The sequence below is a fragment of the Schistocerca gregaria genome, chromosome 7, assembly GCF_023897955.1.
Source record: "Schistocerca gregaria isolate iqSchGreg1 chromosome 7, iqSchGreg1.2, whole genome shotgun sequence".
Classification (NCBI taxonomy): Eukaryota; Metazoa; Arthropoda; class Insecta; order Orthoptera; family Acrididae; genus Schistocerca; species Schistocerca gregaria.
The window spans coordinates 13,516,646-13,588,734 of NC_064926.1; positions in this window are offsets into that span (position 1 = coordinate 13,516,646).

The following is a 72,089-nucleotide window of genomic DNA, read 5'->3' on the forward strand; positions in this document are numbered from 1 at the left end:
AACACAGAAATTGCATCGGGATTGAGTACAACAGTCACAATCCTCACTTTCCTCCATGGGAGTAGTATCTCAAACAGTCTACGCTTTGATCGTTTCCTGGAAGACCAGTAGTAGTTTCCGATGCACATCTGGAGGCATTCTGTAATCTGTGGACCTTCAAAGAGTTGATGAAACACAGAAGTTTCATCTTGAGTGTATACAACAGTAACCATGCGCACTTTCCTCCATGGGAGTAATGTCTCAAACAGTCTACGCTTTGATCGTTCCCTAGAAGACCAGTAGTAGTTTCCGATGCACATCTGGGGGCATCCTAAAATGTGTTGACTATCAGAGTGTTGATGAAACACAGAAATTGCATCGGGATTGAATTCAACAGTCACCATGCTCACTTTATTCCATGGGAGTAATGTCTCTAACAGTTTACGCTTTGATCGTTCCCTGGAAGACCAGTAGTAGTTTCCGATGCACATCTGGTGTCATTCTGTAATCTGTGGACTATCAGAGAGTTGATGAAACACAGAAATTGCTTTGGGATTGAATACAGCAGTCACCATGCGCACTTTCCTCCATGGGAGTAATGTCTCAAACAGTCTACGCTTTGATCGTTCCCTGTAAGACCAGTAGTAGTTTCCGATGCACATCTGGTGTCATTCTGTAATCTGTGGACTATCAGAGTGTTGATGAAACACAGAAATTTCATCGGGATTGAATACAACAGTCACCATGAGTACTTTCCTCCAAGAGAGTAATGTCTCAAACAGTCTACGCTTTGATCGTTCCCTGTAAGACCAGTAGTAGTTTCCGATGCACATCTGGAGGCACTCTGTAATCTGTGGACCTTTAATGTGTTGATGAAACACAGAAATTTCATCGGGATTGAATACAACAGTCACCATGCGCACTTTCCTCCATGGGAGTAATGTCTCAAACAGTCTACGATTTGATCGTTCCCTGTAAGACCAGTAGTAGTTTCCGATGCACATCTGGAGGCACTCTGTAATCTGTGGACCTTTAAAGTGTTGATGAAACACAGAAATTGCATCGGGATTGAGTACAGCAGTCACCATGCGCACTTTCCTATATGGGAGTAGTATCTCAAACAGTCTACGCTTTGATCGTTCCCTGTATGACCAGTAGTAGTTTCCGATGCACATCTGGATGCATTCTGTAATCTGTGGACATTCAAAGAGTTGATGAAACACAGAAATTTCATCGGGAGTGAATACAACAGTAACCATGCGCACTTTCCTCCATGGGAGTAATGTCTCAAGCAGTCTACGCTTTGATCGTGCCCTAGAACACCAGTAGTAGTTTCCGATGCACATCTGGGGGCATTCTGTAATCTGTGGACTATCAGAGTGTTGATGAAACACAGAAATTGAATCGGGATTGAATACAACAGTCACCATGCGCACTTTCCTCCATGGGAGTAATGTCTCAAACAGTCTACGCTTTGATCGTTCCCTGTAAGACCAGTAGTAGTTTCCGATGCACATCTGGTGTCATTCTGTAATCTGTGGACTATCAGAGTGTTGATGAAACACAGAAATTGCTTTGGGATTGAATACAACAGTCACCATGTGCACTTTCCTCCATGGGAGTAGTGCCTAAATCACTTTACGCTTTGATGGTTCCCTGGAAGACCAGTAGTTGTTTCTGATGAACATCTGGGGGCATTCTGTAATGTGTGGTCTATCACAGTGTTGATGAAACACAGAAATTGCATCGGGATTGAGTACAACAGTCACCATGCTCACTTTCCTCCATGGGAGTGGCATCTCAAACAGTCTACGCTTTGATCGTTTCCTGGAAGACCAGTAGTAGTTTCCGATGCTCATCTGGAGGCATTCTGTAATCTGTGGACCTTCAAAGAGTTGATGAAACACAGAAATTTCATCGGGAGTGTATACAACAGTAACCATGCGCACTTTCCTCCATGGGAGAAATGTCTCAAACAGTCTACGCTTTAATCGTTCCCTAGAAGACCAGTAATAGTTTCCGATGCACATCTGGGGGCATCCTAAAATGTGTTGACTATCAGAGTGTTGATGAAACACAGAAATTGCATCGGGATTGAATACAACAGTCACCATGCTCACTTTATTCCATGGGAGTAATGTCTCTAACAGTTTACGCTTTGATCGTTCCCTGCAAGACCAATAGTAGTTTCCGATGCACATCTTGGGGCATTCCGCAATGTTTGTACTATCAGAGTGTTGATGAAACACAAAAATTTCATTGGGATTGAATACAACAGTCACCATGCGCACTTTCCTCCATGGGAGTAATGTCTCAAACAGTCTACGCTTTGATCGTTCCCTGTAAGACCAGTAGTAGTTTCCGATGCACATCTGGAGACATTCTGTAATCTGTGGACCTTCAAAGAGTTGATGAAACACTGAAATTTCATCGGGAGTGAATACAACAGTAACCATGCGCACTTTCCTCCATGGGAGTAATGTCTCAAACAGTCTACGCATTGATCGATCCCTGGAAGACCAGTAGTAGTTTCCGATGCACATATGGAAGCATTCTGTAATCTGTAAACTATCAGAGTGTTGTTCAAACACAGAAATTGCATCGGCATTGAATACAACAGTCACCATGCGCACTATCCTCCATGGGAGTTATGTCTCAAACAGTTTACGCTTTGATCGTTCCCTGAAAGACCAGTGGTAGTTTCCGATGCACATCTGGTGTCATTCTGTAATCTGTGGACTATCAGAGTGTTGATGAAACACAGAAAATGAATCGGGATTGAATACAACAGTCATCATGCGCACTTTCCTCCATGGTAGTAATGACTCAAACAGTCTACGCATTGATCGATCCCTGGAAGACCAGTAGTAGTTTCCGATGCACATCTGGGGGCATTCTGCACTCTGTAAAGTATCAGAGTGTTGTTCAAACACAGAAATTGCATCGGGATTCAATACAACAGTCACCATGCGCACTTTCCTCTATGGGAGTAGTATCTCAAACAGTCTACGCTTTGATCGTTTCCTGGAAGACCAGTAGTAGTTTCCGATGCACCTCTGGAGGCATTCTGTAATCTGTGGACCTTCAAAGTGTTGATGAAACACAGAAATTGCATCGGGAGTGAATACAACAGTAACCATGCGCACTTTCCTCCATGGGAGTAATGTCTCAAACAGTCTACGCTTTGATCGTTCCCTAGAAGACCAGTAGTAGTTTCCGATGCACATCAGGGGGCATTCTAAAATGTGTGGACCATCAGAGTGTTGATGAAACACAGAAATTGCATCGGGATTTAATACACCAGTCACCATGCGCACTTTATTCCATGGGAGTAATGTCTCAAACAGTTTACGCTTTGATCGTTCCCTGGAAGACCAGTAGTGGTTTCCGATAAACATCTATGTTCATTCTGTAATGTGTGGACTATCAAAGTGTTGTTGAAACACAGAAATTGCATCTGGATTAAATACAACAGTCACCATGCGCAATTTTCCTAAATGGGAGTAATGTCTCAAACAGTCTACGCTTTGATCGTTCCCTGGAAGAACAGTAGTGGTTTCCGATGCACATCTGGAGGCATTCTGTAATCTGTGGACTATCAGAGTGTTGTGGAAACACAGAAAATGTATCGGAATTGAATACAACAGTCACCATGCGCACTTTCCTCCATGGGACTAATGTCTCAAACAGTCTACGCTTAGATCGATCCCTGCAAGACCAGTAGTAGTTTCCGATGCACATCTGGGGCATTCTGCAATGTGTGGACTATCAGAGTTTTGATGAAACACAGAAACTTCATCGGGATTGAATACAACAGTCACCATGCGCACTTTCCTCCATGGGAGTAGTGCCTCAATCAGTTTACGCTTTCATGGTTCCCTGGAAGACGAGTAGTTGTTTCCGATGAACATCTGGGGGCATTCTGTATTGTTTGGTCTATCAGAGTGTTGATGAAACACAGAAATTGCATCGGGATTGAATACAACAGTCACAATGCGCACTTTCCTCCATGGGAGTAATGTCTCAAAGAGTTTATGCTTTGATCGTTCCCTGCAAGACCAATAGTAGTTTCCGATGCACATCTTGGAGCATTCCGCAATGTTTGTACTATCAGAGTGTTGATGAAACACAAAAATTTCATTGGGATTGAATACAACAGTCACCATGCGCACTTTCCTCCATGGGAGTAATGTCTCAAACAGTCTACGCTTTGATCGTTCCCTGTAAGACCAGTAGTAGTTTCCGATGCACATCTGGAGACATTCTGTAATCTGTGGACCTTCAAAGAGTTGATGAAACACTGAAATTTCATCGGGAGTGAATACAACAGTAACCATGCGCACTTTCCTCCATGGGAGTAATGTCTCAAACAGTCTACGCATTGATCGATCCCTGGAAGACCAGTAGTAGTTTCCGATGCACATATGGAAGCATTCTGTAATCTGTAAACTATCAGAGTGTTGTTCAAACACAGAAATTGCATCGGCATTGAATACAACAGTCACCATGCGCACTATCCTCCATGGGAGTTATGTCTCAAACAGTTTACGCTTTGATCGTTCCCTGAAAGACCAGTGGTAGTTTCCGATGCACATCTGGTGTCATTCTGTAATCTGTGGACTATCAGAGTGTTGATGAAACACAGAAAATGAATCGGGATTGAATACAACAGTCATCATGCGCACTTTCCTCCATGGTAGTAATGACTCAAACAGTCTACGCATTGATCGATCCCTGGAAGACCAGTAGTAGTTTCCGATGCACATCTGGGGGCATTCTGCACTCTGTAAAGTATCAGAGTGTTGTTCAAACACAGAAATTGCATCGGGATTCAATACAACAGTCACCATGCGCACTTTCCTCTATGGGAGTAGTATCTCAAACAGTCTACGCTTTGATCGTTTCCTGGAAGACCAGTAGTAGTTTCCGATGCACCTCTGGAGGCATTCTGTAATCTGTGGACCTTCAAAGTGTTGATGAAACACAGAAATTGCATCGGGAGTGAATACAACAGTAACCATGCGCACTTTCCTCCATGGGAGTAATGTCTCAAACAGTCTACGCTTTGATCGTTCCCTAGAAGACCAGTAGTAGTTTCCGATGCACATCAGGGGGCATTCTAAAATGTGTGGACCATCAGAGTGTTGATGAAACACAGAAATTGCATCGGGATTTAATACACCAGTCACCATGCGCACTTTATTCCATGGGAGTAATGTCTCAAACAGTTTACGCTTTGATCGTTCCCTGGAAGACCAGTAGTGGTTTCCGATAAACATCTATGTTCATTCTGTAATGTGTGGACTATCAAAGTGTTGTTGAAACACAGAAATTGCATCTGGATTAAATACAACAGTCACCATGCGCAATTTTCCTAAATGGGAGTAATGTCTCAAACAGTCTACGCTTTGATCGTTCCCTGGAAGAACAGTAGTAGTTTCCGATGCACATCTGGAGGCATTCTGTAATCTGTGGACTATCAGAGTGTTGTGGAAACACAGAAAATGTATCGGAATTGAATACAACAGTCACCATGCGCACTTTCCTCCATGGGACTAATGTCTCAAACAGTCTACGCTTAGATCGATCCCTGCAAGACCAGTAGTAGTTTCCGATGCACATCTGGGGCATTCTGCAATGTGTGGACTATCAGAGTTTTGATGAAACACAGAAACTTCATCGGGATTGAATACAACAGTCACCATGCGCACTTTCCTCCATGGGAGTAATGTCTCAAACAGTCTACGCTTTGATCGTTCCCTGGGAGACCAGTAGTAGTTTCCGATGCACACCTGGAGGCATTCTGTAATCTGTGGACCTTCAAAGAGTTGATGAAACACAGAAATTTCATCGGGAGTGAATACAACAGTAACCATGCGCACTTTCCTCCATGGGAGAAATGTCTCAAACAGTCTACGCTTTGATCGATCCCTAGAAGATCAGTAGTAGTTTCCGATGCACATCTGGGGGCATTCTGCAATGTGTGGACTATCGGAGTTATGATGAAACACAGAAATTTCATCGGGATTGAATACAACAGTCACCATGCGCACTTTCCTCCATGGGAGTAGTATCTCAAACAGTCTACGCTGTGATCGTTTCCTGGAAGACCAGTACTAGTATCAGATGCACATCTGGAGGCATTCTGTAATCTGTGGACCTTCAAAGAGTTGATGAAACACAGAAATTTCATCGGGAGTGAATACAACAGTAACCATGCGCACTTTCCTCCATGGGAGTAATGTCTCAAACAGTCTACGCTTTGATCGTTCCCTGGAAGACCAGCAGTAGTTTCCGATGCACATCTGGAGGCATTCTGTAATCTGTATACTATCAGAGTGTATTTGAAACACAGAAAATGTATCGGGATTGAATACAACGGTCACCATGCGCACTTTCCTCCATGGGACTAATGTCTCAAACAGTCTACGCTTTAATCGATCCCTGCAAGACCAGTAGTAGTTTCCGATGCACATCTGGGGGCATTCTGTAATCGGTGGACTATCAGAGTGTTGATGATACACAGAAATTTCATTGGGATTGAATACAACAGTCATCATGCGCACTTTCCTCCATGGGAGAAATGTCTCAAACAGTCTACCCTTTGATCGTTCCCTGTATGACCAGTAGTAGTTTCCGATGCACATCTGGAGGCATTCTGTAATCTGTGGACCTTCAAAGAGTTGATGAAACACAGAAATTTCATCGGGAGTGAATACAACAGTAACCATGCGCACTTTCCTCCATGCGAGTAATGTCTCAAGCAGTCTACGCTTTGATCGTGCCCTAGAACACCAGTAGTAGTTTCCGATGCACATCTGGGGGCATTCTGTAATCTGTGGACTATCAGAGTGTTGATGACACACAGAAATTGAATCGGGATTGAATACAACAGTCAACATGCGCACTTTCCTCCATGGGAGTAATGACTCAAACAGTCTACGCTTTGATCGTTCCCTGGAAGACCAGTAGTAGTTTCCGATGCACATATGGAAGCATTCTGTAATCTGTAAACTATCAGAGTGTTGTTCAAACACAGAAATTTCATCGGGATTGAATACAACAGTCACCATGCGCACTTTCCTCCATGGGAGTAGTATCTCAAACAGTCTACGCTTTGATCGTTCCCTGGAATACCAGTAGTAGTTTCCGATGCACATCTGGGGGCATTCTGTAATCTGTGGACTATCAGAGTATTGATGAAACACAGAAATTGAATCGGGATTGAATACAACAGTCACCATGCGCCCTTTCCTCCATGGGAGTAATGTCTCAAACAGTCTACGCTTTGATCGTTCCCTGTAAGACCAGTAGTAGTTTCCGATGCACATCTGGTGTCATTCTGTAATCTGTGGACTATCAGAGTGTTGATGAAACACAGAAATTGCTTTGGGATTGAATACAACAGTCACCATGTGCACTTTCCTCCATGGGAGTAGTGCCTCAATCAGTTTACGCTTTGATGGTTCCCTGGAAGACCTGTAGTTGTTTCCAATGAACATCTGGGGGCATTCTGTAATGTGTGGTCTATCACAGTGTTGATGAAACACAGAAATTGCATCGGGATTGAATACAACAGTCACCATGCGCACTTTCCTCCATGGGAGTAATGTCTCAAACAGTCTACGTTTTGATCGTTCCCTGTAAGACCAGTAGTAGTTTCCGATGCTCATCTGGAGGCACTCTGTAATCTGTGGACTTTTAAAGTGTTGATGAAACACAGATATTTCATCGGGATTGAATACAACAGTCACCATGCGCACTTTCCTCCATGGGAGTAATGTCTCAAACAGTCTACGCTTTGATCGTTCCCTGTAAGACCAGTAGTAGTTTCCGATGCACATCTGGAGGCACTCTATAATCTGTGGACCTTTAAAGAGTTGATGAAACACAGAAATTGCATCGGGATTGAGTACAACAGTCACAATCCTCACTTTCCTCCATGGGAGTAGTATCTCAAACAGTCTACGCTTTGATCGTTTCCTGGAAGACCAGTAGTAGTTTCCGATGCACATCTGGAGGCATTCTGTAATCTGTGGACCTTCAAAGAGTTGATGAAACACAGAAGTTTCATCTTGAGTGTATACAACAGTAACCATGCGCACTTTCCTCCATGGGAGTAATGTCTCAAACAGTCTACGCTTTGATCGTTCCCTAGAAGACCAGTAGTAGTTTCCGATGCACATCTGGGGGCATCCTAAAATGTGTTGACTATCAGAGTGTTGATGAAACACAGAAATTGCATCGGGATTGAATTCAACAGTCACCATGCTCACTTTATTCCATGGGAGTAATGTCTCTAACAGTTTACGCTTTGATCGTTCCCTGGAAGACCAGTAGTAGTTTCCGATGCACATCTGGTGTCATTCTGTAATCTGTGGACTATCAGAGAGTTGATGAAACACAGAAATTGCTTTGGGATTGAATACAGCAGTCACCATGCGCACTTTCCTCGATGGGAGTAATGTCTCAAACAGTCTACGCTTTGATAGTTCCCTGTAAGACCAGTAGTAGTTTCCGATGCACATCTGGTGTCATTCTGTAATCTGTGGACTATCAGAGTGTTGATGAAACACAGAAATTTCATCGGGATTGAATACAACAGTCACCATGAGTACTTTCCTCCAAGAGAGTAATGTCTCAAACAGTCTACGCTTTGATCGTTCCCTGTAAGACCAGTAGTAGTTTCCGATGCACATCTGGAGGCACTCTGTAATCTGTGGACCTTTAATGTGTTGATGAAACACAGAAATTTCATCGGGATTGAATACAACAGTCACCATGCGCACTTTCCTCCATGGGAGTAATGTCTCAAACAGTCTACGATTTGATCGTTCCCTGTAAGACCAGTAGTAGTTTCCGATGCACATCTGGAGGCACTCTGTAATCTGTGGACCTTTAAAGTGTTGATGAAACACAGAAATTGCATCGGGATTGAGTACAGCAGTCACCATGCGCACTTTCCTATATGGGAGTAGTATCTCAAACAGTCTACGCTTTGATCGTTCCCTGTATGACCAGTAGTAGTTTCCGATGCACATCTGGATGCATTCTGTAATCTGTGGACATTCAAAGAGTTGATGAAACACAGAAATTTCATCGGGAGTGAATACAACAGTAACCATGCGCACTTTCCTCCATGGGAGTAATGTCTCAAGCAGTCTACGCTTTGATCGTGCCCTAGAACACCAGTAGTAGTTTCCGATGCACATCTGGGGGCATTCTGTAATCTGTGGACTATCAGAGTGTTGATGAAACACAGAAATTGAATCGGGATTGAATACAACAGTCACCATGCGCACTTTCCTCCATGGGAGTAATGTCTCAAACAGTCTACGCTTTGATCGTTCCCTGTAAGACCAGTAGTAGTTTCCGATGCACATCTGGTGTCATTCTGTAATCTGTGGACTATCAGAGTGTTGATGAAACACAGAAATTGCTTTGGGATTGAATACAACAGTCACCATGTGCACTTTCCTCCATGGGAGTAGTGCCTAAATCACTTTACGCTTTGATGGTTCCCTGGAAGACCAGTAGTTGTTTCTGATGAACATCTGGGGGCATTCTGTAATGTGTGGTCTATCACAGTGTTGATGAAACACAGAAATTGCATCGGGATTGAGTACAACAGTCACCATGCTCACTTTCCTCCATGGGAGTGGCATCTCAAACAGTCTACGCTTTGATCGTTTCCTGGAAGACCAGTAGTAGTTTCCGATGCTCATCTGGAGGCATTCTGTAATCTGTGGACCTTCAAAGAGTTGATGAAACACAGAAATTTCATCGGGAGTGTATACAACAGTAACCATGCGCACTTTCCTCCATGGGAGAAATGTCTCAAACAGTCTACGCTTTAATCGTTCCCTAGAAGACCAGTAATAGTTTCCGATGCACATCTGGGGGCATCCTAAAATGTGTTGACTATCAGAGTGTTGATGAAACACAGAAATTGCATCGGGATTGAATACAACAGTCACCATGCTCACTTTATTCCATGGGAGTAATGTCTCTAACAGTTTACGCTTTGATCGTTCCCTGGAAGACCAGTAGTAGTTTCCGATGAACATCTGGGTTCATTCTGTAATGTGTGGACTATCAGAGTGTTGTTGAAACACAGACATTGCATCGGGATTAAATACAACGGTTCCACGCGCAATTTTCCTAAATGGGAGTAATGTCTCAAACAGTCTACGCTTTGATCGTTCCCTGGAAGACCAGTAGTAGCTTCCGATGCACATCTGGAGGCATTCTGTAATCTGTGGACCTTCAAAGAGTTGATGAAACACAGAAATTTCAACGGGAGTGAATAAAACAGTAACCATGCGCACTTTCCTCCATGGGAGTAATGTCTCAAGCAGTCTACGCTTTGATCGTGCCCTAGAACACCAGTAGTAGTTTCCGATGCACATCTGGGGGCATTCTGTAATCTGCGGACTATCAGAGTGTTGATGAAACACAGAAATAGAATCGGGATTGAATACAACTGTCACCATGCAAACTTTCCTCCATGGGAGTAATGTCTCAAACAGTCTACGCTTTGATCGTTCCATGTAAGACCAGTAGTAGTTTCCGATGCACATCTGGAGGCATTCTGTAAACTGTGTACCTTCAAAGAGTTGATGAAACACAGAAATTTCATCGGGAGTGAATGCAACAGTAACCATGCGCACTTTCCTCCATGGGAGTAATGTCTCAAACAGTCTACGCTTTGATCGTTCCCTAGAAGACCAGTAGGTGTTTCCGATGCACATCTGGTGTCATTCTGTAATCTGTGGAATATCAGAGTGTTGATGACACACAGAAAATGAATCGGGATTGAATACAACAGTCAACATGCGCACTTTCCTCCATGGGAGTAATGTCTCAAACAGTCAACGCTTTGATAGTTCCCTGTAAGACCAGTAGTAGTTTCCGATGCACATATGGAAGCATTCTGTAATCTGTAAACTATCAGAGTGTTGTTCAAACACAGAAATTGCATCGGCATTGAATACAACAGTCACCATGCGCACTATCCTCCATGGGAGTTATGTCTCAAACAGTTTACGCTTTGATCGTTCCCTGGAAGACCAGTAGTAGTTTCCGATGCACATATGGAAGCATTCTGTAATCTGTAAACTATCAGAGTGTTGTTCAAACACAGAAATTGCATCGGCATTGAATACAACAGTCACCATGCGCACTATCCTCCATGGGAGTTATGTCTCAAACAGTCAACGCTTTAATAGTTCCCTGTAAGACCAGTAGTAGTTTCCGAAGCACATCTGGAGGCACTCTGTAATCTGTGGACCTTTAAAGTGTTGATGAAACACAGAAATTGCCTCGGGATTAATTACAAGAGTCATCATGCGCATTTTTCTTCATTGGAGTAATGTCTCAAACAGTCTACGCTTTGATCGATCCCTGGAAGAGCAGTAGTAGTTTCCGGTGCACATCTGGAGGCATTCTGTACTCTGTAAAGTATCTGAGTGTTGTTCAAACACAGAAATTGCATCGGGATTCAATACAACAGTCACCATGCGCACTTTCCTCCATGGGAGTAGTATCTCAAACAGTCTACGCTTTGATCGTTTCCTGGAAGACCAGTAGTAGTTTCCGATGCACATCTGAAGGCATTCTGTAATCTGTGGACCTTCAAAGAGTTGATGAAACAAGGAAATTTCGTCGGGAGTGAATACAACAGTAACCATGCGCACTTTCCTCCAAGGGAGTAATGTCTCAAACATTCTACGCTTTGATCGTTCCCTAGAAGACCAGTAGTAGTTTCCGATGCACATCTGGGGGCATTCTAAAATGTGTGGACTATCAGAGTGTTGACGAAACACAGAAATTGCATCGGGATTGAATACAACAGTCACCATGCGCACTTAATTCCATGGGAGTAATGTCTCAAACAGTTTACGCTTTGATCCTTCCCTGGAAGACCACTAGTAGTTTCCGATAAATATCTGGGTTCATTCTGTAATGTGCGGACTATCAGAGTGTTGTTGAAACACAGAAATTGCATCTGGATTAAATACAACAGTCACCATGCGCAATTTTCCTAAATGGGATAAATGTGTCAAACAGTCTACTCTTTGATCGTTCCCTGGATGACCAGTAGTAGATTCCGATGCACATCTGGAGGCATTCTGTAATCTGTGGACTATCAGAGTGTTGTTGAAACACAGAAAATGTATCGGGATTGAATATAACAGTCACCATGCGCACTTTCCTCCATGGGACTAATGTCTCAAACAGTCTACGCTTTGATCGTTCCCTGGAAGACCAGTAGTAGTTTCCGATGCACATCTGGAGGCATTCTGTAATCTGTGGACCTTCAAAGAGTTGATGAAACACAGAAATTTCATCTTGAGTGTATACAACAGTAACCATGCGCACTTTCCTCCATGGGAGTAATGTCTCAAACAGTCTGCTCTTTGATATATCCCTAGAAGACCAGTAGTAGTTTCCGATGCACATCTGGGGGCATCCTAAAATGTGTTGACTATCAGAGTGTTGATGAAACACAGAAATTGCATCGGGAATGAATACAACAGTCACCATGCTCACTTTATTGCATGGGAGTAATGTCTCTAACAGTTTACGCTTTGATCGTTCCCTGGAAGACCAGTAGTAGTTTCCGATGAACATCTGGGTTCATTCTGTAATGTGTGGACTATCAGAGTGTTGTTGAAACACAGAAATTGCATCGGGATTAAATACAACGGTCACCACGCGCAATTTTCCTAAATGGGAGAAATGTCTCAAACAGTCTACGCTTTGATCGTTCCCTAGGAGACCAGTAGTAGCTTCCGATGCACATCTGGAGGCATTCTGTAATCTGTGGACCTTCAAAGAGTTGATGAAACACAGAAATTTCAACGGGAGTGAGTACAACAGTAACCATGCGCACTTTCCTCCATGGGAGTAATGTCTCAAGCAGTCTACGCTTTGATCGTGCCCTAGAAGACCAGTAGTAGTTTCCGATGCACATCTGGGGGCATTGTGTAATCTGTGGACTATCAGAGTGTTGATGAAACACAGAAATTGAATCGGGATTGAATACAACAGTCACCATGCGCACTTTCCTCCATGGGAGTAATGTCTCAAACAGTCTACGCTTTGATCGTTCCCTGGAAGACCAGTAGTAGTTTCCGATGCACATCTGGTGTCATTCTGTAATCTGTAGACTATCGGAGTGTTGATGAAACACATAAATTGCTTTGGGATTGAATACAACAGTCACCATGTGCACTTTCCTCCATGGGAGTAGTGCCTCAATCAGTTTACGCACTGATGGTTCCCTGGAAGACCAGTAGCTGTTTCCGATGAACATCTGGGGCATTCTGTAATGTGTGGTCTATCACAGTGTTTATGAAACACGGAAATTGCATCGGGAATGAATACAACTGTCACCATGCGCACTTTCCTCCATGTTAGTAATGTCTAAAACAGTTTACGCTTTGATCGTACGCCGGAAGACCAGTAGTAGTTTCCGATTCATATCTGGGTGCATTCTGCAATGTCTGGACTATCAGAGTGTTGATGAAACACAGAAATTTCATCGGGATTGAATACAACAGTCACCATGCGCACTTTCCTCCATGGGAGTAATGTCTCAAACAGTCTACGCTTTGATCGTTCCCTGTAAGACCAGTAGTAGTTTCCGATGCACATCTGGTGTCATTCTGTAATCTGTGGACTATCAGAGTGTTGATGAAACACAGAAATTGCTTTGGGATTGAATACAACAGTCACCATGTGCACTTTCCTCCGTGGGAGAAGTGCCTCAATCAGTTTACGCTTTGATGGTTCCCTGGAAGACCAGTAGTTGTTTCTGATGGACATCTGGGGGCATTCTGTAATGTGTGGTCTATCACAGTGTTGATGAAACACAGAAATTGCATCGGGATTGAGTACAACAGTCACCATGCTCACTTTCCTCCATGGGAGTAGTATCTCAAACAGTCTACGATTTGATCGTTTCCTGGAAGACCAGTAGTAGTTTCCGATGCATATCTGGAGGCATTCTGTAATCTGTGGACCTTCAAAGAGTTGATGAAACACAGAAATTTCATCGGGAGTGTATACAACAGTAACCATGCGCACTTTCCTCCATGGGAGAAATGTCTCAAACAGTCTACGCTTTGATCGTTCCCTAGAAGACCAGTAGTAGTTTCCGATGCACATCTGGGGGCATCCTAAAATGTGTTGACTATCAGAGTGTTGATGAAACACAGAAATTGCATCGGTATTGAATACAACAGTCACCATGCTCACTTTATTCCATGGGAGTAATGTCTCTAACAGTTTACGCTTTGATCGTTCCCTGGAAGACCAGTAGTAGATTCCGATGAACATCTGGGTTCATTCTGTAATGTGTGGACTATCAGAGTGTTGTTGAAACACAGAAATTGCATCGGGATTAAATACAACGGTCACCACGCGCAATTTTCCTAAATGGGAGTAATGTCTCAAACAGTCTACGCTTTGATTGTTCCCTGGAAGACCAGTAGTAACTTCCGATGCACATCTGGAGGCATTCTGTAATCTGTGGACCTTCAAAGAGTTGATGAAACACAGAAATTTCAACGGGAGTGAATACAACAGTAACCATGCGCACATTCCTCCATGGGAGTAATGTCTCAAGCAGTCTACGCTTTGATCGTGCCCTAGAACACCAGTAGTAGTTTCCGATGCACATCTGGGGGCATTCTGTAATCTGTGGACTATCAGAGTGTTGATGAAACACAGAAATAGAATCGGGATTGAATACAACAGTCACCATGCAAACTTTCCTCCATGGGAGTAATGTCTCAAACAGTCTACGCTTTGATCGTCCCTGTAAGACCAGTAGTAGTTTCCGATGCACATCTGGAGGCATTCTGTATACTGTGGACCTTCAAAGAGATGATGAAACACAGAAATTTCATCGGGAGTGAATACAACAGTAACCATGCGCACTTTCCTCCATGGGAGTAATGTCTCAAACAGTCTACGCTTTGATCGTTCCCTAGAAGACCAGTAGGTGTTTCCGATGCACATCTGGTGTCATTCTGTAATCTGTGGACTATCAGAGTGTTGATGACACACAGAAAATAAATCGGGATTGAATACAACAGTCAACATGCGCACTTTCCTCCATGGGAGTAATGACTCAAACAGTCTACGCTTTGATCGATCCCTGGAAGACCAGTAGTAGTTTCCGATGCACATATGGAAGCATTCTGTAATCTGTAAACTATCAGAGTGTTGTTCAAACACAGAAATTGCATCGGCATTGAATACAACAGTCACCATGCGCACTATCCTCCATGGGAGTTATGTCTCAAACAGTTTACGCTTTGATCGTTCCCTGAAAGGCCAGTGGTAGTTTCCGATGCACATCTGGGGGCATTCTGTAATGTGTGGACTATCAGAGTGTTGATGAAACACAGAAATTGCATCGGGATTGAATACAACAGTCACCATGCGCACTTTCCTCCATGGGAGTAATGTCTCAAACAGTCAACGCTTTGATCGTTCCCTGTAAGACCAGTAGTAGTTTCCGAAGCACATCTGGATTCACTCTGTAATCTGTGGACCTTTAAAGTGTTGATGAAACACAGAAATTGCCTCGGGATTGATTACAAGAGTCATCATGCGCATTTTCCTCCATTGGAGTAATGTCTCAAACAGTCTACGCTTTGATCGATCCCTGGAAGACCAGTAGTAGTTTCCGGTGCACATCTGGAGGCATTCTGTACTCTGTAAAGTATCTGAGTGTTGTTCAAACACAGAAATTGCATCGGGATTCAATACAACAGTCACCATGCGCACTTTCCTCCATGGGAGTAGTATCTCAAACAGTCTACGCTTTGATCGTTTCCTGGAAGACCAGTAGTAGTTTCCGATGCACATCTGGAGGCATTCTGTAATCTGTGGACCTTCAAAGAGTTGATGAAACACAGAAAATTCATCGGGAGTGAATACAACAGTAACCATGCGCACTTTCCTCCATGGGAGTAATGTCTCAAACAGTCTACGCTTTGATCGTTCCCTAGAAGACCAGTAGTAGTTTCCGATAAACATCTGGGTTCATTCTGTAATGTGCGGACTATCAGAGCGTTGTTGAAACACAGAAATTGCATCTGGATTAAATACAACAGTCACCATGCGCACTTTCCTCCATGGGACTAATGTCTCAAACAGTCTACGCTTTGATCGTTTCCTGGAAGACCAGTAGTAGATTCTGATGCACATCTGGAGGCATTCTGTAATCTGTGGACCTTCAAAGAGTTGATGAAACGCAGAAATTTCATCGGGAGTGATTACAACAGGCACCATGCGCACTTTCCTCCATGGGAGTAATGTCTCAAACAGTCTACGATTTGATCGTTCCCTAGAATATCAGTAGTAGTTTCCGATGCACATCTGGGGGCATTCTGCAATGTGTGGACTATCAGAGTTATGATGAAACACAGAAATTTCATCGGGATTGAATACAACAGTCTCCATGCGCACTTTCCTCCATGGGAGTAATGTCTCAAGCAGTCTACGCTTTGATCATGCCCTAGAACACCAGTAGTAGTTTCCGATGCATATCTGGGGGCATTCTGTAATCTGTGGACTCTCAGAGTATTGATGAAACACAGAAATTGAATCGGGATTGAATACAACAGTCACCATGCGCACTTTCCTCCATGGGAGTAATGTCTCAAACAGTCTACGCTTTGATCGTACCCTGTAAGACCACTAGTAGTTTCCGATGCACATCTGGTGTCATTATGTAATCTGTGGACTATCAGAGTGTTGATGAAACACAGAAATTGCTTTGGGATTGAATACAACCGTCACCATGTGCACTTTCCTCCATGGGAGTAGTGCCTCAATCAGTTTACGCTTTGATGGTTCCCTGGAAGACCAGTAGTTGTTTCCGATGAACATCTGGGGGCATTCTGTAATGTGTGGTCTATCACAGTGTTGATGAAACAAGAAATTGCATCGGTATTGAATACAACAGTCACCATGCGCACTTTCCTCCATTGGAGTAATGTCTCAAACAGTTTACGCATTGATCGTTCCCCGGAAGACCAGTAGTAGTTTCCGATGCGCATCTGGGTGCATTCTGCAATGTGGACTATCAGAGTGTTGATGAAACACAGAAATTTCATCGGGATTGAGAACAACAGTCACCATGCTCACTTTCCTCCATGGGAGTAGTATCTCAAACAGTCTACGCTTTGATCGTTTCCTGGAAGACCAGTAGTAGTTTCCTATGCACATCTGGAGGCATTCTGTTATCTGTGGACCTTCAAAGAGTTGATGAAACACAGAAATTTCATCTTGAGTGTATACAACAGTAACCATGCGCACTTTCCTCCATGGGAGTAATGTCTCAAACAGTCTACGCTTTGATCGTTCCCTAGAAGACCAGTAGTAGTTTCCGATGCACATCTGGGGGCATTCTGTAATGTGTGGTCTATCACAGTGTTGATGAAACACAGAAATTGCATCGGGATTGAATACAACTGTCACCAAGCGCACTTTCCTCCATGTTAGTAATGTCTAAAACAGTTTACGCTTTGATCGTTCGCCGGAAGACCAGTAGTAGTTTCCGATGCACATCTGGGTGCATTCTGCAATGTGTGGACTATCAGAGTGTTGATGAAACACAGAAATTTCATCGGGATTGAATACAACAGTCACCATGCGCACTTTCCTCCAAGGGAGTAATGTCTCAAACAGTCTACGCTTTGATCGTTCTCTGTAAGACCAGTAGTAGTTTCCGATGCACATCTGGAGGCACTCTGTAATCTGTGGACCTTTAAAGTGTTATTGAAACACAGAAATTTCATCGGGATTGAATACAACAGTCACCATGTGCACTTTCCTCCATGGGAGTAATGTCTCAAACAGTCTACGCTTTGATATTTCCCTGTAAGACCAGTAGTAATTTCCGATGCACATCTATAGGCACTCTGTAATCTGTGGACCTTTAAAGTGTTGATGAAACACAGAAATTGCATCGGGATTGAGTACAACAGTCACCATGCGCACTTTCCTCCATGGGAGTAGTATCTCAAACAGTCTACGCTTTGATCGTTCCCTATATGACCAGTAGTAGTTTCCGATGCACATCTGGAGGCATTCTGTAATCTGTGGACGTTCAAAGAGTTGATGAAACACAGAAATTTCATCGGGAGTGTATACAACAGTAACCATGCGCACTTTCCTCCATGGGAGTAATGTCTCAAGCAGTCTACGCTTTGATCGTGCCCTAGAACACCAGTAGTAGTTTCCGATGCTCATCTGGGGGCATTCTGTAACCTGTGGACTATCAGAGTGTTAATGAAACACAGAAATTGAATCGGGATTGAATACAACAGTCACCATGCGCACTTTCCTCCATGGGAGTAATGTCTCAAACAGTCTACGCTTTGATCGTTCCCTGTAAGACCAGTAGTAGTTTCCGATGCACATCTGGTGTCATTCTGTAATCTGTGGACCTTCAGAGTGTTGATGAAACACAGATATTGCTTTGGGATTGAATACAACAGTCTCCATGTGCACTTTCCTCCATGGGAGTAGTGCCTCAATCTGTTTACGCTTTGATGGTTCCCTGGAAGACCAGTAGTTGTTTCTGATGAACATCTGGGGGCATTCTGTAATCTGTGGACTATCAGAGTGTCGATGAAACACAGAAATTGAATCGGGATTGAATACAACAGTCACCATGCGCACTTTCCTCCATGGGACTAATGTCTCAAACAGTCTACGCTTTGATCGTTCCCTGGAAGACCAGTAGTAGTTTCCGATGCACATCTGGTGTCATTCTGTAATCTGTGGACTATCGGAGTGTTGATGAAACACAGAAATTGCTTTGGGATTGAATACAACAGTCACCATGTGCACTTTCCTCCATGGGAGTAGTTCCTCAATCGGTTTACGCTCTGATGGTTCCCTGGAAGACCAGTAGTTGTTTCCGATGAACATCTGGGGGCATTCTGTAATGTGTGGTCTATCACAGTGTTGATGAAACACAGAAATTGCATCGGGATTGAATACAACAGTCACCATGCGCACTTTCCTCCATGTTAGTAATGTCTAAAACAGTTTACGCTTTGATCGTTCGCCGGAAGACCAATAGTAGTTTCCGACGCACATCTGGGTGCATTCTGCAATGTGTGGACTATCAGAGTGTTGATGAAACACAGAAATTTCATCGGGATTGAATACAACAGTCACCATGCGCACTTTTCTCCATGGGAGTAATGTCTCAAACAGTCTACGCTTTGATCGTTCCCTGTAAGACCAGTAGTAGATTCCGATGCACATCTGGAGGCACTCTGTAATCTGTGGACCTTTAAAGTGTTGATGAAACACAGAAATTTCATCGGGAGTGAATAAAACAGTAACCAAGCGCACTTTCCTCCATGGGAGTAATGTCTCAAGCAGTCTACGCTTTGATCGTTCCCAAGAAGACCAGTAGTAGTTTCCGATGCACATCTGGAGGCATTCTGTAATCTGTGGACCTTCAAAGAGTTCATGAAACACAGAAATTTCATCGGGAGTGAATACAACAGTAACCATGCGCACTTTCCTCCATGGGAGTAATGTCTCAAACAGTCTACGCTTTGATCGTTCCCTGGAAGACCAGTAGTAGTTTCCGATGAAGATCTGGGTTCATTCTGTAATGTGTGGACTATCAGAGTGTTGTTGAAACACAGAAATTGCATCGGGATTAAATACAACATTCCCATGCGCAATTTTCCTAAATGGGAGTAATGTCTCAAACAGTCTACGCTTTGATCGTTCCCTGGAAGACCAGTAGTAGCTTCCGATGCACATCTGGAGGCATTCTGTAATCTGTGGACTATCAGAGTGTTGTTGAAACACAGAAAATGTATCGGGACTGAATACAACAGTCACCATGCGCACTTTCCTCCATGGGACTAATGTCTCAAACAGTCTACGCTTAGATCGTTCAATGTAAGACCAGTAGTAGTTTCCGATGCACATCTGGAGGCATTCTGTAATCTGTGGACCTTCAAAGAGTTGATGAAACATAGAAATTTCATCGGGAGTGAATACAATAGTAACCATGCGCACTTTCCTCCATGGGAGTAATGTCTCAAACAGTCTACGCTTTGATCGTTCCCTGTAAGACCAGTAGTAGTTTCCGATGCACATCTGGGGTATTCTGTAATGTGTGGTCTATCACGGTGTTGATGAAACAAGAAATTGCATCGGGATTGAATACAACAGTCACCATGCGCACTTTCCTCCATGGGAGTAATGTCTCAGACAGTTTACGCATTGATCGTTCCCCGGAAGACCAGTAGTAGTTTCCGATGCACATCTGGGTGCATTCTACAATGTGGACTATCAGAGTGTTGATGAAACACTGAAATTTCATCGGGATTGAATACAACAGTCACCATGCGCACTTTCCTCCATGGGAGTAATGTCACAAACAGTCTACGTTTTGATCGTTCCCTGTAAGACCAGTAGTAGTTTCCGATGCACATCTGGAGGCACTCTGTAATCTGTGGACCTTTAAAGTGTTGATGAAACCCAGATATTTCATCGGGATTGAATACAACAGTCACCATGCGCACTTTCCTCCATGGGAGTAATGTCTCAAACAGTCTACGCTTTGATCGTCCCCTGGAAGACCAGTAGTAGTTTCCGATGCACATCTGGTGTCATTCTGTAATCTGTGGACTATCAGAGTGTTGATGAAACACAGAAATAGCTTCGGGATTGAATATAACAGTCACCATGTGCACTTTCCTCCATGGGAGTAGTGCCTCAATCAGTTTACGCTTTGATCGTTCCCTGGAAGACCAGTAGTAGTTTCCGATGCACATCTCGTGTCATTCTGTAATCTGTGGACTATCAGAGTGTTGATGAAACACAGAAATTGAATCGGGATTGAATACAACAGTCACTATGCGCACTTTCCTCCATGGGACTAATGTCTCAAACAGTCTACGCTTTGATCGTTCCCTGTAAGACCAGTAGTAGTTTCCGATGCACATCTGGAGACATTCTGTAATCTGTGGACCTTCAAAGTGTTGATGAAACACAGAAATTGCATCGGGATTGAATACAACAGTCCGCATGCACACTTTCCTCCATGGGAGTAAAGTCTGTAACAGTCTACGATTTGATCGTTCCCAGGAAGTCCAGTAGTAGTATCCGATGCACATCTGGAGGCATTCTGTAATCTGTGGACCTTCAAAGGATTGATGAAACACAGAAATTTCATCGGGAGTGAATACAACAGTAACCATGCGCACTTTCCTCCATGGGAGTAATGTCTCAAGCAGTCTACGCTTTGATCATTCCCTAGAACACCAGTAGTAGTTTCCGATGCACATCTGGGGACATTCTGTAATCTGTGGACTATCAGAGTATTGATGAAACACAGAAATTGAATCGGGATTGAATACAACAGTCACCATGCGCACTTTCCTCCATGGGAGTAATGTCTCAAACAGTCTACTCTTTGTTCGTTCCCTGTAAGACAAGTAGTAGTTTCCGATGCACATCTGGTGTCATTATGTAATCTGTGGACTATCAGAGTGTTGATGAAACACAGAAATTGCTTTGGGAGTGAATACAACAGTCACCATGTGCACTTTCCTCCATGGGAGTAGTGCCTCAATCAGTATACGCTTTGATGGTTCCCTGGAAGACCAGTAGTTGTTTCCGATGAACATCTGGGGGCATTCTGTAATGTGTGGTCTATCACAGTGTTGATGAAACAAGAAATTGCATCGGGATTGAATACAACAGTCACCATGCGCACTTTCCTCCATGGGAGTAATGTCTCAAACAGTTTACGCATTGATCGTTCCCCGGAAGACCAGTAGTAGTTTCTGATGCACATCTGGGTGCATTCTACAATGTGGACTATCAGAGTGTTGATGAAACACAGAAATTTCATCGGGATTGAATACAACAGTCACCATGCGCACTTTCCTCCATGGGAGTAATGTCTCAAACAGTCTACGTTTTGATCGTTCCCTGTAAGACCAGTAGTAGTTTCCGATGCACATCTGGAGGCACTCTGTAATCTGTGGACCTTTAAAGTGTTGATGAAACCCAGATATTTCATCGGTATTGAATACAACAGTCACCATGCGCACTTTCCTCCATGGGAGTAATGTCTCAAACAGTCTACGCTTTGATCGTTCCCTGTAAGACCAGTAGTAGTTTCCGATGAACATCTGGGGGCATTCTGTAATGTGTGGTCTATCACAGTGTTGATGAAACAAGAAATTGCATCGGGATTGAATACAACAGTCACCATGCTCACTTTCCTCCATGGGAGTAGTTTCTCAAACAGTCTACGATTTGATCGTTTCCTGGAAGACCAGTAGTAGTTTCCGATGCACATCTGGAGGCATTCTGTAATCTGTGGACCTTCAAAGAGTTGATGAAACACAGAAATTTCATCTTGAGTGTATACAACTGTAACCATGCGCACTTTCCTCCATGGGAGTAATGTCTCAAACAGTCTACGCTTTGATCGTTCCCTAGAAGACCAGTAGTAGTTTCCGATGCACATCTGGGGGCATCCTAAAATGTGTTGACTATCAGAGTGTTATTGAAACACAGAAATTACATCGGGATTGAATACAACAGTCACCATGCTCACTTTATTCCATGGGAGTAATGTCTCTAACAGTTTACGCTTTGATCTTCCCTGGAAGACGAGTAGTAGTTTCCGATGAACATCTGGGTTCATTCTGTAATGTGTGGACTATCAGAGTGTTGTTGAAACACAGAAATTGCATCGGGATTAAATACAACGGTCACCACGCGCAATTTTCCTAAATGGCAGTAATGTCTCAAACAGTCTACGCTTTGATCGTTCCCTAGGAGGCCAGTAGTAGCTTCCGATGCACATCTGGAGGCATTCTGTAATCTGTGGACCTTCAAAGAGTTGATGAAACACAGAAATTTCAACGGGAGTGAATACAACAGTAACCATGCGCTCTTTCCTAAATGGGAGTAATGTCTCAAGCAGTCTACGCTTTGATCGTGCCCTAGAAGACCAGTAGTAGTTTCCGATGCACATCTGGGGGCATTCTGTAATCTGTGGACTATCAGAGTGTTGATGAAACACAGAAATTGAATCGGGATTGAATACAACAGTCACCATGCGCACTTTCCTCCATGGGAGTAATGTCTCAAACAGTCTACGCTTTGATCGTTCCCTGGAAGACCAGTAGTAGTTTCCGATGCACATCTGGTGTCATTCTGTAATCTGTGGACTATCGGAGTGTTGATGAAACACAGAAATTGCTTTGGGATTGAATACAACAGTCACCACGTGCACTTTCCTCCATGGGAGTAGTGCCTCAATCGGTTTACGCTCTGATGGTTCCCTGGAAGACCAGTAGTTGTTTCCGATGAACATCTGGGGGCATTCTGTAATGTGTGGTCTATCACAGTGTTGATGAAACACAGAAATTGCATCGGGATTGAATACAACAGTCACCATGCGCACTTTCCTCCATGTTAGTAATGTCTAAAAAAGTTTACGCTTTGATCGTTCGCCGGAAGACCAGTAGTAGTTTCCGACGCACATCTGGGTGCATTCTGCAATGTGTGGACTATCAGAGTGTTGATGAAACACAGAAATTTCATCGGGATTGAATACAACAGTCACCATGCGCACTTTTCTCCATGGGAGTAATGTCTCAAACAGTCTACGCTTTGATCGTTCCCTGTAAGACCAGTAGTAGTTTCCGATGCACATCTGGAGGCACTCTGTAATCTGTGGACCTTTAAAGTGTTGATGAAACACAGAAATTTCATCGGGAGTGAATACAACAGTAACCATGCGCACTTTCCTCCATGGGAGTAATGTCTCAAGCAGTCTACGCTTTGATCGTTCCCTAGAAGACCAGTAGTAGTTTCCGATGTACATCTGGGGGCATCCTAAAATGTGTGGACTACCAGAGTGTTGATGAAACACAGATAGTGCATCGGGATTGAACACAAGAGTCACCATGCTCACTTTATTCCATGGGAGTAATGTCTCTAACAGTTTACGCTTTGATCGTTCCCTGGAAGACCAGTAGTAGTTTCCGATGAAGATCTGGGTTCATTCTGTAATGTGTGGACTATCAGAGTGTTGTTGAAACACAGAAATTGCATCGGGATTAAATACAACATTCCCATGCGCAATTTTCCTAAATGGGAGTAATGTCTCAAACAGTCTACGCTTTGATGGTTCCCTGGAAGACCAGTAGTAGCTTCCGATGCACATCTGGAGGCATTCTGTAATCTGTGGACTATCAGAGTGTTGTTGAAACACAGAAAATGTATCGGGATTGAATACAACAGTCACCATGCGCACTTTCCTCCATGGGACTAATGTCTCAAACAGTCTACGCTCAGATCGATCCCTGCAAGACCAGTAGTAGTTTCCGATGCACATCTGGGGGCATTCTGCTATGTGTGGACTATCAGAGTGTTGATGAAACACAGAAACTTCATCGGGATTGAATACAACAGTCATCATGCGCACTTTCCTCCATGGGAGTAATGTCTCAAACAGTCTACGCTTTGATCGTTCAATGTAAGACCAGTAGTAGTTTCCGATGCACATCTGGAGGCATTCTGTAATCTGTGGACCTTCAAAGAGTTGATGAAACATAGAAATTTCATCGGGAGTGAATACAATAGTAACCATGCGCACTTTCCTCCATGGGAGTAATGTCTCAAACAGTCTAAGCTTTGATCGTCCCCTAGAAGATCAGTAGTAGTTTCCGATGCACATCTGGGGGCATTCTGCAATGCGTGGACTATCAGAGTTATGATGAAACACAGAAATTTCATCGGGATTTAATACAACCGTCACCATGCGCACTTTCCTCCATGGGAGTAGTATCTCAAACAGTCTACGCTTTGATCGTTTCCTGGAAGACCAGTAGTAGTTTCCGATGCACATCTGGAGGCATTCTGTAATCTGTGGACCTTCAAAGAGTTCATGAAACACAGAAATTTCATTGGTAGTGAATACAACAGTAACCATGCGCACTTTCCTCCATGGGAGTAATGTCTTAAACAGTCTACGCTTTGATCGTTCTCTAGAAGATCAGTAGTAGTTTCCAATTCACATCTGGGGGCATTCTGCAATGTGTGGACTATCAGAGTTATGATGAAACACAGAAATTTCATCGGGATTGAATACAACCGTCACCATGCGCACTTTCCTCCATGGGAGTAATGTCTCAAAGAGTCTACGCTTTGATCGTTCCCTGGAAGACCAGCAGTAGTTTCCGATGCACATCTAGAGGCATTCTGTAATCTGTGGACTATCAGAGTGTGCTTGAAACACAAAAAATTTATAGGGATTGAATACAACAGTCACCATGCGCACTTTGCTCCATGGGACTAGTGTCTCAAACAGTCTACGCTTTGATCGATCCCTGCAAGACCAGTAGTAGTTTCCGATGCACATCTGGGTGCATTCTGCAATGAGTGGACTATCAGAGTGTAGATGAAACACAGAAATTTCATTGGGATTGAATACAACAGTCACCATGCGCACTTTCCTCCATGGGAGTAATGTCTCAAACAGTCTACGTTTTGATCGTTCCCTGTAAGACCAGTAGTAGTTTCCGATGCACATCTGGAGGCACTCTGTAATCTGTGGACCTTTAAAGTGTTGATGAAACCCAGATATTTCATCGGTATTGAATACAACAGTCACCATGCGCACTTTCCTCCATGGGAGTAATGTCTCAAACAGTCTACGCTTTGATCGTTCCCTGTAAGACCAGTAGTAGTTTCCGATGAACATCTGGGGGCATTCTGTAATGTGTGGTCTATCACAGTGATGATGAAACAAGAAATTGCATCGGGATTGAATACAACAGTCACCATGCTCACTTTCCTCCATGGGAGTAGTTTCTCAAACAGTCTACGATTTGATCGTTTCCTGGAAGACCAGTAGTAGTTTCCGATGCACATCTGGAGGCATTCTGTAATCTGTGGACCTTCAAAGAGTTGATGAAACACAGAAATTTCATCTTGAGTGTATACAACAGTAACCATGCGCACTTTCCTCCATGGGAGTAATGTCTCAAACAGTCTACGCTTTGATCGTTCCCTAGAAGACCAGTAGTAGTTTCCGATGCACATCTGGGGGCATCCTAAAATGTGTTGACTATCAGAGTGTTATTGAAACACAGAAATTACATCGGGATTGAATACAACAGTCACCATGCTCACTTTATTCCATGGGAGTAATGTCTCTAACAGTTTACGCTTTGATCTTCCCTGGAAGACGAGTAGTAGTTTCCGATGAACATCTGGGTTCATTCTGTAATGTGTGGACTATCAGAGTGTTGTTGAAACACAGAAATTGCATCGGGATTAAATACAACGGTCACCACGCGCAATTTTCCTAAATGGCAGTAATGTTTCAAACAGTCTACGCTTTGATCGTTCCCTAGGAGGCCAGTAGTAGCTTCCGATGCACATCTGGAGGCATTCTGTAATCTGTGGACCTTCAAAGAGTTGATGAAACACAGAAATTTCAACGGCAGTGAATACAACAGTAACCATGCGCTCTTTCCTCCATGGGAGTAATGTCTCAAGCAGTCTACGCTTTGATCGTGCCCTAGAAGACCAGTAGTAGTTTCCGATGCACATCTGATGTCATTCTGTAATCTGTGGACTATCAGAGTGTTGATGAAACACAGAAATTGCTTTGGGATTGAATACAACGGTCACCATGTGCACTTTCCTCCATGGGAGTAGTGCCTCAATCAGTTTACGCACTGATGGTTCCCTGGAAGACCAGTAGTTGTTTCCGATGAACATCTGGGGGCATTCTGTAATGTGTGGTCTATCACAGTGTTGATGAAACACAGAAATTGCATCGGGATTGAATACAACTGTCACCAAGCGCACTTTCCTCCATGTTAGTAATGTCTAAAACAGTTTACGCTTTGATCGTTCGCCGGAAGACCAGTAGTAGTTTCCGATGCACATCTGGGTGCATTCTGCAATGTGTGGACTATCAGAGTGTTGATGAATTACAGAAATTTCATCGGGATTGAATACAACAGTCACCATGCGCACTTTCCTCCAAGGGAGTAATGTCTCAAACAGTCTACGCTTTGATCGTTCCCTGTAAGACCAGTAGTAGTTTCCGATGCACATCTATAGGCACTCTGTAATCTGTGGACCTTTAAAGTGTTGATGTAACACAGAAATTGCATCGGGATTGAGTACAACAGTCACCATGCGCACTTTCCTCCATGGGAGTAGTATCTCAAACAGTCTACGCTTTGATCGTTCCCTGTATGTCCAGTAGTAGTTTCCGATGCACATCTGGAGGCATTCTGTAATCTGTGGACCATCAAAGAGTTGATGAAACACAGAAATTTCATCGGGAGTGAATACAACAGTAACCATGCGCACTTTTCTCCATGGGAGTAATGTCTCAAGCAGTCTACGCTTTGATCGCGCCCTAGAACACCAGTAGTAGATTCCGATGCACATCTGGGGGCATTCTGTAATCTGTGGACTATCAGAGTGTTGATGAAACACAGAAAGTGCATCGGGATTTAGTACAACAGTCACCATGCTCACATTCCTCCATGGGAGTAGTATCTCAAACAGTCTACGCTTTGATCGTTTCCTGGAAGACCAGTAGTAGTTTCCGATGCACATCTGGAGGCATTTTGTAATCTGTGGACCTTCAAAGAGTTGATGAAACACAGAAATTTCATCGGGAGTGTATACAACAGTAACCATGCGCACTTTCCTCCATGGGAGTAATGTCTCAAGCAGTCTACGCTTTGATCGTGCCCTAGAAGACCAGTAGTAGTTTCCGATGCACATCTGGGGGCATTCTGTAATCTGTGGACTATCAGAGTGTTGATGAAACACAGAAATTGAATCGGGATTGAATACAACAGTCACCATGCGCACTTTCCTCCATGGGAGTAATGTCTCAAACAGTCTACGCTTTGATCGTTCCCTGGAAGACCAGTAGTAGTTTCCGATGCACATCTGGTGTCATTCTGTAATCTGTGGACTATCGGAGTGTTGATGAAACACAGAAATTGCTTTGGGATTGAATACAACAGTCACCACGTGCACTTTCCTCCATGGGAGTAGTGCCTCAATCGGTTTACGCTCTGATGGTTCCCTGGAAGACCAGTAGTTGTTTCCGATGAACATCTGGGGGCATTCTGTAATGTGTGGTCTATCACAGTGTTGATGAAACACAGAAATTGCATCGGGATTGAATACAACAGTCACCATGCGCACTTTCCTCCATGTTAGTAATGTCTAAAAAAGTTTACGCTTTGATCGTTCGCCGGAAGACCAGTAGTAGTTTCCGACGCACATCTGGGTGCATTCTGCAATGTGTGGACTATCAGAGTGTTGATGAAACACAGAAATTTCATCGGGATTGAATACAACAGTCACCATGCGCACTTTTCTCCATGGGAGTAATGTCTCAAACAGTCTACGCTTTGATCGTTCCCTGTAAGACCAGTAGTAGTTTCCGATGCACATCTGGAGGCACTCTGTAATCTGTGGACCTTTAAAGTGTTGATGAAACACAGAAATTTCATCGGGAGTGAATACAACAGTAACCATGCGCACTTTCCTCCATGGGAGTAATGTCTCAAGCAGTCTACGCTTTGATCGTTCCCTAGAAGACCAGTAGTAGTTTCCGATGTACATCTGGGGGCATCCTAAAATGTGTGGACTACCAGAGTGTTGATGAAACACAGATAGTGCATCGGGATTGAACACAAGAGTCACCATGCTCACTTTATTCCATGGGAGTAATGTCTCTAACAGTTTACGCTTTGATCGTTCCCTGGAAGACCAGTAGTAGTTTCCGATGAAGATCTGGGTTCATTCTGTAATGTGTGGACTATCAGAGTGTTGTTGAAACACAGAAATTGCATCGGGATTAAATACAACATTCCCATGCGCAATTTTCCTAAATGGGAGTAATGTCTCAAACAGTCTACGCTTTGATGGTTCCCTGGAAGACCAGTAGTAGCTTCCGATGCACATCTGGAGGCATTCTGTAATCTGTGGACTATCAGAGTGTTGTTGAAACACAGAAAATGTATCGGGATTGAATACAACAGTCACCATGCGCACTTTCCTCCATGGGACTAATGTCTCAAACAGTCTACGCTCAGATCGATCCCTGCAAGACCAGTAGTAGTTTCCGATGCACATCTGGGGGCATTCTGCTATGTGTGGACTATCAGAGTGTTGATGAAACACAGAAACTTCATCGGGATTGAATACAACAGTCATCATGCGCACTTTCCTCCATGGGAGTAATGTCTCAAACAGTCTACGCTTTGATCGTTCAATGTAAGACCAGTAGTAGTTTCCGATGCACATCTGGAGGCATTCTGTAATCTGTGGACCTTCAAAGAGTTGATGAAACATAGAAATTTCATCGGGAGTGAATACAATAGTAACCATGCGCACTTTCCTCCATGGGAGTAATGTCTCAAACAGTCTAAGCTTTGATCGTCCCCTAGAAGATCAGTAGTAGTTTCCGATGCACATCTGGGGGCATTCTGCAATGCGTGGACTATCAGAGTTATGATGAAACACAGAAATTTCATCGGGATTTAATACAACCGTCACCATGCGCACTTTCCTCCATGGGAGTAGTATCTCAAACAGTCTACGCTTTGATCGTTTCCTGGAAGACCAGTAGTAGTTTCCGATGCACATCTGGAGGCATTCTGTAATCTGTGGACCTTCAAAGAGTTCATGAAACACAGAAATTTCATTGGTAGTGAATACAACAGTAACCATGCGCACTTTCCTCCATGGGAGTAATGTCTTAAACAGTCTACGCTTTGATCGTTCTCTAGAAGATCAGTAGTAGTTTCCAATTCACATCTGGGGGCATTCTGCAATGTGTGGACTATCAGAGTTATGATGAAACACAGAAATTTCATCGGGATTGAATACAACCGTCACCATGCGCACTTTCCTCCATGGGAGTAATGTCTCAAAGAGTCTACGCTTTGATCGTTCCCTGGAAGACCAGCAGTAGTTTCCGATGCACATCTAGAGGCATTCTGTAATCTGTGGACTATCAGAGTGTGCTTGAAACACAGAAAATTTATAGGGATTGAATACAACAGTCACCATGCGCACTTTGCTCCATGGGACTAGTGTCTCAAACAGTCTACGCTTTGATCGATCCCTGCAAGACCAGTTGTAGTTTCCGATGCACATCTGGGTGCATTCTGCAATGAGTGGACTATCAGAGTGTAGATGAAACACAGAAATTTCATTGGGATTGAATACAACAGTCACCATGCGCACTTTCCTCCATGGGAGTAAAGTCTCAAACAGTCTACGCTTTGATCGTTCCCTGTAAGACCAGTAGTAGTTTCCGATGCACATCTGGAGGCATTCTGTAATCTGTGGACTATCAGAGTGTTGATGAAACACAGAAAATGAATCGGGATTGAATACAGCAGTCAAAATGCGCACTTTCCTCCATGGGAGTAATGTCGCAAACAGTCTACGGTTAGATCGTTCCCTGCAGGGCCAGTAGTAGCTTCCGATGCACACCTGGAGGCATTCTGTAATCTGTGGACCTTCAAAGAGTTTATGAAACACAGAAATTTCATCGGGAGTGAATACAACAGTAACCATGCGCACTTTCCTCCATGGGAGTAATGTCTCAAACAGTCTACGCTCTGATCGTTCCCTAGAAGATCAGTAGTAGTTTCCGATGCACATCTAGGGGCATTCTGCTATGTCTGGACTATCAGAGTTATGATGAAACACAGAAATTTCATCTCGATTGAATACAACAGTCACCAATCGCACTTTTCTCCATGGGAGTAGTATCTCAAACAGTCTACGTTTTGATCGTTTCCTGGAAGACCAGTAGTAGTTTCCGATGCACATCTGGAGGCAATCTGTAATCTGTGGACCTTCAAAGAGTTGATGAAACACAGAAATCTCATCGGGAGCGAATACAACAGTAACCATGCGCACTTTCCTCCATGGGAGTAATGTCTCAAACCGTCTACGCTTTCATTGTTCCCTGGAAGACCAGTAGTAGTTTCCGATGCACATCTGGAGGGCATTCTGTAATCTGTGGACTATCAGAGTGTATTTGAAACACAGAAAATGTATCGGGATAGAATACAACAGTCACCATGCGCACTTTTCTCCATGGGACTAATGTCTCAAACAGTCTACGCTTTGATCGATCCCTGCAAGACCAGTAGTAGTTTCCGATGCACATCTGGGGGCGTTCTGCAATGTGTGGACTATCAGAGTGTTGATGAAACACAGAAATCTCATTGGGATTGAATACAACAGTCACCATGCGCACTTTCCTCCATGGGAGTAACGTCTCAAACAGTTTACGCTTTGATCGTTCACTGGAAGACCAGTAGTAGTTTCCGATGCACATCTGTGAGCATTCTGTAATGTGTGGACTATCAGAGTGTTGATGAAACACAGAAACTGCATCGGGATTGAATACAACAGACACCATGCGCACTTTCCTCCATGGTTGTAATGTATCAAACAGTCTACGCTTTGATCGTTCCCTGCAAGACCAGTAGTAGTTTCCGAGGCACATCTGGAGGCATTCTGTAATCTGTGGACCTTCAAATTGTTGATGAAACACAGAAATATCATTGGGATTGAATACAACAGTCACCATGCGCACTTTCCTCCATGGCAGTAATGTCTCAAACAGTCTACGCTTTGATCGTTCCCTGTATGACCAGTAGTAGTTTCCGATGCACATATGGAGGCATTCTGTAATCTGTGGAACTTCAAAGAGTTGATGAAACACAGAAATATCATTGGGATTGAATACAACAGTCACCATGCGCACTTTCCTCCATGGCAGTAATGTCTCAAACAGTCTACGCTTTGATCGTTACCCGGGAAGACCAGTAGTAGCTTCCGATGCACATCTGGAGGCATTCTGTAATCTGTGGACTATCAGAGTGTTGTTGAAACACAGAAAATGTATCGGGATTGAATACAACAGTCACCTGCGCACTTTCCTCCATGGGACTAATGTCTCAAAAAGTCTACGCTTAGATCGATCCCTGCAAGACCAGTTGTAGTTTCCGATGCACATCTGGAGGCAATCTGTAATCTGTGGACCTTCAAAGAGTTGATGAAACACAGAAATTTCATCGGGAGGGAATACAACAGTCACCATGCGCACTTTCCTCCATGGGAGTAATGTCTTAATCAGGCTACGCTTTGATCGTACAATGTAAGACCAGTAGTAGTTTCCGATGCACATCTGAGGGCATTCTGTAATCTGTGGACCTTCAAAGAGCTGATGAAACACAGAAATTTCATCGGGAGTGATTACAACAGTAACCATGCGCACTTTCCTCCATGGGAGTAATGTCTCAAACAGTCTACGCTTTGATCGTTCCCTAGAAGATCAGTAGTAGTGTCCGATGCACATCTGGGGGCATTCTGCAATGTGTGGACTATCAGAGTTATGATGAAACACAGAAATTTCATCGGGATTGAATACAACCGTCACCATGCGCACTTTCCTCCATGGGAATAATGTCTCAAACAGTCTACGCTTTGATCGTTCAATGTAAGACCAGTAGTAGTTTCCGATGCACATCTGGAGGCATTCTGTAATCTGTGGACTTTCAAAGAGTTGATGAAACATAGAAATTTCATCGGGAGTGAATACAATAGTAGCCATGCGCACTTTCCTCCATGGGAGTAATGTCTCAAACAGTCTAAGCTTTGATCGTCCCCTAGAAGATCAGTAGTAGTTTCCGATGCACATCTGGGGGCATTCTGCAATGCGTGGACTATCAGTGTTATGATGAAACACAGAAATGTCATCGGGATTGAATACAACCGTCACCATGCGCACTTTCCTCCATGGGAGTAGTATCTCAAACAGTCTACGCTTTGATCGTTTCCTGGAAGACCAGTAGTAGTTTCCGATGCACATCTGGAGGCATTCTGTAATCTGTGGACCTTCAAAGAGTTCATGAAACACAGAAATTTCATCGGTAGTGAATACAACAGTAACCATGCGCACTTTCCTCCATGGGAGTAATGTCTCAAACAGTCTACGCTTTGATCGTACTCTAGGAGATCAGTAGTAGTTTCCGATTCACATCTGGGGGCATTCTGCAATGTGTGGACTATCAGAGTTATGATGAAACACAGAAATTTCATCGGGATTGAATACAACCGTCACCATGCGCACTTTCCTCCATGGGAGTAATGTCTCAAAGAGTCTACGCTTTGATCGTTCCCTGGAAGACCAGCAGTAGTTTCCGATGCACATCTAGAGGCATTCTGTAATCTGTGGACTATCAGAGTGTGCTTGAAACACAGAAAATGTATCGGGATTGAATACAACAGTCACCATGCGCACTTTGCTCCATGGGACTAGTGTCTCAAACAGTCTACGCTTTGATCGATCCCTGCAAGACCAGTGGTAGTTTCCGATGCACATCTGGGTGCATTCTGCAATGAGTGGACTATCAGAGTGTTGATGAAACACAGAAATTTCATTGGGATTGAATACAACAGTCACCATGCGCACTTTCCTCCATGTGAGTAAAGTCTCAAACAGTCTACGCTTTGATCGTTCCCTGTAAGACCAGTAGTAGTTTCCGATGCACATCTGGAGGCATTCTGTAATCTGTGGACTATCGGAGTGTTGATGAAACACAGAAAATGAATCGGGATTGAATACAGCAGTCAAAATGCGCACTTTCCTCCATGGGAGTAATGTCGCAAATAGTCTACGATTAGATCGTTCAATGCAAGGCCAGTAGTAGCTTCCGATGCACATCTGGAGGCATTCTGTAATCTGTGGACCTTCAAAGAGTTGATGAAACACAGAAATTTCATCGGGAGTGAATACAACAGTAACCATGCGCACTTTCCTCCATGGGAGTAATGTCTCAAACAGTCTACGCTCTGATCGTTCCCTAGAAGATCAGTAATAGTTTCCGATGCACATCTAGGGGCATTCTGCAATGTCTGGACTATCAGAGTTATGATGAAACACAGAAATTTCATCGGGATTGAATACAACAGTCACCATGCGCACTTTTCTCCATGGGAGTAGTATCTCAAACAGTCTACGTTTTGATCGTTTCCTGGAAGACCAGTAGTAGTTTCCGATGCACATCTGGAGGCAATCTGTAATCTGTGGACCTTCAAAGAGTTGATGAAACACAGAAATTTCATCGGGAGCGAATACAACAGTAACCATGCGCACTTTCCTCCATGGGAGTAATGTCTCAAACCGTCTACGCTTTCATTGTTCCCTGGAAGACCAGTAGTAGTTTCCGATGCACATCTGGAGGCATTCTGTAATCTGTGGACTATCAGAGTGTATATGAAACACAGAAAATGTATCGGGATAGAATACAACAGTCAACATGCGCACTTTTCTCCATGGGACTAATGTCTCAAACAGTCTACGCTTTGATGGATCCCTGCAAGACCAGTAGTAGTTTCCGATGCACATCTGGGGGCATTCTGCAATGTGTGGACTATCAGAGTGTTGATGAAACACAGAAATATCATTGGGATTGAATACAACAGTCACCATGCGCACTTTCCTCCATGGGAGTTATGTCTCAAACAATCTACGCTTTGATCGTTCCCTGTAAGACCAGTAGTAGTTTCCGATGCACGTATGGAGGCATTCTGTAATCTGTGGAACTTCAAAGAGTTGATGAAACACAGAAATATCATTGGGATTGAATACAACAGTCACCATGCGCACTTTCCTCCATGGCAGTAATGTCTCAAACAGTCTACGCTTTGATCGTTACCCGGGAAGACCAGTAGTATCTTCCGATGCACATCTGGAGGCATTCTGTAATCTGTGGACTATCAGAGTGTTGTTGAAACACAGAAAATGTATCGGGATTGAATACAACAGTCACTTGCGCACTTTCCTCCATGGGACTAATGTCTCAAAGAGTCTACGCTTAGATCGATCCCTGCAAGACCAGTAGTAGTTTCCGATGCACATCTGGAGGCATTCTGTAATCTGTGGACTATCAGAGTGTATTTGAAACACAGAAAATGTATCGGGATAGAATACAACAGTCACCATGCGCACTTTCCTCCATGGGAGTAATGTCTCAAACAGTCTACGCTTTGATCGTTCTCTGTAAGACCAGTGGTAGTTTCCGATGCACATATGGAGGCATTCTGTAATCTGTGGAACTTCAAAGAGTTGATGAAACACAGATAATTCATCGGGAGTGAATACAACAGTAACCATGCGCACTTTCCTCCATGGGAGTAATGTTTCAAAGAGTCTACGCTTTGATCGTGCCCTAGAAGACCAGTAGTTGTTTCCGATGCACATCTGGGGGCATTCTGTAGTCTGTGGACTATCAGAGTGTTGATGAATCACAGAAATTTAATCGGGATTATATACAACAGTCACCTTGCCGCACTTGCCTCCATGGCAGTAATGTCTCAAACAGTCTACGCTTTGATCGTTCCCTGCAAGACCAGTAGTAGTTTCCGATGCACATCTGGGGGCATTCTGCTATGTGTGGACTATCAGAGTTATGATGAAACACAGAAATTTCATCGGGATTGAATACAACAGTCACCATGCGCACTTTCCTCCATGTGAGTAAAGTCTCAAACAGTCTACACTTTGATCGTTCCCTGTAAGACCAGTAGTAGTTTCCGATGCACATCTGGAGGCATTCTGTAATCTGTGGACTATCGGAGTGTTGATGAAACACAGAAAATGAATCGGGATTGAATACAGCAGTCAAAATGCGCACTTTCCTCCATGGGAGTAATGTCGCAAATAGTCTACGATTAGATCGTTCAATGCAAGGTTAGTAGTAGCTTCCGATGCACATCTGGAGGCATTCTGTAATCTGTGGACCTTCAAAGAGTTGATGAAACACAGAAATTTCATCGGGAGTGAATACAACAGTAACCATGCGCACTTTCCTCCATGGGAGTAATGTATCAAACAGTCTACGCTCTGATCGTTCCCTAGAAGATCAGTAATAGTTTCCGATGCACATCTAGGGGCATTCTGCAATGTCTGGACTATCAGAGTTATGATGAAACACAGAAATTTCATCGGGATTGAATACAACAGTCACCATGCGCACTTTTCTCCATGGGAGTAGTATCTCAAACAGTCTACGTTTTGATCGTTTCCTGGAAGACCAGTAGTAGTTTCCGATGCACATCTGGAGGCAATCTGTAATCTGTGGACGTTCAAAGAGTTGATGAAACACAGAAATTTCATCGGGAGCGAATACAACAGTAACCATGCGCACTTTCCTCCATGGGAGTAATGTCTCAAACCGTCTACGCTTTCATTGTTCCCTGGAAGACCAGTAGTAGTTTCCGATGCACATCTGGAGGCATTCTGTAATCTGTGGACTATCAGAGTGTATATGAAACACAGAAAATGTATCGGGATAGAATACAACAGTCACCATGCGCACTTTTCTCCATGGGACTAATGTCTCAAACAGTCTACGCTTTGATCGATCCCTGCAAGACCAGTAGTAGTTTCCGATGCACATCTGGGGGCATTCTGCAATGTGTGGACTATCAGAGTGTTGATGAAACACAGAAATATCATTGGGATTGAATACAACAGTCACCATGCGCACTTTCCTCCATGGGAGTAATGTCTCAAACAATCTACGCTTTGATCGTTCCCTGTAAGACCAGTAGTAGTTTCCGATGCACGTATGGAGGCATTCTGTAATCTGTGGAACTTCAAAGAGTTGATGAAACACAGAAATATCATTGGGATTGAATACAACAGTCACCATGCGCACTTTCCTCCATGGCAGTAATGTCTCAAACAGTCTATGCTTTGATCGTTACCCGGGAAGACCAGTAGTAGCTTCCGATGCACATCTGGAGGCATTCTGTAATCTGTGGACTATCAGAGTGTTGTTGAAACACAGAAAATGTATCGGGATTGAATACAACAGTCACCTGCGCACTTTCCTCCATGGGACTAATGTCTCAAAGAGTCTACGCTTACATCGATCCCTGCAAGACCAGTAGTAGTTTCCGATGCACATCTGGAGGCATTCTGTAATCTGTGGACTATCAGAGTGTATTTGAAACACAGAAAATGTATCGGGATAGAATACAACAGTCACCATGCGCACTTTCCTCCATGGGAGTAATGTCTCAAACAGTCTACGCTTTGATCGTTCTCTGTAAGACCAGTGGTAGTTTCCGATGCACATATGGAGGCATTCTGTAATCTGTGGAACTTCAAAGAGTTGATGAAACACAGATAATTCATCGGGAGTGAATACAACAGTAACCATGCGCACTTTCCTCCATGGGAGTAATGTTTCAAACAGTCTACGCTTTGATCGTGCCCTAGAAGACCAGTAGTTGTTTCCGATGCACATCTGGGGGCATTCTGTAGTCTGTGGACTATCAGAGTGTTGATGAATCACAGAAATTTAATCGGGATTATATACAACAGTCACCATGCGCACTTGCCTCCATGGCAGTAATGTCTCAAACAGTCTACGCTTTGATCGTTCTCTGTAAGACCAGTAGTAGTTTCCGATGCACATCTGGAGGCATTCTGTAATCTGTGGACTATCAGAGTGTTGTTGAAACACAGAAAATGTATCGGGATAGAATACAACAGTCACCATGCGCACTTTTCTCCATGGGACTAATGTCTCAAACAGTCTACGCTTTGATCGATCCCTGCAAGACCAGTAGTAGTTTCCGATGCACATCTGGGGGCATTCTGCAATGTGTGGACTATCAGAGTGTTGATGAAACACAGAAATATCATTGGGATTGAATACAACAGTCACCATGCGCACTTTCCTCCATGGGAGTAATGTCTCAAACAATCTACGCTTTGATCGTTCCCTGTAAGACCAGTAGTAGTTTCCGATGCACGTATGGAGGCATTCTGTAATCTGTGGAACTTCAAAGAGTTGATGAAACACAGAAATATCATTGGGATTGACTACAACAGTCACCATGCGCACTTTCCTCCATGGCAGTAATGTCTCAAACAGTCTATGCTTTGATCGTTACCCGGGAAGACCAGTAGTAGCTTCCGATGCACATCTGGAGGCATTCTGTAATCTGTGGACTATCAGAGTGTTGTTGAAACACAGAAAATGTATCGGGATTGAATACAACAGTCACCTGCGCACTTTCCTCCATGGGACTAATGTCTCAAAGAGTCTACGCTTACATCGATAACTGCAAGACCAGTAGTAGTTTCCGATGCACATCTGGAGGCATTCTGTAATCTGTGGACTATCAGAGTGTATTTGAAACACAGAAAATGTATCGGGATAGAATACAACAGTCACCATGCGCACTTTCCCCCATGGGAGTAATGTCTCAAACAGTCTACGCTTTGATCGTTCTCTGTAAGACCAGTGGTAGTTTCCGATGCACATATGGAGGCATTCTGTAATCTGTGGAACTTCAAAGAGTTGATGAAACACAGATAATTCATCGGGAGTGAATACAACAGTAACCATGCGCACTTTCCTCCATGGGAGTAATGTTTCAAACAGTCTACGCTTTGATCGTGCCCTAGAAGACCAGTAGTTGTTTCCGATGCACATCTGGGGGCATTCTGTAGTCTGTGGACTATCAGTGTGTTGATGAATCACAGAAATTTAATCGGGATTATATACAACAGTCACCATGCGCACTTGCCTCCATGGCAGTAATGTCTCAAACAGTCTACGCTTTGATCGTTCCCTGGAAGACCAGTAGTGGCTTCCGATGCACATCTGGAGGCATTCTGTAATCTGTGGACTATCAGAGTGTTGTTGAAACACAGAAAATGTATCGGGATTGAATACAACAGTCACCTGCGCACTTTCCTCCATGGGACTAATGTCTCAAAGAGTCTACGCTTAGATCGATCCCTGCAAGACCAGTAGTAGTTTCCGATGCACATCTGGGGGCATTCTGCTATGTGTGGACTATCAGAGTGTTGATGAAACACAGAAATTTCATCGGGATTGAATACAACAGTCACCATGCGCACTTTCCTCCATGTGAGTAAAGTCTCAAACAGTCTACGCTTTGATCGTTCCCTGTAAGACCAGTAGTAGTTTCCGATGCACATCTGGAGGCATTCTGTAATCTGTGGACTATCGGAGTGTTGATGAAACACAGAAAATGAATCGGGATTGAATACAGCAGTCAAAATGCGCACTTTCCTCCATGGGAGTAATGTCGCAAATAGTCTACGATTAGATCGTTCAATGCAAGGCCAGTAGTAGCTTCCGATGCACATCTGGAGGCATTCTGTAATCTGTGGACCTTCAAAGAGTTGATGAAACACAGAAATTTCATCGGGAGTGAATACAACAGTAACCATGCGCACTTTCCTCCATGGGAGTAATGTCTCAAACAGTCTACGCTCTGATCGTTCCCTAGAAGATCAGTAATAGTTTCCGATGCACATCTAGGGGCATTCTGCAATGTCTGGACTATCAGAGTTATGATGAAACACAGAAATTTCATCGGGATTGAATACAACAGTCACCATGCGCACTTTTCTCCATGGGAGTAGTATCTCAAACAGTCTACGTTTTGATCGTTTCCTGGAAGACCAGTAGTAGTTTCCGATGCACATCTGGAGGCAATCTGTAATCTGTGGACGTTCAAAGAGTTGATGAAACACAGAAATTTCATCGGGAGCGAATACAACAGTAACCATGCGCACTTTCCTCCATGGGAGTAATGTCTCAAACCGTCTACGCTTTCATTGTTCCCTGGAAGACCAGTAGTAGTTTCCGATGCACATCTGGAGGCATTCTGTAATCTGTGGACTATCAGAGTGTATATGAAACACAGAAAATGTATCGGGATAGAATACAACAGTCACCATGCGCACTTTTCTCCATGGGACTAATGTCTCAAACAGTCTACGCTTTGATCGATCCCTGCAAGACCAGTAGTAGTTTCCGATGCACATCTGGGGGCATTCTGCAATGTGTGGACTATCAGAGTGTTGATGAAACACAGAAATATCATTGGGATTGAATACAACAGTCACCATGCGCACTTTCCTCCATGGGAGTAATGTCTCAAACAATCTACGCTTTGATCGTTCCCTGTAAGACCAGTAGTAGTTTCCGATGCACGTATGGAGGCATTCTGTAATCTGTGGAACTTCAAAGAGTTGATGAAACACAGAAATATCATTGGGATTGAATACAACAGTCACCATGCGCACTTTCCTCCATGGCAGTAATGTCTCAAACAGTCTATGCTTTGATCGTTACCCGGGAAGACCAGTAGTAGCTTCCGATGCACATCTGGAGGCATTCTGTAATCTGTGGACTATCAGAGTGTTGTTGAAACACAGAAAATGTATCGGGATTGAATACAACAGTCACCTGCGCACTTTCCTCCATGGGACTAATGTCTCAAAGAGTCTACGCTTACATCGATCCCTGCAATACCAGTAGTAGTTTCCGATGCACATCTGGAGGCATTCTGTAATCTGTGGACTATCAGAGTGTATTTGAAACACAGAAAATGTATCGGGATAGAATACAACAGTCACCATGCGCACTTTCATCCATGTGAGTAATGTCTCAAACAGTCTACGCTTTGATCGTTCTCTGTAAGACCAGTGGTAGTTTCCGATGCACATATGGAGGCATTCTGTAATCTGTGGAACTTCAAAGAGTTGATGAAACACAGATAATTCATCGGGAGTGAATACAACAGTAACCATGCGCACTTTCCTCCATGGGAGTAATGTTTCAAACAGTCTACGCTTTGATCGTGCCCTAGAAGACCAGTAGTTGTTTCCGATGCACATCTGGGGGCATTCTGTAGTCTGTGGACTATCAGAGTGTTGATGAATCACAGAAATTTAATCGGGATTATATACAACAGTCACCATGCGCACTTGCCTCCATGGCAGTAATGTCTCAAACAGTCTACGCTTTGATCGTTCCCTGGAAGACCAGTAGTGGGTTCCGATGCACATCTGGAGGCATTCTGTAATCTGTGGACTATCAGAGTGTTGTTGAAACACAGAAAATGTATCGGGATTGAATACAACAGTCACCTGCGCACTTTCCTCCATGGGACTAATGTCTCAAAGAGTCTACGCTTAGATCGATCCCTGCAAGACCAGTAGTAGTTTCCGATGCACATCTGGGGGCATTCTGCTATGTGTGGATTATCAGAGTTATTATGAAACACTGAAATTTCATCGGGATTGAATACAACAGTCACCATGCGCACTTTCCTCCATGGGAGTAGTATCTCAAACAGTCTACGCTTCGATCGTTTCCTGGAAGACCAGTAGTAGTTTCCGATAAACATCTGGAGGCATTCTGTAATCTGTGGACCTTCAAAGAGTTGATGAAACACAGAAATTTCATCGGGAGTGAATACAAAAGTAACCATGCGCACTTTCCTCCATGGGAGTAATGTCTCATACAGTCTACGCTTTGATCGTTCCCTAGAAGATCAGTAGTAGTTTCCGATGCACATCTGGGGGCATTCTGCAATGTGTGGATTATCAGAGTTATTATGAAACACTGAAATTTCATCGGGATTGAATACAACAGTCACCATGCGCACTTTCCTCCATGGGACTAGTGTCTCAAACAGTCTACGCTTTGATCGATCCCTGCAAGACCAGTAGTAGTTTCCGATGCACATCTGGGTGGATTCTGCAATGTGTGGACTATCAGAGTGTTGATGAAACACAGCAATTTCTTTGGGATTGAATACAACAGTCACCATGCGCACTTTCCTTCATGGGAGTAAAGTCTCAAACAGTCTACGCTTTGATCGTTCCCTGTAAGACCAGTAGTAGTTTCCGATGCACATCTGGAGGCATTCTGTAATCTGTGGACCTTCAAAGAGTTGATGAAACACAGAAATTTCATCGGGAGTGAATACAACAGTAACCATGCGCACTTTCCTCCATGGGAGTAATGTTTCAAACAGTCTACGCTTTGATCGTGCCCTAGAAGACCAGTAGTAGTTTCCGATGCACATCTGGGGGCATTCTGTAGTCTGTGGACTATCAGAGTGTTGATGAATCACAGAAATTTAATCGGGATTATATACAACAGTCACCATGCGCACTTGCCTCCATGGCAGTAATGTCTCAAACAGTCTACGCTTTGATCGTTCCCTGGAAGACCAGTAGTGGCTTCCGATGCACATCTGGAGGCATTCTGTAATCTGTGGACTATCAGAGTGTTGTTGAAACACAGAAAATGTATCGGGATTGAATACAACAGTCACCTGCGCACTTTCCTCCATGGGACTAATGTCTCAAAGAGTCTACGCTTAGATCGATCCCTGCAAGACCAGTAGTAGTTTCCGATGCACATCTGGGGGCATTCTGCTATGTGTGGACTATCAGAGTGTTGATGAAACACAGAAATTTCATCGGGATTGAATACAACCGTCACCATGCGCACTTTCCTCCATGGGAGTAGTATCTCAAACCGTCTACGCTTTGATCGTTTCCTGGAAGACCAGTAGTAGTTTCCGATAAACATCTGGAGGCATTCTGTAATCTGTGGACCTTCAAAGAGTTGATGAAACACAGAAATTTCATCGGGAGTGAATACAAAAGTAACCATGCGCACTTTCCTCCATGGGAGTAATGTCTCATACAGTCTACGCTTTGATCGTTCCCTAGAAGATCAGTAGTAGTTTCCGATGCACATCTGGGGGCATTCTGCAATGTGTGGACTATCAGAGTTATTATGAAACACAGAAATTTCATCGGGATTGAATACAACCGTCACCATGCGCACTTTCCTCCATGGGAGTAATGTCTCAAACAGTCTACGCTTTGATCGTTCCCTGGAAGACCAGTAGTAGTTTCCGATGCACATCTAGAGGCATTCTGTGATCTGTGGACTATCAGAGTGTGCTTGAAACACAGGAAATGTATCGGGATTGAATACAACAGTCACCATGCGCACTTTCCTCCATGGGACTAGTGTCTCAAACAGTCTACGCTTTGATCGATCCCTGCAAGACCAGTAGTAGTTTCCGATGCACATCTGGGTGGATTCTGCAATGTGTGGACTATCAGAGTGTTGATGAAACACAGTAATTTCTTTGGGATTGAATACAACAGTCACCATGCGCACTTTCCTCCATGGGAGTAATGTCTCAAACAGTCTACGCTTTGATCGTTCCCTGGAAGACCAGTAGTAGTTTCCGATGCACATCTGGTGTCATTCTGTAATCTGTGGACTATCAGAGTGTTGATCAAACACAGAAATTGCTTCGGGATTGAATACAACAGTCACCATGTGCACTTTCCTCAATGGGAGTAATGACTCAAACAGTCTACGCTTTGATCGATCCCTGGAAGACCAGTAGTAGTTTCCGATGCACATCTGGAGGCATTCTGTAATCTGTGGACCTTCAAAGAGTTGATGAAACACAGAAATTTCATCGGGAGTGAATACAACAGTAACCATGCGCACTTTCCTCCATGGGAGTAATGTCTCAAACAGTCTACGCTCTGATCGTTCCCTAGAAGATCAGTAGTAGTTTCCGATGCACATCTGCGGGCATTCTGCAATGTCTGGACTATCAGAGTTATGATGAAACACAGAAATTTCATCGGGATTGAATACAACAGTCACCATGCGCACTTTCCTCCATGGGAGTAATGTCTCAAACCGTCTACGCTTTCATCGTTCCCTGGAAGACCAGTAGTAGTTTCCGATGCACATCTGGAGGCATTCTGTAATCTGTGGACTATCAGAGTGTATTTGAAACACAGAAAATGTATCGGGATTGAATACAACAGTCACCATGCGCACTTTCCTCCATGGGACTAATGTCTCAAACAGTCTACGCTTTGATCGATCCCTGCAAGACCAGTACTAGTTTCCGATGCACATCTGGGGGCATTCTGCAATGTGTGGACTATCAGAGTGTTGATGAAACACAGAAATATCATTGGGATTGAATACAACAGTCACCATGCGCACTTTCCTCCATGGGAGTAATGTCTCAAACAGTCTACGCTTTGATCGTTCCCTGTAAGACCAGTAGTAGTTTCCGATGCACATCTGGAGGCATTCTGTAATCTGTGGAACTTCAAAGAGTTGATGAAACACAGAAATTTCATCGGGAGTGAATACAACAGTAACCATGCGCACTTTCCTCCATGGGAGTAATGTCTCAAACAGTCTACGCTCTGATCGTTCCCTAGAAGATCAGTAGTAGTTTCCGATGCACATCTGCGGGCATTCTGCAATGTCTGGACTATCAGAGTTATGATGAAACACAGAAATTTCATCGGGATTGAAAACAACAGTCACCATGCGCACTTTCCTCCATGGGAGTAGTATCTCAAACAGTCTACGTTTTGATCGTTTCCTGGAAGACCAGTAGTAGTTTCCGATGCACATCTGGCTGCATTCTGCAATGTGTGGACTATCAGAGTATTGATGAAACACAGAAATTTCATCGGCATTGAATACAACAGTCACCATGCGCACTTTCCTCCATGGGAGTAATGTCTCAAACAGTCAACTCTTTGATCGTTCCCTGTAAGACCTGTAGTAATTTCCGATGCACATCTGGAGGCACTCTGTAATCTGTGGACCTTTAAAGTGTTGATGAAACACAGAAATTGCCTCGGGATTGAATACAAGAGTCATCATGCGCATTTTCCTCCATGGGAGTAATGTCTCAAAAAGTCTACGCTTTGATCGATCACTGGAGGACCAGTAGTAGTTTCCCATGCACATCTGGGGGCATTCTGCAATGTGTGGACTATCAGAGTGTTGATGAAACACAGAAATATCATTGGGATTGAATACAACAGTCACCATGCGCACTTTCCTCCATGGGAGTAATGTCTCAAACAGTCTACGATTTGATCGTTCCCTGTAAGACCAGTAGTAGTTTCCGATGCACATCTGGGGGCATTCTGTAATCTGTGGACTATCAGTGTGTTGATGAAACACAGAAATTGCTTTGGGATTGAATACAACAGTCACCATGTGCACTTTCCTCCATGGGAGTAGTGCCTCAATCAGTTTACGCTTTGATGGTTCCCTGGAAGACCCGTAGTTGTTTCCGATGAACATCTGGGGGCATTCTGTAATGTGTGGTCTATCACAGTGTTGATGAAACACAGAAATTGCATCGGGATTGAATACAACAGTCACCATGCGCACTTTCCTCCGTGGGAGTAATGTCTCAAACAGTTTACGCTTTGATCGTTCCCTGGAAGACCAGTAGTAGTTTCCGATGCACATCTGGAAGCATTCTGTAATCTGTGGACCTTCAAAGAGTTGATGAAACACAGAAATTTCATCGGGAGTGAATACAACAGTAACCATGCGCACTTTCCTCCATGGGAGTAAAATCTCAAACAGTCTACGCTCTGATCGTTCCCTAGAAGATCAGTAGTAGTTTCCGATCCACATCTGGGCTCATTCTGCAATGTCTGGACTATCAGAGTTATGATGAAACACAGAAATTTCATTGGGATTGAATACAACAGTCACCATGCGCACTTCCCTCCATGGGAGTAGTATCTCAAACAGTCTACGTTTTGATCGTTTCCTGGAAGACCAGTAGTAGTTTCCGATGCACATCTAGGGGCATTCTGTAATGTGTGGACTACCAGAGTGCTGATGAAACACTGAAATTGCATCGTGATTGAATATAACAGTCACCATGCGCTCTTTCCTCCATTGGAGTAATGTCTCAAATAGTTTACGCTTTGATCGTTCCCTGCAAGACCAGTAGTAGTTTCCGATACACATCTGGGGGCATTCTGCAATGTCTGGACTATCAGAGTGTTGATGAAACACAGAAATTTCATTGGGATTGAATACAACAGTCACCATGCGCACTTTCCTCCATGGGAGTAGTATCTCAAACAGTCTACGCTTTGATCGTTCCCTAGAAGATCAGTAGTGGTTTCCGATGCACATCTGGGGGCATTCTGCAATGTCTGGACTATCAGAGTTATGATGAAACACAGAAATTTCATCGGGATTGAATACAACAGTCACCATGCGCACTTTCCTCCATGGGAGTAGTATCTCAAACAGTCTACGTTTTGATCGTTTCCTGGAAGACCAGTAGTAGGTTCCGATGCACATCTAGAGCCAATCTGTAATCTGTGGACCTTCAAAGAGTTGATGAAACACAGAAATTTCATCGGGAGTGAATACAACAGTAACCATGCGCACTTTCCTCCATGGGAGTAGTGTCTCAAACCGTCTACGCTTTCATCGTTCCCTGGAAGACCAGTAGTAGTTTCCGATGCACATCTGGATGCATTCTGTAATCTGTGGACTATCAGAGTGTATTTGAAACACAGAAAATGTATCGGGATTGAATACAACAGTCACCATGCGCACTTTCCTCCATGGGACTAATGTCTCAAACAGTCTACGCTTAGATCGATCCCTGCAAGACCAGTAGTAGTTTCCGATGCACATCTGGGGGCGTTCTGCAATGTGTGGAATATCAGAGTGTTGATGAAACACAGAAATATCTTTGGGATTGAATACAACAGTCACCATGCGCACTTTCCTCCATGGGAGTAATGTCTCAAACAGTCTACGCTTTGATCGTTCCCTGTAAGACCAGTAGTAGTTTCCGATGCACATCTGGAGGCATTCTGTAATCTGTGGAACTTCAAAGAGTTGATGAAACACAGAAATTTCATCGGGAGTGAATACAACAGTAACCATGCGCACTCTCCTCCATGGGAGTAATGTCTCAAACAGTCTACGCTCTGATCGTTCCCTAGAAGATCAGTAGTAGTTTCCGATGCACATCTCGGGGCATTCTGCTATGTCTGGACTATCAGAGTTATGATGAAACACAGAAATTTCTTTGGGATGGAATACAACAGTCACCATGCGCACTTCCCTCCATGGGAGTAGTATCTCAAACAGTCTACGTTTTGATCGTTTCCTGGAAGACCAGTAGTAGTTTCCGATGCACATCTAGGGGCATTCTGTAATGTGTGGACTATCAGAGTGCTGATGAAACACTGAAATTGTATCGTGATTGAATATAACAGTCACCATGCGCTCTTTCCTCCATTGGAGTAATGTCTCAAATAGTTTACGATTTGATCGTTCCCTGGAAGACCAGTAGTAGTTTCCGATGCACATCTGGGTGCATTCTGCAATGTGTGGACTATCAGAGTATTGATGAAACACAGAAATTTCATCGGCATTGAATACAACAGTCACAATGCGCACTTTCCTCCATGGGAGTAATGTCTCAAACAGTCTACGCTTTGATCGTTCCCTGTAAGACCTGTAGTAGTTTCCGATGCACATCTGGAGGCACTCTGTAATCTGTGGACCTTTAAAGTGTTGATGAAACACAGAAATTGACTCGGGATTTAATACAAGATTCATCATGCGCATTTTCCTCAATGGGAGTAATGTCTCAAACAGTCTACGCTTTGATCGATCCCTGGAAGACCAGTAGTAGTTTCCGATGCACATCTGGAGGCATTCTGTACTCTGTAAAGTATCAGAGTGTTGTTCAAACACAGAAATCGCATCGGGATTCAATACAACAGTCACCATGTGCACTTTCCTCTATGGGCGTAATGTCTCAAACAGTTTACGCTTTGATCGTTCCCTGGAAGACCAGTGGTAGTTTCCGATGCACATCTAGGGGCATTCTGTAATGTGTGGACTATCAGAGTGCTGATGAAACACTGAAATTGCATCGTGATTGAATACAACAGTCACCATGCGCTCTTTCCTCCATTGGAGTAATGTCTCACACAGTTTACGCTTTGATCGTTCCCTGCAAGACCAGTAGTGATTTCCGATGCACATCTGGGGGCATTCTGCAATGTGTGGACTATCAGAGTGTTGATGAAACACAGAAATTGCATCGGCATTGAGTACAACAGTCACCAAGCGCACTTTCCTCCATGGGAGAAGTATCTCAAACAGTCTACGCTTTGATCGTTTCCTGGAAGACCAGTAGTAGTTTCCGATGCACATCTGGAGGCATTCTGTAATCTGTGGACCTTCAAAGAGTTGATGAAACGCAGAAATTTCATCGGGATTGAATACAACAGTAACCATGCGCACTTTCCTCCATGGGAGTAATGTCTCAAACAGTCTACGCTTTGGTCGTTCCCTAGAAGACCAGTAGTAGTTTCCGATGCACATCTGGGGGCATTCTAAAATGTGTGGACTATCAGAGTGTTGATGAAACACAGAAATTGCATCGGGATTGAATACAACAGTCACCTTGCGCACTTTATAACATGGGAGTAATGTCTCAAACAGTTTACGCTTTGGTCGTTCCCTAGAAGACCAGTAGTAGTTTCCGATGCACATCTGGGGGCATTCTAAAATGTGTGGACTATCAGAGTGTTGTTGAAACACAAAAATTACACCGGGATTAAATACAACAGTCACTATGCGCAATTTTCCTAAATGGGAGTAATGTCTCAAATAGTCTACGCTTTGATCGTTCCCTGGAAGACCAGTAGTAGTTTCCGATGCACATCTGGAGGCATTCTGTTATCTGTGGACTATCAGAGTGTTGTTGAAACACAGAAAATGTATCGTGATTGAATACAACAGTCACCATGCGCACTTTCCTCCATGGGACTAATGTCTCAAACAGTCTACGCTTAGATCGATCCCTGCAAGACCAGTAGTAGTTTCCGATGCACATCTGCGGGCATTCTGCAATGTGTGGACTATCAGAATGTTGATGAAACACAGAAATTTCATTGGGATTGAATACAACAGTCACCATGCGCACATTCCTCCATGGGAGTAATGACGCAAACAGTCTACGATTTGATCGTTCACTGCAAGGCTAGTAGTAGCTTCCGATGCACATCTCGAGGCATTCTGTAATCTGTGGACCTTCCAAGTCTTGATGAAACACTGAAATTGCTTCGGAATTGAATACAACAGTCATCATGCACATTTTCCTCCACGGGAGTAATGACTCAAACAGTCTTCGCTTTGATCGATCCCTGGAAGACCAGTAGTAGTTTCCGATGCACATATGGAAGCATTCTGTAATCTGTAAACTATCAGAGTGTTTTTCAAACACAGAAACTTCATCGGGATTGAATACAACAGTCACCATGCGCACTTTCCTCCATGGGAGTAATGTCTCAAACAGTCTACGCTCTGATCGTTCCCTAGAAGATCTGTAGTAGTTTCCGATTGACATCTGGAGGCATTCTGCAATGTCTGGACTATCAGAGTGTTGATGAAACACAGACATTTCATCGGGATTGAATACAACAGTCACCATGCGCACTTTCCTCCATGGGAGTAGTATCTCAAACAGTCTACGTTTTGATCGTTTCCTCGAAGACCAGTAGTGGTTTCCGATGCACATCTGGAGGCATTCTGTACTCTGTGGACCTTCAAAGAGATGATGAAACACAGAAATTTCATCGGGAGTGAATACAACAGTAACCATGCGCACTTTCCTCCATGGGAGTAATGTCTCAAATAGCCTACGCTTTGATCATTTCCTGGAAGACCAGTAGTAGTTTCCGATGCACATCTGGAGGCATTCTGTAATCTGTGGACTATCAGAGTGTATTTGAAACACAGAAAATGTATCGGGATTGAATACAACAGTCACCATACGCATTTTCCTCCATGGGACTAATGTCTCGAACAGTCTACGATTTGATCGATCCCTGCAAGACCAGTAGTAGTTTCCGATGCACATCTGGGGGCATTCTGCAATGTGTGGACTATCAGAGTGTTGATGAAACAGAGAAATATCATCGGGAGTGAATACCAAAGTAACCATGCGCACTTTCCTCCATGGGAGTAATGTCTCAAACAGTCTACGCTTTGATCGTGCCCTAGAAGACCAGTAGTAGTTTCCGATGCACATCTGGGGGCATTCTGTAATCTGTGGACTATCAGAGAGTTGATGAAACACAGAAATTGAATCGGGATTGAATACAACAGTCACCAAGCGCTCTTTCCTCCATGGGAGTAATGTCTCAAACAGTCTACGCTTTTATCGTTTCCTGGAAGACCAGTAGTAGTTTCCGATGCACATCTGGAGGCACTCTGTAACCTGTGGACCTTTAAAGTGTTGATGAAACACAGAAATTGCCGCGGGATTGAATACAACAGTCACCATGCGCACATTATTCCATGGGAGTAATGCTTCAAACAGTTTACGCTTTGATCGATCCCTGGAAGACCAGTAGTAGTTTCCGATGCGCATCTGTCTGCATTCTGCAATGTGTGGACTTTCAGAGTATTGATGAAACACAGAAATTTCATCGGCATTGAATACAACAGTCACCATGCGCACTTTCCTCCATGGGAGTAATGTCTCAAACAGTCAACGCTTTGATCGTTCCCTGTAACACCTGTAGTAGTTTCCGATGCACATCTGGAGTCACTCTGTAATCTGTGGACCTTTAAAGTGTTGATGAAACACAGAAATTGAATCGGGATTGAATACAAGAGTCATCATGCGCATTTTCCTCAATGGGAGTAATGTCTCAAACAGTCTACGATTTGATCGATCCCTGGAAGACCAGTAGTAGTTTCCGATGCACATCTGGAGGCATTCTGTACTCTGTAAAGTATCAGAGTGTTGTTCAAACACAGAAATTGCATCGGGATTCAATACAACAGTCACCATGCGCACTTTCCTCCATGGGAGTAGTATCTCAAACAGTCTACGCTCTGATCGATCCCAGCAAGACATTTAGTAGTAGTTTCCGATGCACATCTGGGGGCATTCTGCAATGTGTGGACTATCAGAATGTTGATGAAACACAGAAACTTCATCGGGATTGAATACAACAGTCACCATGCGCACTTTCCTCCATGGGAGTAATGTCTCAAACAGTCTACGCTTTGATCGTTCCCTGGAAGACCAGTAGTAGTTTCCAATGCACATCTGGAGGCATTCTGTAATCTGTGGACTATCAAAGTGTATTTGAAACACAGAAAATGTATCGGGATTGAATACAACAGTCACCATGCGCACTTTCCTCCATGGGACTAATGTCTCAAACAGTCTACGCTTTGATCGATCCCTGCAAGACCAGTAGTAGTTTCCGATGCACATCTGGGGGCATTCTGCAATGTGTGGACTATCAGAGTGTTGATGAAACACAGAAATATCATTGGGATTGAATACAACAATCACTATGCGTACTTTCCTCCATGGGAGTAATGTCTTAAACAGTCTACGCTCTGATCGTTCCCTGTAAGACCAGTAGCAGTTTCCGATGCACATCTGGAGGCATTCTGTAAACTGTGGACGTTCAAAGAGTTGATGAAACACAGAAATTTCATCGGGAGTGAATACAACAGTAACCATGCGCACTTTCCTCCATGGGAGTAATGTCTCAAACAGTCTACGCTTTGATCGTGCCCTAGAAGACCAGTAGTAGTTTCAGATGCACATCTGGGGACATTCTGTAATCTGTGGACTATCAGAGTGTTGATGAAACACAGAAATTTCATCGGGAGTGAATACAACAGTAACCATGCGCACTTTCCTCCATGGGAGTAATGTCTCAAACAGTCTACGCTTTGATCGTTCCCTGGAAGACCAGTAGTAGTTTCCGATGAACATCTGGTGTCATTCTGTAATCTGTGGACTATCAGTGTGTTGATGAAACACAGAAATTGCTTTGGGATTGAATACAACAGTCACCATGTGCACTTTCCTCCATGGGAGTAGTGCCTCAATCAGTTTACGCTGTGATGGTTCCCTGGAAGACCAGTAGTTGTTTCCGATGAACATCTGGGGCATTCTGTAATGTGTGGTCTATCACAGTGTTGATGAAACACAGAAATTGCATCGGGATTGAATACAACAGTCACCATGCGCACTTTCCTCCATGGGAGTAATGTCTCAAACAGTTTACGCTTTGATCGTTCCCTGGAAGACCAGTAGTAGTTTCCGATGCACATCTGGCTGCATTCTGCAATGTGTGGACTATCAGAGTATTGATGAAACACAGAAATTTCATCGGCATTGAATACAACAGTCACCATGCGCACTTTCCTCCATGGGAGTAATGTCTCAAACAGTCAACTCTTTGATCATTCCCTATAAGACCTGTAGTAATTTCCGATGCACATCTGGAGGCACTCTGTAATCTGTGGACCTTTAAAGTGTTGATGAAACACAGAAATTGCCTCGGGATTGAATACAAGAGTCATCATGCGCATTTTCCTCCATGGGAGTAATGTCTCAAACAGTCTACGCTTTGATCGATCACTGGAGGACCAGTAGTAGTTTCCGATGCACATCTGGAGGCATTCTGTACTCTGTAAAGTATCAGAGTGTTGTTCAAACACAGAAATTGCATCGGGATTCAATACAACAGTCACCATGCGCACTTTCCTCCATGGGAGTAATGTCTCAAACAGTTTACGCTTTGATCATTCCCTGGAAGACCAGTGGTAGTTTCCGATGCACATCTGGGGGCATTTTGTAATGTGTGGACTATCAGAGTGCTGATGAAACACTGAATTTGCATCGTGATTGAATACAACAGTCACCATGCGCAATTTCCTCCATGGGAGTAATGTCTCAAACAGTCTACGCTTTGATCGTTCCCTGTAAGACCAGTAGTAGTTTCCGATGCACATCTGGAGGCACTCTGTAATCTGTGGACCTTTAAAGTGTTGATGAAACACAGAAATTGCATCGGGATTGAGTACAACAGTCACCATGCGCACTTTCCTCCATGGGAGTAGTATCTCAAACAGCCTACGCTTTGATCGTTTCCTGGAAGACCAGTAGTAGTTTCCGATGCACATCTGGAGGCATTCTGTAATCTGTGGACCTTCAAAGTGTTGATGAAACACAGAAATTGCCGCGGGATTGAATACAACAGTCACCATGCGCACATTATTCCATGGGAGTAATGTCTCAAACAGTTTACGCTTTGATCGTTCCCTGGAAGACCAGTAGTAGTTTCCGATGAACATCTGGGTTCATTCTGTAATGTGTGGACTATCAGAGTGCTGTTGAAACACAGAAATTGCACCGGAATTAAATACAACAGTCACCATGAGCAATTTTCCTAAATGGGAGTAATGTCTCAAACAGTCTACGCTTAGATCGATCCCTACAAGACCAGTAGTAGTTTCCGATGCACATCTGGAGGCATTCTGTAATCTGTGGACTATCAGAGTGTTGTTGAAACACAGAAAATGTATCGGGATTGAATACAACAGTCACCATGCGCCTTTTCCTCCAAGGGACTAATGTCTCAAACAGTATACGCTTAGATCGACCCCTGCAAGACCAGTAGTAGTTTCCGATGCACATCTCGGGGCATTCTGCAATGTGTGGACTATCAGAGTGTTGATGAAACACAGAAACATCATCGGGATTGAATACAACAGTCACCATGCGCACTTTCTTCCATGGGAGTAATGTCTCAAACAGTCTACGCTTTGATCGTTCCCTGTAAGACCAGTAGTAGTTTCCGATGCACATCTGGAGGCATTCTGTAATCTGTGGACCTTCAAAGACTTGATGAAACACAGAAATTTCATCGGGAGTGAATACAAGAGTAACCATGCGCACTTTCCTCCATGGGAGTAATGTCTCAAACAGTCTACGCTTTGATCGTTCCTTAGGAGATCAGCAGTAGTTTCCGATGCACATCTGGGGGCATTCTGCAATGTGTGGACTATCAGAGTTATGATGAAACACAGAAATTTCATCGGGATTGAATACAACAGTCACCATGCGCACTTCCCTCCATGGGAGTAGTATCTCAAACAGTCTACGTTTTGATCGTTTCCTGGAAGACCAGTAGTAGTTTCCGATGCACATCTAGGGGCATTCTGTAATGTGTGGACTATCAGAGTGCTGATGAAACACTGAAATTGTATCGTGATTGAATATAACAGTCACCATGCGCTCTTTCCTCCATTGGAGTAATGTCTCAAATAGTTTACGATTTAATCGTTCCCTGGAAGACCAGTAGTAGTTTCCGATGCACATCTGGGTGCATTCTGCAATGTGTGGACTATCAGAGTATTGATGAAACACAGAAATTTCATCGGCATTGAATACAACAGTCACAATGCGCAGTTTCCTCCATGGGAGTAATGTCTCAAACAGTCTACGCTTTGATCGTTCCCTGTAAGACCTGTAGTAGTTTCCGATGCACATCTGGAGGCACTCTGTAATCTGTGGACCTTTAAAGTGTTGATGAAACACAGAAATTGACTCGGGATTTAATACAAGATTCATCATGCGCATTTTCCTCAATGGGAGTAATGTCTCAAACAGTCTACGCTTTGATCGATCCCTGGAAGACCAGTAGTAGTTTCCGATGCACATCTGGAGGCATTCTGTACTCTGTAAAGTATCAGAGTGTTGTTCAAACACAGAAATCGCATCGGGATTCAATACAACAGTCACCATGTGCACTTTCCTCTATGGGCGTAATGTCTCAAACAGTTTACGCTTTGATCGTTCCCTGGAAGACCAGTGGTAGTTTCCGATGCACATCTAGGGGCATTCTGTAATGTGTGGACTATCAGAGTGCTGATGAAACACTGAAATTGCATCGTGATTGAATACAACAGTCACCATGCGCTCTTTCCTCCATTGGAGTAATGTCTCACACAGTTTACGCTTTGATCGTTCCCTGCAAGACCAGTAGTGATTTCCGATGCACATCTGGGGGCATTCTGCAATGTGTGGACTATCAGAGTGTTGATGAAACACAGAAATTGCATCGGCATTGAGTACAACAGTCACCAAGCGCACTTTCCTCCATGGGAGTAGTATCTCAAACAGTCTACGCTTTGATCGTTTCCTGGAAGACCAGTAGTAGTTTCCGATGCACATCTGGAGGCATTCTGTAATCTGTGGACCTTCAAAGAGTTGATGAAACGCAGAAATTTCATCGGGATTGAATACAACAGTAACCATGCGCACTTTCCTCCATGGGAGTAATGTCTCAAACAGTCTACGCTTTGGTCGTTCCCTAGAAGACCAGTAGTAGTTTCCGATGCACATCTGGATGCATTCTAAAATGTGTGGACTATCAGAGTGTTGATGAAACACAGAAATTGCATCGGGATTGAATACAACAGTCACCTTGCGCACTTTATAACATGGGAGTAATGTCTCAAACAGTTTACGCTTTGGTCGTTCCCTAGAAGACCAGTAGTAGTTTCCGATGCACATCTGGGGGCATTCTAAAATGTGTGGACTATCAGAGTGTTGTTGAAACACAAAAATTACACCGGGATTAAATACAACAGTCACTATGCGCAATTTTCCTAAATGGGAGTAATGTCTCAAATAGTCTACGCTTTGATCGTTCCCTGGAAGACCAGTAGTAGTTTCCGATGCACATCTGGAGGCATTCTGTTATCTGTGGACTATCAGAGTGTTGTTGAAACACAGAAAATGTATCGTGATTGAATACAACAGTCACCATGCGCACTTTCCTCCATGGGACTAATGTCTCAAACAGTCTACGCTTAGATCGATCCCTGCAAGACCAGTAGTAGTTTCCGATGCACATCTGCGGGCATTCTGCAATGTGTGGACTATCAGAATGTTGATGAAACACAGAAATTTCATTGGGATTGAATACAACAGTCACCATGCGCACATTCCTCCATGGGAGTAATGACGCAAACAGTCTACGATTTGATCGTTCACTGCAAGGCTAGTAGTAGCTTCCGATGCACATCTCGAGGCATTCTGTAATCTGTGGACCTTCCAAGTCTTGATGAAACACTGAAATTGCTTCGGAATTGAATACAACAGTCATCATGCACATTTTCCTCCACGGGAGTAATGACTCAAACAGTCTTCGCTTTGATCGATCCCTGGAAGACCAGTAGTAGTTTCCGATGCACATATGGAAGCATTCTGTAATCTGTAAACTATCAGAGTGTTTTTCAAACACAGAAACTTCATCGGGATTGAATACAACAGTCACCATGCGCACTTTCCTCCATGGGAGTAATGTCTCAAACAGTCTACGCTCTGATCGTTCCCTAGAAGATCTGTAGTAGTTTCCGATTGACATCTGGAGGCATTCTGCAATGTCTGGACTATCAGAGTGTTGATGAAACACAGACATTTCATCGGGATTGAATACAACAGTCACCATGCGCACTTTCCTCCATGGGAGTAGTATCTCAAACAGTCTACGTTTTGATCGTTTCCTCGAAGACCAGTAGTGGTTTCCGATGCACATCTGGAGGCATTCTGTACTCTGTGGACCTTCAAAGAGATGATGAAACACAGAAATTTCATCGGGAGTGAATACAACAGTAACCATGCGCACTTTCCTCCATGGGAGTAATGTCTCAAATAGCCTACGCTTTGATCATTTCCTGGAAGACCAGTAGTAGTTTCCGATGCACATCTGGAGGCATTCTGTAATCTGTGGACTATCAGAGTGTATTTGAAACACAGAAAATGTATCGGGATTGAATACAACAGTCACCATACGCATTTTCCTCCATGGGACTAATGTCTCGAACAGTCTACGATTTGATCGATCCCTGCAAGACCAGTAGTAGTTTCCGATGCACATCTGGGGGCATTCTGCAATGTGTGGACTATCAGAGTGTTGATGAAACAGAGAAATATCATCGGGAGTGAATACCAAAGTAACCATGCGCACTTTCCTCCATGGGAGTAATGTCTCAAACAGTCTACGCTTTGATCGTGCCCTAGAAGACCAGTAGTAGTTTCCGATGCACATCTGGGGGCATTCTGTAATCTGTGGACTATCAGAGAGTTGATGAAACACAGAAATTTCATCGGGAGTGAATACAAGAGTAACCATGCGCACTTTCCTCCATGGGAGTAATGTCTCAAACAGTCTACGCTTTGATCGTTCCTTAGGAGATCAGCAGTAGTTTCCGATGCACATCTGGGGGCATTCTGCAATGTGTGGACTATCAGAGTTATGATGAAACACAGAAATTTCATCGGGATTGAATACAACAGTCACCATGCGCACTTCCCTCCATGGGAGTAGTATCTCAAACAGTCTACGTTTTGATCGTTTCCTGGAAGACCAGTAGTAGTTTCCGATGCACATCTAGGGGCATTCTGTAATGTGTGGACTATCAGAGTGCTGATGAAACACTGAAATTGTATCGTGATTGAATATAACAGTCACCATGCGCTCTTTCCTCCATTGGAGTAATGTCTCAAATAGTTTACGATTTGATCGTTCCCTGGAAGACCAGTAGTAGTTTCCGATGCACATCTGGGTGCATTCTGCAATGTGTGGACTATCAGAGTATTGATGAAACACAGAAATTTCATCGGCATTGAATACAACAGTCACAATGCGCACTTTCCTCCATGGGAGTAATGTCTCAAACAGTCTACGCTTTGATCGTTCCCTGTAAGACCTGTAGTAGTTTCCGATGCACATCTGGAGGCACTCTGTAATCTGTGGACCTTTAAAGTGTTGATGAAACACAGAAATTGACTCGGGATTTAATACAAGATTCATCATGCGCATTTTCCTCAATGGGAGTAATGTCTCAAACAGTCTACGCTTTGATCGATCCCTGGAAGACCAGTAGTAGTTTCCGATGCACATCTGGAGGCATTCTGTACTCTGTAAAGTATCAGAGTGTTGTTCAAACACAGAAATCGCATCGGGATTCAATACAACAGTCACCATGTGCACTTTCCTCTATGGGCGTAATGTCTCAAACAGTTTACGCTTTGATCGTTCCCTGGAAGACCAGTGGTAGTTTCCGATGCACATCTAGGGGCATTCTGTAATGTGTGGACTATCAGAGTGCTGATGAAACACTGAAATTGCATCGTGATTGAATACAACAGTCACCATGCGCTCTTTCCTCCATTGGAGTAATGTCTCACACAGTTTACGCTTTGATCGTTCCCTGCAAGACCAGTAGTGATTTCCGATGCACATCTGGGGGCATTCTGCAATGTGTGGACTATCAGAGTGTTGATGAAACACAGAAATTGCATCGGCATTGAGTACAACAGTCACCAAGCGCACTTTCCTCCATGGGAGTAGTATCTCAAACAGTCTACGCTTTGATCGTTTCCTGGAAGACCAGTAGTAGTTTCCGATGCACATCTGGAGGCATTCTGTAATCTGTGGACCTTCAAAGAGTTGATGAAACGCAGAAATTTCATCGGGATTGAATACAACAGTAACCATGCGCACTTTCCTCCATGGGAGTAATGTCTCAAACAGTCTACGCTTTGGTCGTTCCCTAGAAGACCAGTAGTAGTTTCCGATGCACATCTGGGGGCATTCTAAAATGTGTGGACTATCAGAGTGTTGATGAAACACAGAAATTGCATCGGGATTGAATACAACAGTCACCTTGCGCACTTTATAACATGGGAGTAATGTCTCAAACAGTTTACGCTTTGGTCGTTCCCTAGAAGACCAGTAGTAGTTTCCGATGCACATCTGGGGGCATTCTAAAATGTGTGGACTATCAGAGTGTTGTTGAAACACAAAAATTACACCGGGATTAAATACAACAGTCACTATGCGCAATTTTCCTAAATGGGAGTAATGTCTCAAATAGTCTACGCTTTGATCGTTCCCTGGAAGACCAGTAGTAGTTTCCGATGCACATCTGGAGGCATTCTGTTATCTGTGGACTATCAGAGTGTTGTTGAAACACAGAAAATGTATCGTGATTGAATACAACAGTCACCATGCGCACTTTCCTCCATGGGACTAATGTCTCAAACAGTCTACGCTTAGATCGATCCCTGCAAGACCAGTAGTAGTTTCCGATGCACATCTGCGGGCATTCTGCAATGTGTGGACTATCAGAATGTTGATGAAACACAGAAATTTCATTGGGATTGAATACAACAGTCACCATGCGCACATTCCTCCATGGGAGTAATGACGCAAACAGTCTACGATTTGATCGTTCACTGCAAGGCTAGTAGTAGCTTCCGATGCACATCTCGAGGCATTCTGTAATCTGTGGACCTTCCAAGTCTTGATGAAACACTGAAATTGCTTCGGAATTGAATACAACAGTCATCATGCACATTTTCCTCCACGGGAGTAATGACTCAAACAGTCTTCGCTTTGATCGATCCCTGGAAGACCAGTAGTAGTTTCCGATGCACATATGGAAGCATTCTGTAATCTGTAAACTATCAGAGTGTTTTTCAAACACAGAAACTTCATCGGGATTGAATACAACAGTCACCATGCGCACTTTCCTCCATGGGAGTAATGTCTCAAACAGTCTACGCTCTGATCGTTCCCTAGAAGATCTGTAGTAGTTTCCGATTGACATCTGGAGGCATTCTGCAATGTCTGGACTATCAGAGTGTTGATGAAACACAGACATTTCATCGGGATTGAATACAACAGTCACCATGCGCACTTTCCTCCATGGGAGTAGTATCTCAAACAGTCTACGTTTTGATCGTTTCCTCGAAGACCAGTAGTGGTTTCCGATGCACATCTGGAGGCATTCTGTACTCTGTGGACCTTCAAAGAGATGATGAAACACAGAAATTTCATCGGGAGTGAATACAACAGTAACCATGCGCACTTTCCTCCATGGGAGTAATGTCTCAAATAGCCTACGCTTTGATCATTTCCTGGAAGACCAGTAGTAGTTTCCGATGCACATCTGGAGGCATTCTGTAATCTGTGGACTATCAGAGTGTATTTGAAACACAGAAAATGTATCGGGATTGAATACAACAGTCACCATACGCATTTTCCTCCATGGGACTAATGTCTCGAACAGTCTACGATTTGATCGATCCCTGCAAGACCAGTAGTAGTTTCCGATGCACATCTGGGGGCATTCTGCAATGTGTGGACTATCAGAGTGTTGATGAAACAGAGAAATATCATCGGGAGTGAATACCAAAGTAACCATGCGCACTTTCCTCCATGGGAGTAATGTCTCAAACAGTCTACGCTTTGATCGTGCCCTAGAAGACCAGTAGTAGTTTCCGATGCACATCTGGGGGCATTCTGTAATCTGTGGACTATCAGAGAGTTGATGAAACACAGAAATTGAATCGGGATTGAATACAACAGTCACCAAGCGCTCTTTCCTCCATGGGAGTAATGTCTCAAACAGTCTACGCTTTTATCGTTTCCTGGAAGACCAGTAGTAGTTTCCGATGCACATCTGGAGGCACTCTGTAACCTGTGGACCTTTAAAGTGTTGATGAAACACAGAAATTGCCGCGGGATTGAATACAACAGTCACCATGCGCACATTATTCCATGGGAGTAATGCTTCAAACAGTTTACGCTTTGATCGATCCCTGGAAGACCAGTAGTAGTTTCCGATGCGCATCTGGCTGCATTCTGCAATGTGTGGACTTTCAGAGTATTGATGAAACACAGAAATTTCATCGGCATTGAATACAACAGTCACCATGCGCACTTTCCTCCATGGGAGTAATGTCTCAAACAGTCAACGCTTTGATCGTTCCCTGTAACACCTGTAGTAGTTTCCGATGCACATCTGGAGTCACTCTGTAATCTGTGGACCTTTAAAGTGTTGATGAAACACAGAAATTGAATCGGGATTGAATACAAGAGTCATCATGCGCATTTTCCTCAATGGGAGTAATGTCTCAAACAGTCTACGATTTGATCGATCCCTGGAAGACCAGTAGTAGTTTCCGATGCACATCTGGAGGCATTCTGTACTCTGTAAAGTATCAGAGTGTTGTTCAAACACAGAAATTGCATCGGGATTCAATACAACAGTCACCATGCGCACTTTCCTCCATGGGAGTAGTATCTCAAACAGTCTACGCTCTGATCGATCCCAGCAAGACATTTAGTAGTAGTTTCCGATGCACATCTGGGGGCATTCTGCAATGTGTGGACTATCAGAATGTTGATGAAACACAGAAACTTCATCGGCATTGAATACAACAGTCACCATGCGCACTTTCCTCCATGGGAGTAATGTCTCAAACAGTCTACGCTTTGATCGTTCCCTGGAAGACCAGTAGTAGTTTCCAATGCACATCTGGAGGCATTCTGTAATCTGTGGACTATCAAAGTGTATTTGAAACACAGAAAATGTATCGGGATTGAATACAACAGTCACCATGCGCACTTTCCTCCATGGGACTAATGTCTCAAACAGTCTACGCTTTGATCGATCCCTGCAAGACCAGTAGTAGTTTCCGATGCACATCTGGGGGCATTCTGCAATGTGTGGACTATCAGAGTGTTGATGAAACACAGTAATATCATTGGGATTGAATACAACAATCACTATGCGTACTTTCCTCCATGGGAGTAATGTCTTAAACAGTCTACGCTCTGATCGTTCCCTGTAAGACCAGTAGCAGTTTCCGATGCACATCTGGAGGCATTCTGTAAACTGTGGACGTTCAAAGAGTTGATGAAACACAGAAATTTCATCGGGAGTGAATACAACAGTAACCATGCGCACTTTCCTCCATGGGAGTAATGTCTCAAACAGTCTACGCTTTGATCGTGCCCTAGAAGACCAGTAGTAGTTTCAGATGCACATCTGGGGACATTCTGTAATCTGTGGACTATCAGAGTGTTGATGAAACACAGAAATTTCATCGGGAGTGAATACAACAGTAACCATGCGCACTTTCCTCCATGGGAGTAATGTCTCAAACAGTCTACGCTTTGATCGTTCCCTGGAAGACCAGTAGTAGTTTCCGATGAACATCTGGTGTCATTCTGTAATCTGTGGACTATCAGTGTGTTGATGAAACACAGAAATTGCTTTGGGATTGAATACAACAGTCACCATGTGCACTTTCCTCCATGGGAGTAGTGCCTCAATCAGTTTACGCTGTGATGGTTCCCTGGAAGACCAGTAGTTGTTTCCGATGAACATCTGGGGCATTCTGTAATGTGTGGTCTATCACAGTGTTGATGAAACACAGAAATTGCATCGGGATTGAATACAACAGTCACCATGCGCACTTTCCTCCATGGGAGTAATGTCTCAAACAGTTTACGCTTTGATCGTTCCCTGGAAGACCAGTAGTAGTTTCCGATGCACATCTGGCTGCATTCTGCAATGTGTGGACTATCAGAGTATTGATGAAACACAGAAATTTCATCGGCATTGAATACAACAGTCACCATGCGCACTTTCCTCCATGGGAGTAATGTCTCAAACAGTCAACTCTTTGATCATTCCCTATAAGACCTGTAGTAATTTCCGATGCACATCTGGAGGCACTCTGTAATCTGTGGACCTTTAAAGTGTTGATGAAACACAGAAATTGCCTCGGGATTGAATACAAGAGTCATCATGCGCATTTTCCTCCATGGGAGTAATGTCTCAAACAGTCTACGCTTTGATCGATCACTGGAGGACCAGTAGTAGTTTCCGATGCACATCTGGAGGCATTCTGTACTCTGTAAAGTATCAGAGTGTTGTTCAAACACAGAAATTGCATCGGGATTCAATACAACAGTCACCATGCGCACTTTCCTCCATGGGAGTAATGTCTCAAACAGTTTACGCTTTGATCATTCCCTGGAAGACCAGTGGTAGTTTCCGATGCACATCTGGGGGCATTTTGTAATGTGTGGACTATCAGAGTGCTGATGAAACACTGAATTTGCATCGTGATTGAATACAACAGTCACCATGCGCAATTTCCTCCATGGGAGTAATGTCTCAAACAGTCTACGCTTTGATCGTTCCCTGTAAGACCAGTAGTAGTTTCCGATGCACATCTGGAGGCACTCTGTAATCTGTGGACCTTTAAAGTGTTGATGAAACACAGAAATTGCATCGGGATTGAGTACAACAGTCACCATGCGCACTTTCCTCCATGGGAGTAGTATCTCAAACAGCCTACGCTTTGATCGTTTCCTGGAAGACCAGTAGTAGTTTCCGATGCACATCTGGAGGCATTCTGTAATCTGTGGACCTTCAAAGTGTTGATGAAACACAGAAATTGCCGCGGGATTGAATACAACAGTCACCATGCGCACATTATTCCATGGGAGTAATGTCTCAAACAGTTTACGCTTTGATCGTTCCCTGGAAGACCAGTAGTAGTTTCCGATGAACATCTGGGTTCATTCTGTAATGTGTGGACTATCAGAGTGCTGTTGAAACACAGAAATTGCACCGGAATTAAATACAACAGTCACCATGAGCAATTTTCCTAAATGGGAGTAATGTCTCAAACAGTCTACGCTTAGATCGATCCCTACAAGACCAGTAGTAGTTTCCGATGCACATCTGGAGGCATTCTGTAATCTGTGGACTATCAGAGTGTTGTTGAAACACAGAAAATGTATCGGGATTGAATACAACAGTCACCATGCGCCTTTTCCTCCAAGGGACTAATGTCTCAAACAGTATACGCTTAGATCGACCCCTGCAAGACCAGTAGTAGTTTCCGATGCACATCTCGGGGCATTCTGCAATGTGTGGACTATCAGAGTGTTGATGAAACACAGAAACATCATCGGGATTGAATACAACAGTCACCATGCGCACTTTCTTCCATGGGAGTAATGTCTCAAACAGTCTACGCTTTGATCGTTCCCTGTAAGACCAGTAGTAGTTTCCGATGCACATCTGGAGGCATTCTGTAATCTGTGGACCTTCAAAGACTTGATGAAACACAGAAATTTCATCGGGAGTGAATACAAGAGTAACCATGCGCACTTTCCTCCATGGGAGTAATGTCTCAAACAGTCTACGCTTTGATCGTTCCTTAGGAGATCAGCAGTAGTTTCCGATGCACATCTGGGGGCATTCTGCAATGTGTGGACTATCAGAGTTATGATGAAACACAGAAATTTCATCGGGATTGAATACAACAGTCACCATGCGCACGTTCCTCCATGGGAGTAGTATCTCAAACAGTCTACGCTTTGATCGTTTCCTGGAAGACCAGTAGTAGTTTCCGATGCACATCTGGAGGCATTCTGTAATGTGTGGACCTTCAAAGAGTTGATGAAACACAGAAATTTCATCGGGAGTGAGTACAACAGTAACCATGCGCACTTTCCTCCATGGGAGTAATGTGTCAAACTCTCTACGCTTTGATCATTCCCTGGAAGACCAGTAGTAGTTTCCGATGCATATCTGGAGGCATTCTGTAATCTGTGGACTATCAGAGTGTATTTGAAACACAGAAAATGTATCGGAATTGAATACAACAGTCACCATGTGCACTTTCCTCCATGGGACTAATGTCTCAATCAGTCTACGCTTTGATCGATCCCTGCAAGACCAGTAGTAGTTTCCGATGCACATCTGGGGGCATTCTGCAATGTGTGGACTATCAGAGTGTTGATGAAACACAGAAATTTCATTGGGATTGAATACAACAGTCACCATGCGCACTTTCCTCCATGGGAGTAATGTCTCAAACAGTCTACGCTTTGATCGTTCCCTGTAAGAGCAGTAGTAGTTTGCGATGCACATCTGGAGGCATTCTGTAATCTGTGGACATTCAAAGAGTTGATGAAACACAGAAATTTCATCGGGAGTGAATACAACAGTAACCATGCGCACTTTCCTCCATGGGAGTAATGTCTCAAACCGTCTACGCTTTGATCGTGCACTAGAAGACCAGTAGTAGTTTCAGAACCACATCTGGGGACACTCTGTAATCTGTGGACTATCAGTGTGTTGATGAAACACAGAAATTGCTTTGGGATTGAACTCAACAGTCACCATGTGCACTTTCCTCCATGGGAGTAGTGCCTCAATCAGTTTACGCTGTGATGGTTCCCTGGAAGACCAGTAGTTGTTTCCGATGAACATCTGGGGCATTCTGTAATGTGTGGTCTATCACAGTGTTGATGAAACACAGAAATTGCATCGGGATTGAATACAACAGTCACCATGCGCACTTTCCTCCATGGGAGTAATGTCTCAAACAGTTTACGCTTTGATCGTTCCCTGGAAGACCAGTAGTAGTTTCCGATGCACATCTGGCTGCATTCTGCAATGTGTGGACTATCAGAGTATTGATGAAACACAGAAATTTCATCGGCATTGAATACAACAGTCACCATGCGCACTTTCCTCCATGGGAGTAATGTCTCAAACAGTCAACTCTTTGATCGTTCCCTGTAAGACCTGTAGTAATTTCCGATGCACATCTGGAGGCTTTCTGTAATCTGTGGACCTTTAAAGTGTTGATGAAACACAGAAATTGCCTCGGGATTGAATACAAGAGTCATCATGCGCATTTTCCTCCATGGGAGTAATGTCTCAAACAGTCTACGCTTTGATAGATCACTGGAGGACCAGTAGTAGTTTCCGATGCACATCTGGAGGCATTCTGTACTCTGTAAAGTATCAGAGTGTTGTTCAAACACAGAAATTGCATCGGGATTCAATACAACAGTCACCATGCGCACTTTCCTCCTAGGGAGTAATGTCTCAAACAGTTTACGCTTTGATCATTCCCTGGAAGACCACTGGTAGTTTCCGATGCACATCTGGGGGCATTCTGTAATGTGTGGACTATCAGAGTGCTGATGAAACACTGAATTTGCAACGTGATTGAATACAACAGTCACCATGCGCAATATCCTCCATGGGAGTAATGTCTCAAACAGTCTACGCTTTGATCGTTCCCTGTAAGACCAGTAGTAGTTTCCGATGCACATCTGGAGGCACTCTGTAATCTGTGGACTTTTAAAGTGTTGATAAAACACAGAAATTGCATCGGGATTGAGTACAACAGTCACCATGCGCACTTTCCTCCATGGGAGTAGTATCTCAAACAGTCTACGCTTTGATCGTTTCCTGGAAGACCAGTAGTAGTTTCCGATGCACATCTGGAGGCATTCTGTAATCTGTGGACCTTCAAAGTGTTGATGAAACACAGAAATTGCCGCGGGATTGAATACAACAGTCACCATGCGCACATTATTCCATGGGAGTAATGTCTCAAACAGTTTACGCTTTGATCGTTCCCTGGAAGACCAGTAGTAGTTTCCGACGAACATCTGGGTTCATTCTGTAATGTGTGGACTATCAGAGTGTTGTTGAAACACAGAAATTGCACCGGGATTAAATACAACAGTCACCATGAGCAATTTTCCTAAATGGGAGTAATGTCGCAAACAGTCTACGCTTTGATCGTTCCCTGGAAGACCAGTAGTAGTTTCCGATGCACATCTGGAGGCATTCTGTAATCTGTGGACTATCAGAGTGTTGTTGAAACACAGAAAATGTATCGGGATTGAATACAACAGTCACCATGCGCACTTTCCTCCATGGGAGTAATGTCTCAAACAGTCTACGCTTTGATCCTGCCCTAGAAGACCAGTAGTAGTTTCAGATGCACATCTGGGGGCATTCTGTAATCTGTGGACTATCAGAGTGTAGATGAAACACAGAAATTTCATCGAGAGTGAATACAACAGTAACCATGCGCACTTTCCTCCATGGGAGTAATGTCACAAACAGTCTACGCTTTGATCGTTCCCTGGAAGACCAGTAGTAGTTTCCGATGAACATCTGGTGTCATTCTGTAATCTGTGGACTATCAGTGTGTTGATGAAACACAGAAATTGCTTTGGGATTGAATACAACAGTCACCATGTGTACTTTCCTCCATGGGAGTAGTGCCTCAATCAGTTTACGCTGTGATGGTTCCCTGGAAGACCAGTAGTTGTTTCCGATGAACATCTGGGGCATTCTGTAATGTGTGGTCTATCACAGTGTTGATGAAACACAGAAATTGCATCGGGATTGAATACAACAGTCACCATGCGCACTTTCCTCCATGGGAGTAATGTCTCAAACAGTCTACGCTTTGATAGATCACTGGAGGACCAGTAGTAGTTTCCGATGCACATCTGGAGGCATTCTGTACTCTGTAAAGTATCAGAGTGTTGTTCAAACACAGAAATTGCATCGGGATTCAATACAACAGTCACCATGCGCACTTTCCTCCATGGGAGTAATGTCTCAAACAGTTTACGCTTTGATCATTCCCTGGAAGACCACTGGTAGTTTCCGATGCACATCTGGGGGCATTCTGTAATGTGTGGTCTATCACAGTGTTGATGAAACACAGAAATTGCATCGGGATTGAATACAACAGTCACCATGCGCACTTTCCTCCATGGGAGTAATGTCTCAAACAGTTTACGCTTTGATCGTTCCCTGGAAGACCAGTAGTAGTTTCCGATGCACATCTGGCTGCTTTCTGCAATGTGTGGACTATCAGAGTATTGATGAAACACAGAAATTTCATCGGCATTGAATACAACAGTCACCATGCGCACTTTCCTCCATGGGAGTAATGTCTCAAACAGTCAACTCTTTGATCGTTCCCTGTAAGACCTGTAGTAATTTCCGATGCACATCTGGAGGCACTCTGTAATCTGTGGACCTTTAAAGTGTTGATGAAATACAGAAATTGCATCGGGATTGAGTACAACAGTCACCATGCGCATTTTCCTCCATGGGAGTAATGTCTCAAACAGTCTACGCTTTGATCGATCACTGGAGGACCAGTAGTAGTTTCCGATGCACATCTGGAGGCATTCTGAACTTTGTAAAGTATCAGAGTGTTGTTCAAACACAGAAATTGCATCGGGATTCAATACAACAGTCACCATGCGCACTTTCCTCCATGGGAGTAATGTCTCAAACAGTTTACGCTTTGATCATTCCCTGGAAGACCAGTGGTAGTTTCCGATGCACATCTGGGGGCATTCTGTAATGTGTGGACTATCAGAGTGCTGATGAAACACTGAATTTGCATCGTGATTGAATACAACAGTCACCATGCGCAATTTCCTCCATGGGAGTAATGTCTCAAACAGTCTACGCTTTGATCGTTCCCTGTAAGACCAGTAGTAGTTTCCGATGCACATCTGGAGGCACTCTGTAATCTGTGGACCTTTAAAGTGTTGATGAAACACAGAAATTGCATCGGGATTGAGTACAACAGTCACCATGCGCACTTTCCTCCATGGGAGTAATATCTCAAACAGTCTACGCTTTGATCGTTTCCTGGAAGACCAGTAGTAGTTTCCGATGCACATCTGGAGGCATTCTGTAATCTGTGGACCTTCAAAGTGTTGATGAAACACAGAAATTGCCGCGGGATTGAATACAACAGTCACCATGCGCACATTATTCCATGGGAGTAATGTCTCAAACAGTTTACGCTTTGATCGTTCCCTGGAAGACCAGTAGTAGTTTCCGATGAACATCTGGGTTCATTCTGTAATGTGTGGACTATCAGAGTGTTGTTGAAACACAGAAATTGCACCGGGATTAAATACAACAGTCACCATGAGCAATTTTCCTAAATGGGAGTAATGTCTCAAACAGTCTACGCTTTGATCGTTCCCTGGAAGACCAGTAGTAGTTTCCGATGCACATTTGGAGGCATTCTGTAATCTGTGGACTATCAGAGTGTTGTTGAAACACAGAAAATGTATCGGGATTGAATACAACAGTCACCATGCGCCCTTTCCTCCAAGGGACTAATGTCTCAAACAGTATACGCTTAGATCGACCCCTGCAAGACCAGTAGTAGTTTCCGATGCACATCTGGAGGCATTCTGTAATCTGCGGACCTTCAAAGACTTGATAAAACACAGAAATTTCATCGGGATTGAATTCAACAGTCACCATGCGCACGTTCCTCCATGGGAGTAGTACCTCAAACAGTCTACGCTTTGATCGTTTCCTGGAAGACCAGTAGTAGTTTCCGATGCACATCTGGAGGCATTCTGTAATCTGTGGACTATCAGAGTGTTGATGAAACACAGATATTGAATCGGGATTGAATACAACAGTCACCATGCGCACTTTCCTCCATGGGACTAATGTCTCAAACAGTCTACGCTTAGATCGATCCCTGCAAGACCAGTAGTAGTTTCCGATGCACATCTGGTGTCAATCTGTAATCTGTGGACTATCAGAGTGTTGATGAAACACAGAAATTGCTTCAGGATTGAATACAACAGTCACCATGTGCACTTTCCTCCATGGGAGTAGTGCCTCAATCAGTTTACGCTTTCATGGTTCCCTGGAAGACCAGTAGTTGTTTCCGATGAACATCTGGCGGCATTCTGTAATGTGTGGTCTATCAGAGTGTTGATGAAACACAGAAATTGAATCGGGATTGAATACAACAGTCACCATGCGTAATTTCCTCCATGGGAGTAATGTCTCAAACAGTCTACGCTTTGATCGTTCCCTGTAAGACCAGTAGTAGTTTCCGATGCACATATGGAATCATTCTGTAATCTGTAAACTATCAGAGTGTTGTTCAAACACAGAAATTGCATCGGCATTGAATACAACAGTCACAATGCGCTCTATCCTCCATGGGAGTAAAGTCTCAAAGAGTTTACGCTTTGATCGTTCCCTGAAAGACCAGTGGTAGTTTCCGATGCACATCTGGGGGCATTCTGTAATGTGTGGACTATCGGAGTGTTGATGAAACACAGAAATTGCATCGGGATTGAATACAACAGTCACCATGCGCACTTTCCTACATGGGAATAATGTCTCAAACAGTTTACGCTTAGATTGTTCCCTGGAAACCAGTAGTAGTTTCCTATGCACATCTGGGTGCTTTCTGCAATGTGTGGACTATCAGAGTTTTGATGAAACACAGAAATTTCATCGGCATTGAATACAACAGTCACCATGCGCACTTTCCTCCATGGGAGTAATGTCTCAAACAGTCAACGCTTTAATCGTTCCCTGTAAGACCAGTAGTAGTTTCCGATGCACATCTGGAGGCACTCTGTAATCTGTGGACCTCTAAAGTGTTGATGAAACACAGAAATTGCCTCGGGATTGAATACAAGAGTCATCATGCGCATTTTCCTCCATGCTAGTAATGTCTCAAAGAGTCTACGCTTTGATCGATCCCTGGAAGACCAGTAGTAGTTTCCGATGCACATCTGGGGGCATTCTGTACTCTGTAAAGTATCAGAGTGTTGTTCAAACACAGAAATTGCATCGGGATTCAATACAACAGTCACCATGCGCACTTTCCTCCATGGGAGTAATGTCTCAAACAGTTTACGCTTTGATCTTTCCCTGGAAGACCAGTGGTAGTTTCCGATGCACATCTGGAGGCATTCTGTAATGTGTGGACTATGAGAGTGCTGATGAAACACTGATATTGCATCGGGATTGAATACAACAGTCACCATGCGCACTTTCCCCCATAAGAGTAATGTCTCAAACAGTCTACGCTTTGATCGTTCCCTAGAAGACCAGTAGTGGTTTCCGATGCACATCTGGGGGCAATCTAATATGTGTGGACTATCAGAGTGTTGATGAAACACAGAAATTGCATCGGGATTGAATACAACAGTCACCATGCGCACTTTATTCCATGGGAGTAACGTCTCATACAGTTTACGCTTTGATCGTTCCCTGGAAGACCAGTAGTAGTTTTCGATAAACATCTGGATTCATTCTGTAATGTGTGGACTATCAGAGTGTTGTTGAAACACAGAAACTTCATCGGGATTGAATACAACAGTCACCATGCGCACTTTCCTCCATGGGAATAGTATCTCAAACAGTCTACGCTGAGATCGTTGCCTGGAAGACCAGTAGTAGTTTCCGATGCACATCTGGAGGCATTCTGTAATCTGTGGACCTTCAAAGAGTTGATGAAACACAGAAATTTCATCGGGAGTGAATACAACAGTAACCATGCGCACTTTTCTCCATGGGAGTAATGCCTCAAACAGACTACGCTTTGGTCGTTCCCAGGAAGACCAGTAGTAGTTTCCGATGCACATCTGGAGGCATTCTGTAATCTGTGGACTATCAGAGTCTATTTGAAACACAGAAAATGTATCGGGATTGAATAGAACAGTCACCATGCGCACTTTCCTCCATGGGACTAATGTCTCAAACAGTCTACTTTTTGATCGAACCCTGCAAGACCAGTAGTAGTTTCCGATGCACATCTGGGGGCATTCTACAATGTGTGGGCTATCAGAGTGTTGATGAAACACAGAACTTTCATTGGGATTGAATACAACAGTCACCATGCGCACTTTACTCCATGGAAGTAATGTCTCAAACAGTCTACGCTTTGATCGTTACCTGGAAGACCAGTAGTAGTTTCCGATGCACATCTGGTGTCATTCTGTAATCTGTGGACTATCAGAGTCTATTTGAAACACAGAAAATGTATCGGGATTGAATACAACAGTCACCATGCGCACTTTCCTCCATGGGAGTAACGTCTCATACAGTTTACGCTTTGATCGTTCCCTGGAAGACCAGTAGTAGTTTCCGATAAACATCTGGATTCATTCTGTAATGTGTGGACTATCAGAGTGTTGATGAAACACAGAACATTCATTGGGATTGAATACAACAGTCACCATGCGCACTTTCCTCCATGGGAGTAATGACTCAAACAGTCTACGCATTTATCGATCCCTGGAATACCAGTAGTAGTTTCCGATGCACATATGGAAGCATTCTGTAATCTGTAAAATATCAGAGTGTTGTTCAAACACAGAAATTGCATCGGCATTGAATACAACAGTCACCATGCGCACTATCCTCCATGGGAGTAATGTCTCAAACAGTATACGCTTTGATCGTTCCCTGAAGGACCAGTGGTAGTTCTCCGATGCACATCTGGGGGCATTCTGTAATGTGTGGACTATCAGAGTGTTGATGAAACACAGAAATTACATCGGGATTGAATACAACAGTCACCATGCGCACTTTCCTCCATGGGAGTAATGTCTCAAACTGTTTACGCTCTGATCGTTCCCTGGAAACCAGTAGTAGTTTCCGATGCACATCAGGGTGCATTCTGCAATGTGTGGACTATCAGAGTGTTGATGAAACACAGAAATTTCATCGGCATTGAATACAACAGTCACCATGCGCACTTTCCTCCATGGGAGTAATGTCTCAAACAGTCAACGCTTTGATCGCTCCCTGTAAGACCAGTAGTAGTTTCCGATGCACATCTGGAGGCACTCTGTAATCTGTGGACCTTTAAAGTGTTGATGAAACACAGAACTTGCCTCGGGATTGAATACAAGAGTCATCATGCGCATTTTCCTCCATGGGAGTAATGTCTCAAACAGTCTACGCTTCGATCGATCCCTGGAA